This window comes from Erpetoichthys calabaricus, chromosome 5 (assembly GCF_900747795.2).
Source record: "Erpetoichthys calabaricus chromosome 5, fErpCal1.3, whole genome shotgun sequence".
In the NCBI taxonomy this organism is placed as follows: domain Eukaryota; kingdom Metazoa; phylum Chordata; class Cladistia; order Polypteriformes; family Polypteridae; genus Erpetoichthys; species Erpetoichthys calabaricus.
Window position 1 is genome coordinate 12,944,874 of NC_041398.2, and position 72,089 is coordinate 13,016,962.

Sequence of the window (72,089 nt, forward strand, 5' to 3'; positions counted from 1 at the left end):
ATCAGTATTACTTAATGCAAGTGAATAGAAATGAGTCTTTAATCTCGTTTTCAATTGTAGACGACTCCTTAATGTAACGAGGTAAAGAGCTCCACAGATGAGGTGCCACAGCTGTCCCCCTTCGTTTTACACTTGGTACGAGGGACCACAAGAGACAACTGACCAGAAGATCTAAGAACTCTAGATGGCTGCTGTAAAGCAGACATTTCAGATAAACAGGCAGGAGCAAGTCCATGTAAAGATTTAAAAACTAGCAACAAGATTTTAAAATCAATTCGAAAACTGACAGGCAGCCATTGTAAAGAAGCTAATATTGGAGAAGCAGAGTCAGACTTTCTTGCCCCAACCTGAAAGTGAGCAGCAGTATTTTGGACCAACTGTAACCTGCGTATCAGGGATTTGCTAATCCCAGAATAAAGTGACTCTCAGTAATCGAGGTGGGAGAAGATAAAAGCATGCGTGGCTTTCTCAAGATCCCTAGAAGATAAAAAAGGCTTGATCTTACCTAAAAGACGAAGCTGGAAAAAGCAACTCTTGACTACAGAATGAATCTGTTTCTCAAACGAGAGGTTACTGTCAAAGATAACACCAAGATTGTGGATTTGATGTTTGCAAAAGACAGAGAAAGAGCCGAGAAATCCAAGACCAATTTGGGCTTTAGCTGATGGACCCACTATAAGCAACTCCATTTTATTTTGATTCAGATCAAGAAAATTATTAGCCATCCGCAGGACCTTAGTTCAAAAAGACAGTTGTGCAGTTGATTCATTGCTGAGTTGCAGAAGGGAATATAAACCTGAGTGTCATCAGCATAGCAGTGAAAAGAAATGTTACATTTCCTAAAGATATTTCCAATAGGGTGAAGGTATATGGAGAATAAAATAGGACCCAAAATGAATTCCTGAGGAACACCACTTTTAAGAGGAGCAGTAGATGAAAAAGAGGAATTTAAAGTCACTGAAAGGTGTTTACCAGTTAGATATGACCAGAACTAGTTAAGAGCAGCCCCTTTAATCCCAACAAGATGTTCAAGACGCATCAGCAATATCTCATGGTCAATGGTGTCAAAGGCAGCGGACACGTCAAGGGGGACAAGGACTGCAGCGACACCTGAGTCAGTAATAAGAGAGATGTCATTGAATACTTTAAGGAGAGCTGTCTCAATACCATGATAACACCTAAAGCCAGTTTGGTAGATCTCAAATAAATTATTGGAGTTAAGGTGATTGTCCAATTGATTATAAATAATTCTTTCTAATATTTTAGTCAGAAATGGCAATTAGGAAATAGGGCGAAAATTGGCTAAAACTCCACGATCTAATTCTGCCTTTTTTAGATGGGGACGGACCGCAGAATGTTTAAAAAATGAGGACACAACTCCATCACTAATAGAACCATTGATAATGGCGAGTAAAGATGGGCCCAGAACATCAAAGGCTTCCACTAAGAGGTGTGGTGGTACAACATCCAGAGGTCTGGGCGCTGGTTTAAGGGTCTCAATAGTACTTTTTAACTGTGAAAGTGAGATAAGATAGATCAAAAGATTCCAAGACAATGCCATGATTAACAGTAGGACCTTCATAACCAGTTTGAACAACACCACAGTGGATTGTATCAATTTTACTGACAAAGAATGAAAGAAACTGCTCACATGAAAGAATAGCACTATTTAATCCCATCATAGAATGAGGGTGAATGGCCGCATTAATTGAATGAAATAAGACCCTAGGATTCTTAGAATGACGGGATACTAAATCGGCAAAGAAATCATGTTTAGCTTTCTTAACTGCAGCCTGGAAGGTGAATAGAGAAGTCCTAAAAATCTGTTTAGAAACAATCAGACCATCTATTTCCAACGCCGTTCCGCAGTTCGACAGGCGCGGCACAGTGACCGTGTATCATTTAGCCAGGGAGCAGGACTTCTCTTATTACAGCATATCTTGAGAGGGACAAGTAAGTCTAAAACTGTTTTACAAGAAGAATTAAATTCTAAGACAGAATCATCGATACAATCATATTGGACATGCACATCAAGACTAGAGAATATGGTTTTAAAATCAGATATAATACAAGAATTTAAAAAGCGCGAGCAGCGTGGAGCACAGCTAGCAGTAGGGACATCAACAGTAATATTCATATCCATCATTATAGAAAAGTGATCAGTAAAGAAACATCGCATAAATCAATATTATTAACTGAAATATCACGAGTAAGAACAAGATCAAGGGTGTGACCGAGAGAGAGTTGGCGTATTAATATGCTGGATAAAATCAAATGAGTCCAATAGTGATAAAAAGTCATTAACCAAAGGTTTCGATTGACAACAAACGTGAATGTTAAAATCACCAACAATAAATACTTGGTCATGGGAGAGGGTGATATCAGCCAGGAGATCAGAGAATTCAGAAATAAAGATGTCATTAATTACAGGAGGTCTATAAACCACAGCAAACAACAAAGAAGGGGAGCTGAACACTTCGAAAAGTTGCAGTTCAAAGCTGCTAAACGGACCCTTTGTAAGGCTCCGACACGAGAACGTACTTTTAAAAACAGAGGCAATGCCCCCACCACGAGGAGTCAGCCAAAGAGAGTTTAAAACTGAATAACCTGATGGTACCAAGTCAGTAAAACATGAAGAGTCATCATTTACAGTCCAGGGGCATCATGTATAAACGGTGCATACGCACAGAAATGTTCCACGTTCAAATCGCGATGTATAAAACCTAAACTTGGCGTAAAGCCACGCACATTTCCACGGTACCGCATACCCTGTCGTACGCAAGTTCTCCACTCGGTTTTGCAAACTGGCAGCACCCAGCGTCAAGCAGTGCTACTGTTCCTGTGTGGTTACCCTTTCTTTCTTAGACCCACATTCCTGACGCGGCTTTATAAATACACTGAAATTAACCGCATAATGTTTATTAGTTTAATGCATTTGATTGTAATTAACCAGTAACAATATAATGGTCCACAGAATGGTCAAACTATTCCAAATACCATAACTGCTTTAACGTTGTTACTCTCACTGCACCTTGTTCTTCTTTCAGCTGCTCCCGTTAGAGGTTTCCACAGCGGATCATCTTTGTCCATATTACTCTAACTGGACCACTCGGAGCAGCTGATCGGAAAGAGAATTATTGGTATACAGCATCAAGCACACGCTGCCTCAGCCATGCTGTCTTATTGAACTGCTCTCATGTGGCAAACGCTTCAGAGCCTTTCCTGTACGGACCTCGCGGTTCAGAAAGAGTTTCATCTCAAGAGCTCTAAACGCACTCAATCAGTCCATCAAGTGCTCCTTGTAGAACTGTTTGGACTTATAAGTACAATCACCTCACTGGAAACTTGCACTACAGTTATAATATTGCACAACCTAACCTTTATAAAGCGCATATTTACATATGATGATGATATCATTTTTAAGATGAAATAAAGCAAAATATGTTGATTATATTATACAGATAAAACTTTAACTTCATTTAAATAATCTATATTGTTAATAATTAAAGGACACGGTGTCACTACGCTACAAAGGATCTGGCGACCCGCTCACGAATTGTTCCTGCCTCGCACTGTATGCTTCACTGGGACTGGCGTGAAGGATAGAATAATTAAACATGTACTACAAACATATGTCAATGTTCCTTAAAAGTTTTGAAGAATCGACGTTATAAGCTTACAGATGGCTTAACGTCTATTACAGAGCTGATTATGTGGCGATCGGTTACTTGGAGAAAGAAAAGGAAGGACAGGAATTGGAGGTTAGTACGTTTGAAAGAGACAGAACTGCAGGGGCGGCCTTAGGCCTTTGTGCAAACTGTGCACCTGCACCGGGCCGCCAAGCCAAAATATACTGAATATTAAACAGAAAGAGAAAATAATGACACAGCTAAAATCACAAAGTTAAACGCTTGTGTCATGAGCACGAGACGGCTATGCAGTGACCGCAACAAATATGGTCATTGCCGTGCATAAGATACCATATTGACATTGGCGGGCGAAGGGGCCACTGATTCTTTCTCTGCCCATGGCTGCCATGAGCCTAGAGCTGCCCCCGAGTACTGCTGCAATAAATTATTTCATCGATGGTCCAGCACAATCACTGCGCCACCTTGAAACCCATGTTTAATAACGTGTTTCAACTCCTATCATCATGAAAATGATATCACGTATACATCTCAGTATTTTAATTATTCAGAGAGCTGTAATATCACAAATGTCATGGATTCTGTGTCCTGTCGGAGGAAGAGAGCCGGTTTAAGAAGCACGTAGTGATTCACACACAGAGCACATAGAAGATCAAATACAAAACAAAGCATTTAAAGGCTACTTTACTTACAATGTCATTTGAGAAACTAGTTCATTAAACGATTTTAAGATGAAGTTTATGATGTTCTACTTTGATGGAAAATAAATTACGTGATTAAAGTGGAAATTTCGAGATTGAAGTTGACATTTCGTGCTTTTTTCCCACTGTGTGTCTATTTTTTTTCTCTGTACCCTAATAAGCTTTCATATGACACTCAGACGGTGGGCTATGACTCGCCTTTTCACGGCGACTTTGATATGTGATTTCTTTTTTATTTCGGGCACTGTGCAACTTTGTGAACTTGAGCTTTCAAGTTTCTCCAACACGCTATGTCAGTCGATCAACTTCCTTTTGTTGTTTACACCACTGTTTACACTAACAAATAGTACGTTTTTCTTTGCCTCCAATTGGTATTCGCTGAAATTCTTCCATTTTCTCGCTTGCTTTTCCCATTGTCTTTTCACAGAACACTGCGCTTAAGGGCTATGTATATTGATTTGCATATTCAAAGAGGTGTAATTCTGGGAGGAGTTGGGGCGGGGCAGCAGGCGCGTGCACGAGCGTTACTTTTCACGCTGACCGGAATTTATGTAGTGGAAGAACGCGAAAGTTGGCGAACGCACAGATTTATGCATTTGGATTTTTCTGTGCGTACGCATATTTCGGCTTTTGTGCTTACATCATGTTATAGTGTGAGCTCCACACATGGCGTTATGCATGAGGCCCCAGGTCTCAGTGATGAAAACGAAATCCAGACTATTTGAGGTAATAAAGTCTTGCAGAAAGTTTTATTAGACACTGATCTCACGTTCAAGAGAGCAGCATTGATAGAAGTAGAAGAGCACGCTGCGGGATGAGCACGGGTGAGAGTGTGAAGATTAGCAGCATTTACTCCTCGAGAGTACACCGAGGAAGAGTGATGCCGCCTTGAGATGGAGAAATTTAATCCGGTATCCAGCTCCCATGGACCAGGGATGGAGTCCTGTGCAGGAGAAGATGGGTCATAGACGACTCGCAGGCATCGGGAAACAAAGCTCTGGGACTTGATTTGGCGTTGTTTAACAGCAATACCGGCTCTTCTTCCACGGCGAGTGTGTTTGCGTCTCCGAGAGGCATTCAGCTCACTGATACAGGCGAACACCGGCGTCCAGGTGAAGAAGTCAGGGGATGAATAAAACAAAGGTGGAGGTTCACATAATATCCCAACAGGAGATGAAAATTGGGAGGAAAGCAAGCAAGAAAATATGTTAAGTAAAGAATCACGATCGTACGACAGTGGCTGCTGAGATAAACTAATACAAAAAAAACAAAGTTAAAACAAAGATTAGCGAGACGATCAGACGGCCAGCCACACCAGTTGGCGCCATCTTCCAAGAAGATATTAGTGAAAAGTAGACGTAATAATGAGGTAGCAAGTCATATAATTATGAGATGATAAGTCATAATAATATAACTAGCAAAATACCCGCGCTTCGCAGCGGCGAAGTACTGCTTTAAAATTTTAAATAATAAAGTGAGGGAAAATGTACCAATAATTATTTGTTAAGGATCTCTTTGTATACCACGTTGTCAGTTCACCCCTCCGGTTGTAATATGACCAAGCTGTGCTCTGAGCTTACTCTTGAGCATGCAACGTATAGATGGCTATGTGAAAAGCAATCTTGCCTCAAATCAATGCCAACCTTTTGTAGGGTCTGTCCCTGAGACTTATTAATTGTCATTGTGAAGCAGAGCCTTACTGGAAATTGGAGGTGTTTGAAATGAAATGGGAGATCAGAGGGTATAACGGGGATGCGAGGAATAAAAACTCTCTCCCCTGAGCCACCGCCAGTAAAAGTAGTTGCCTCAATTAGTTTCTTTTGCAGGCATGTGACCTGAAGTCTCGTGCCATTACAAAGTTTCGGTGGCTGTAAGTTTCTCAGTAACATTATTGGAGCCCCAACCTTCAAAATTAGATTATGCTCAGGAGTGCTTGGAGGATTCAGAGTGTGGACCGAGCTGCAGGCTATGGACGTATATATGTACGTAAGTAGGATTCAGTTAGCGTTGGGAACCCGCGTACCAAATTTCAAGAAGATGGGGCCATAAATATGAAAGTTTAACATGACGGACTTTGTCGACCGTTATGACCGTTACGTGTAGAATTTCGAAATGATACCTGCATAACTTTTGTAAGTAAGCTGTAAGGAATGAGCCTCCCAAATTTCAGCCTTCTACTAAGGAATGAGCCTGCCAAATTCCAGCCTTCTACCTACATGGGAAGTTGAAGAGTTAGTGATGAGTGAGTCAGTGAGGGCTTTGCCTCTTTGTTTATAGATGTATATGTGTAAGTATGTGTGTATATATATATATGTGTGTGTGTATATATATATATATATATATATGTGTGTGTGTATATATACAGTAGTGTGAAAAACTATTTGCCCCCTTCCTGATTTCTTATTCTTTTGCATGTTTGTCACACAAAATGTTTCTGATCATCAAATACATTTAACCATTAGTCAAATATAACACAAGTAAACACAAAATGCAGTTTTTAAATGATGGTTTTTATTATTTAGGGAGAAAAAAAATCCAAACCTACATGGCCCTGTGTGAAAAAGTAATTGCCCCCTTGTTAAAAAATAACCTAACTGTGGTGTATCACACCTGAGTTCAATTTCCGTAGCCACCCCCAGGCCTGATTACTGCCACACCTGTTTCAATCAAGAAATCACTTAAATAGGAGCTGCCTGACACAGAGAAGTAGACCAAAAGCACCTCAAAAGCTAGACATCATGCCAAGATCCAAAGAAATTCAGGAACAAATGAGAACAGAAGTAATTGAGATCTATCAGTCTGGTAAAGGTTATAAAGCCATTTCTAAAGCTTTGGGACTCCAGCGAACCACAGTGAGAGCCATTATCCACAAATGGCAAAAACATGGAACAGTGGTGAACCTTCCCAGGAGTGGCCGGCCGACCAAAATTACCCCAAGAGCGCAGAGACGACTCATCCGAGAGGTCACAAAAGACCCCAGGACAACGTCTAAAGAAGTGCAGGCCTCACTTGCCTCAATTAAGGTCAGTGTTCACGACTCCACCATAAGAAAGAGATTGGGCAAAAACGGCCTGCATGGCAGATTTCCAAGACGCAAACCACTGTTAAGCAAAAAGAACATTAGGGCTCGTCTCAATTTTGCTAAGAAACATCTCAATGATTGCCAAGACTTTTGGGAAAATACCTTGTGGACTGATGAGTCAAAAGTTGAACTTTTTGGAAGGCAAATGTCCCATTACATCTGGCGTAAAAGGAACACAGCATTTCAGAAAAAGAACATCATACCAACAGTAAAATATGGTGGTGGTAGTGGGATGGTCTGGGGTTGTTTTGCTGCTTCAGGACCTGGAAGGCTTGCTGTGATAGATGGAACCATGAATTCTACTGTCTACCAAAAAATCCTGAAGGAGAATGTCCGGCCATCTGTTCGTCAACTCAAGCTGAAGCGATCTTGGGTGCTGCAACAGGACAATGACCCAAAACACACCAGCAAATCCACCTCTGAATGGCTGAAGAAAAACAAAATGAAGACTTTGGAGTGGCCTAGTCAAAGTCCTGACCTGAATCCAATTGAGATGCTATGGCATGACCTTAAAAAGGCAGTCCATGCTAGAAAACCCTCAAATAAAGCTGAATTACAACAATTTTGCAAAGATGAGTGGGCCAAAATTCCTCCAGAGCGCTGTAAAAGACTCATTGCAAGTTATCGCAAATGCTTGATTGCAGTTATTGCTGCTAAGGGTGGCCCAACCAGTTATTAGGTTCAGGGGGCAATTACTTTTTCACACAGGGCCATGTAGGTTTGGATTTTTTTTTCTCCCTAAATAATAAAAACCACCATTTACAAACTGCATTTTGTGTTTACTTGTGTTATATTTGACTAATGGTTAAATGTGTTTGATGATCAGAAACATTTTGTGTGACAAACATGCAAAAGAATAAGAAATCAGGAAGGGGGCAAATAGTTTTTCACACCACTGTATATGTGTATATATATATATGGTTGAAATAGTTTACTGTCGAATAAATGCAAAGAGTACACGACACGTGTTTTGCCCTCATTCTGGGCTTATCAAGTGTACACACTCCACTGCACTCCCTCTCGGGAATCGAACCTCAGACGTCAGCATCAGAGGCGATGCCCCTAACATTGCGCCATGGCGTGTGGTTCGTTTATTTGACAGCATGTAGATCGGGGTAATTACATTCACGGCATTCGAAGTCTGTGTCACAATCTTGTACACCTGATGAGCCCAGAATGAGGGCGAAACACGTGTCGTGTACTCTTTGCATTTATTTGACATTAAACTATTTCAACCATTCTATGATCTGCTCCTCACAAACTGAGGGCACCGTGGCGGATGTTAGCAGATTGCTGGCCAACCACAAGCGTTACCTGGTAGGTAACCACCCATACAATCAGATTGTGACACAGACTACGAATGCCGTGAATATATATATATGTGTGTGTGTGTATGTGTTGTGGCTATGGACTCCGGTCATCACCCCCAGGCCGCTAGGAGTAGCCCTCCGGACAGCATATTTGTGCCCCGAGTTCCAGCAGGGCCTCATGGACTTTGTAGTGTTTTGACACAGCCCTGCTGGATACCTTGGGGGCCGCTAGGAGTCGCTGTAGGGGTCTAGTGGGCTCTGGCATGCCCTATAACCCGGGAGTGCATCCCAGTCACGTGACTGGAAGAAGCGATGTGCTCCCGGGATGAAGAAAAGGACTTTGCCCTGACCCGGAAGGAAAACGGACTTGTGGGTTTGGCTTGGAGCCACTTCCGGGTCAGGGGCTATAAAAGGACTCTGGGTAAGCCCAGACATTGAGCTGAGCTGGGAGGTAGGGTGGCGACGTGTCTGGGCGAGGAGGAGAGTTATTGAGAATAGTGTATAGTGTTAATGAGTGTGTGGAGGAGAGTGCTTGGTGCACTACAGTATAATTATAAAATAAATATAATTTATACTTTCACCTGGTCATCCGAGTGGTACCTGAGGGTTCGGGAGGTGGACACGAGCATCAACTGCTACAGTGTATATATAGTGTATATTATATATATATATATATATATATATATATATATATATATATATATATATATATATATATAGCTGTACCCGGCCACGCGTTGCTGTGGCTCAGTCTGGTTAAATGGTAAAGAAAGAAAAGAGAAAGCGCACGTTTCTAATATGTTTAATTTCACAATGCTTGTGGGTATACACTATTTTTTGTTGTTCCATTGTCTGTGCAGAAAATTTGACTGAATAATATTGTTAAGTTCGTAGACGTCTTTATTTTTGGCCGCAAGAATAGCTCGTTCACTCAGCCAATCGTGATTCTTATATTGGTTTGAATATTAGGAAATACTTTTTTCAACCAATTCTTCTTTTGACGTCACTAAATTGCAGAAGTTATGAGGCAATGAAATTCGTCCTGAGGTCAGATCAACCGGCACCTTTCCGTTCCCAGTTTCCAGATTTCTCCAACCCCGTTATTGACAGTTTGCATTATTTGATCGTAAATGCCTTTTTGCTGAAGCGTTAGCTTAGGAATATTTGATTGCACATACAACAAAAGATCACCCGTGTTGTAATTTTGTTCACGATGCAATTCTACATCGAACGAAGCAGCAGCAGATCGATTCGGTGATGGCATCCCCAATTGATTGAGAACTTTGTTTGCGATTTCTAAGCACAAATCTTCAATCATTATCAACGCTTAGTTGTAGATGTCTGCTGTGACATCCATGTTCATTTTTGAATTTTAATTGCGTATTCGACGGAAAATATCTTCAGCCATGTGCGATTTATATTTCTCCCATAATTGTGTTGGAGATGAAGGAGAGCAGGCGGTCAATATGATTGCAAACAATGCACGAATTTGATTTGGATGTAACGTGTTGCACGCGTCATTAATGTATACATCCCAGTGTCGGTCGTTCTCAAATAAATTCAGAACATGACATGTACTTCGGAAAGTGGCATGTGTAACACCATTGACAATTCTCAATTGCTGGAAAGACGTTGGACCGGCATATTTACTAACAGCATGTGAACAAAGAAGCATTCATCTTGATTGGGATGCACGGTGTACAGTCTGCCTATCGTAGTTTCTTTGAATATGCCAGGCTGTCCGTTGACTCGCTCTCCTCGTTTGCGTTGTTCAAATGATTTTCTACTTGCATTCCATGTGTAATACGTAGGCACTTCCGAATACAGCAGTGTTTTCATAAACGCGTCATTTTGACATAACGTAAAGAAAGCAGTTAACGTTGTAGCCGGTGGATTCAGGGCTATTTGGTGCACATTTGCAGCTGTGAAATAAACGCGTTGTCCATTTTCTAGATACACTGCTAAGTGAACAACATCTGGACTTTGTTCATGTATGGGAAATGAAAGCATAACCCCAGAGTCCAGTTTCGTTTCTCATCTCCCATTTTTCTTGTGTGTTTTTCTCTCACACTCCACACAATAGTCCTGATGTCGACTGTGTTTCACAGACGATAGTGAGATTCACTTCTTGATTTACATTCCACACATAGTGGTTGCTAAATAATTCAGGTTGTCTCTTTTGTATGGTTGATGATGTTGATGAAGACACAAAAGCTCCCAGGATTTCCTCACAAGTCACACTTCTGAGATGCAGACCTTAAATTGTATAATCAATTTAAAGAGCTTTCTCCTTACGGGTGTTAGTCTTTACATTTAATTTAAATAAGTTTGTCTCAGAACCATACAAAGTCCAACGTCTTGTTTTGTGTGCCAAGTCAATTCTGGACTCATCAGCCCCCTCATTCCCTTTATCTTGACTGTCCGCTCATGGAGTCCTGTGTGAAAAGCTCATTGATAGTTAAGGTTGATAATCTCTGATGCTCCACTACACTCCACCAAATATTCTATCATAAATAACCAACAAGTCACTGACAGGCGTTCTCACAATCTAAACTGACGCTGACTGCCCACCTCACTGATCCTTAATTCAGAAGAGCCCCCTCTTATCAGCATTACTTACTTTTTAATGTCTCCTTTCTGAAATCTCGTCCCCTCTTCTCTCCTGATGCAGACTTTCTCATCTTGCTGTGTCCTTCCTGCTGATGGAGACTCGCTGAGCTTCACTGTCACTGCTGATTTCTCATCTGAGGACCTGAGAAAGGAGCTGTCAGGTCTGACAAAGAGTCTGGAGAAGATCAGCCAGGGGGTCATCATGTTAAGGACTCCATCAGGTACAGCGTCTGGTGACATTGTGTTTGTTATTGAGGAGGACCATAGTGACAATAAGAGGACACTGAAGAAGGCCTGCTCTTTAACATTTATCTGCCATCCTTTGCTGTTTATTATTTTTTTACTATATAGTGCCTTTCACTGTCATTAGCTGAGTGATAACAAACTCTCTAAATAATCAGCTGTTCTTAATCAGATGTTTTGGAATTTTAACTTGAAATGTTATACTCCTTATACTTATTCCACGTGTTCTCTTAAAATGTCCTTTTTTCACTTAACTTTGAGATTCTTTTTATTTCCTTTGCTTTGCTCACCTTAACATTAATGAACAGAAATGTGTTTTAAATGACTAAGCCGGCTCAGAGCACAAATTAATTGTTTATTTGAGGACAGAGAAGACGTTAATGGAATCAAATTGAGCTCAGCGTCAGTGCTTTATAATATCTGAACATCTCAATCTGCTCCTGCTGTCTTCGCTGTCCATTACATTCTGCTGGATGGAGTCCACGTTAAAAGTTCACGTTCATCCATTTTCAGCTGTGCTCCCCCTGAGCTCTCGTGTTTTATATGCCTGCTGTTGTTTCCTCAGAAGTCGTGTCTCCTACTGACATTTAAAAGGATTTTACACACCAAAAGCATTTTATTTGATTTATTTTGGAGGTGAAGATAAGCAAATTGGAGGACTGCGTCAGAACTCTGACTACTTGAGGACCACCTGAACATTTCAGTGAGTGCAGCCTCAGAGTAAAACACACTTTATAAATTATAAATTAGGTACGTTTACACATAAAGACAGTGATTTGTTTAAACACAAACTAAGGTCAAGTAGCCAAGGGCACAGGGTCCATCCCGGCCATCCACCACATTAGACATATACTGTATGTGTGTATTGTGAAAATAAGCAGAGAGAGCGGGCACAAAGCGTTGGGGTACCACCCTGAAATACCCCGTTTAATGATGAAGATGAAATTAAAAGCACAAAGACGGAGTTCAATGATGACATCTGCTGCAATCAAAGGCAGTCAAGTTAAAGTCACTTGTGAGTCGGAGCTCCGTCTTCCTCAGTCACAGATCTGTAATGAACACCCATTTCTGGTGACATTTTATAGTGGTGTCACAGAAGAGGCGGAGCTTAATTACTGGGCTGTGGAAGTGACGTCACTCGTCTTGTGGCCTGTGAACTCACTGAAGTGATGACATTAGCAGGAGCAGCACCCTCTCGACTCAGGGTGGGATTTCTTAACTAGATGGAGATCTGAAGATGTCCACAACTGTACCTGCTTGTCAATATTTATAAAATACAGTATTTTTATGACATTGTATGTCAGGGGAAACACCAAGACATGGACATCAAGGACCCTCTGTAGACGTCTGTGAACAAATAGTCGTGAGGCAAATATCAGCAAAGATTTAAAGCCATTTGTAAAGTTTTGAGTGTTCCCAGGACCACAGCTGCCTCAAGAATTGGGAAACGGAAGAAGTTTGGAGCCACCAGGACACTTTCTAGAAAATGCCAGTCTGAGTAACTGGGAAGGAAGGGCCTAGGCCAGGGAGGTGACCAAAAACCTAACGGACACCACAACAGAACTTTAGATGTCCTCTGCTGAGATGAGAGAAACTGTAGGAGGGACGGCCATCTCAGCAGTGCTCCACAAATTAAGCGTTTATGGTGGAGTGGCCAGGCAGAAGATACTCTCGAGTAAAAGACAAATGACAGACTGAGAGCATCAAGGGAAAGATTCAATGATCTGATGAGACAAACATTGAACTCTTTAGATAGAAGACCAAGCAGGATGTCTGGAGAGGACCAGGCACTGCTCACCACCTGCCTAATGCCATCTCTACAGTGAAGATGGTGGTGACAGCATCAGGCTATGGGGACAGAGTGACAGGTCAGAACTGAGGGGAGGAGAAGTGCAGTGAAATACAGAGAGGACCTTAAAGAAAACCTGTGACCTCAGACTGGGCTATGGATCAACAACCTGAAGACTACAGCCAAGACAACACTGGAGTGGCTTTGTGACAAATCTTAGTGTCCTTGAGTGATTAGACTGAGACCCCACAGAACAGGAGAGACCTGAAGATGGCAGTTCAGAGACGCTTACCTTGAAATCTAATGGAGTTTGAGAGGATCTGCCTGGAAAAATGGGATTAACTGGCGAAATACAGGAGTACAAAACTTGAAGTGACATTTAGTCATGAAGACCACCAAAGGGGCTTCCACAAAGACCTGAATGAAGTGTCTGAATACTTCTAGGAAGGAGACGTTTCAGTTTTGATTTGTAATAAATGTGCAGACCTTTCTGAAGACCTGCGCTCACTTTGTCATTATGGTTACTGAGTGTAGACTGATGAGCACAAAGGCACATTAATCCATTTAAAATTAAATCAACAACACGGTAAAGTGTGCAGAAAGTGAGGGGGTCTCAATACTCTCTGACTCCCTGTATATTTATTATTAATATCAATATTGAAATCGACATTTGGCCTAATCTGCCAGCCCTTGTATATTTTATAAATGTTTTATTTGAACTCCTCTGTATTTGTAATACGTGTTTAAGAACTAAACTAAGATCCCACAATGCCATCTTCACAGTTTCCATTCTTCTTCTCTTTTCTTTTTTATTTTCAGCTCATGAAGCTCCAGTTTTCACCCCACAGCCTCCTGAACCTCAGAGCAGAGACGACTTTTTAAAATGTGAGTTTGTGCTTTGACTGAATGGATCATCACAATAAAAATCATTGAAGTTTTAATAGAGCAGGACAGGCTTAGGATATGAAAGTCTGAGTGTTGTGTGACTGAGGGGCTGAGAGTGATGGGGGTCCTGTGACTGGTGCATTATGGGATAGAGAGACTCAGGCAGTGAATCACCAAAGCCGTCTGTTGAACCCGAGTCTTGATGTGTCCAGAAATGTTTAAAAAGGAAAAGAAAAAAATAAAATTCATGTCATGGGGTGCACTTACTTTATCACATGACTGTATATTCAGACACAGTATTAGTTTAAAAATGAAGGGCAATTGTATGTGAAATAAGTTAAAGCTGACAAAAGTCCTCGTCATCCTCCATTCTTTACTCCACAGAGCAGACACTTTGCTTTGAGTTCTCGACTTCACAAATTTTAAACATTAAAACAAATGAAATGGCAGAGAAAAATATTGGGGGTCCTTAGAAGTTCAAAGACCTCACTGGACTGTCGTGACATCTCAAGCTGACTGATTCCTCTAATGAGTGTCACCGGGGTCTTCAGTCACTTAGTCAAGTCCTCACTCTGCTGTGTTGTGTCCTTGTGTGCCTCACACTGAACGAGGACAAGAGAAGAGGAGGAGATGAAGAAGGTCATAGCCAAGGGTGGTCAAGGTGAAGACTACAAGACCACCTCCACAGAGCTTTACGTTCCATTGAGCACAGCTACTAATAATCTCAAGATGTTTTGGGGTCCATAGAACTGTAGCCCACCTCCCTGATGAGACCACCAGAGTAAAGCTGACCTCTGACTGAACAGAAGGAGAGTTTAAATGGAGGAGAAAATGCAGTGTGGTGTGGTGGTGAAGACTTTGGAGTTCAAACTCTGAGGTTGTGGGTTCAAATCCCACTACTGACACCAATGTGTGACCTCAGCAAGTCACTTCACCTGCCTGGGCTCTGATTGGACAAAGAAAAGAAAAGGAAACAATGGAATCTGAGATGATGGGAGTCACCTTGGATAAGAATGACAGTGAAAAAATAAAAAGAGATGACAGGAAACACACGAAAGAAAGAAAGAGAGAGACAATGACAGATGAGAAAGGCACTATATAATAGATAGATAGATAGATAGATAGATAGATAGATAGATAGATAGATAGATAGATAGATAGATAGATAGATAGATAGATAGATAGATAGATAGATCGATAGATAGATAGATATTAATTTTAGTATAGTCGACAGGATCACAAAATTACTTGCATGCATACTGCAGATATATATATAGATAGACATGAAAGGCACTATATAATAGATCAATATGTGAAAGGCTTTAAGTCTCAAAGCCAGCATTTCTTAAACTACATGTTTGTAATGTTTTGCACCACGGATGTGTGGTAAAATTGAATATATTGTTGTGAGTGATACAGCATTCTCTATTCACTCCCCTTTTACTGACAGCCCATAGTGTGCTGCTTGATGGCGCCAGTGCTGTACGAAGGGTTAACAGCTGCAGGTGGTTCAACAGCCATCTCTGTTGTTAAGAATTAGTTTAGCTAAAAGTATAAGATTGGTTGAAATCTAAATAATCAACTTAGACCCCAGTGTTAACATTTGCAGTGCACCATCTACATATTTTGTATTTTGCATTGCATTTGTCAATCCAACAGATGGCTCATCACAAATATTTGTGGTAATAAAATGGATTGCCTTTCTCATTCTAACATGTGGCGGATTATAGACATCTTTGTTATTAAAATGCATTGCCTTTGTCATTTTAACAGATGGCACATCACAAACATTAGTGGTAAGAAATTTCATTGCATTTGTCATTCCATCATATAGTACATTAAAAGCATTTGTAGTCCTAAAATACATTGCATTTGACATTTCAAGAGATGGTGCATTAAAAAAATTATTACAGTGGGTATAGAAAAGAACCCCCCCCCCCCCCCCCCTTTGAAATATTCCCATTTATTTGCTTTACAGCCTTAAACAAGAACTGAACAGAACAGCAATACAACTTCACCAGCCTGCCGTTTAGGGTCGCTAGGCACACCTATAAAACAACAAAATGTCACTATGTGTTTTGTCTTTACCCGTTTATCATTCACTGTTGACTCTTTAGACTTTCTTTCTCTCTCCTTATCCATACTCACATATCCCACACCCCTTCCTTCCTGCCTCCTCCCTTCCCCTGGGTACGCACTTTCTGTCTTTCTATGTCGTTGTAAAAATGCAGAGATTGCTCTAAAGAGAGTAAACAGAAAACATTAATTACAGTACGTCACAATAGCTTCTTCTTCGAGTTCCATTTTTTCTTCGCGACCGCCTTGTAGATATCTCGCGCCCCACAGGTTGAGCCAAACTGCTGTAAGGCTAAAATAAATGGCAACTGTGCCAGTAAGCGGCAGCGCGCAGCTTCACTGATGAGGGCCAAACTGCGGACAGCCTCGACACGGAGCTTCATGCTTGAAAGAAGGAAAAAAGACAAGCCTTTAACAACTGATTAAATAAGCTAACTAAAATGTTCTACTGTAACTTTATTTATTATCGTTAGGACATACACAGAAGCACTGGCATATAAACCTAAATGCTAATTTAACATATATCTGTGTGCTCATATAAAAGCCTGCAAACGCACACAGCGCTGCTGTTCATTCTTGGCGCTCAGCTGCTCACTCGTCTGTCAGGGCTAAGCTGCTGCTAACTTCACGGACATCGATGTGCAGTGAAAGGTCCGTAGCCTTCAATACTCAGCTCTTAACCCCTATATACAGTAGCTCAGACTAGGTAGATATCAGAATGCGTTTTATTTTAACGTTAATGCCCAGAGTATTACTGAGCCCTAATAAATGTAAATTCCATTAAGTTCTTATATGTTTGATGTGCCAGCCTGAGAGCCTGCCCAGTACTCACACAGCCAAAGGCCCTGCCTGCAGTTTGTTTGTCTCCTGTCAGTGAGCGGCTCAGCACCGGCGTTCACAAAACAAGATCTGCCTGTGAAAAGGCTGGCAGCCCAGGGCCCTTCTGCTGAAATAAATGGTGTCCTTTTAAAGTTACCTCAGGCCTACACTTTTCATAGCTAATAGCACTAAAACTAATAATAAAGCATATTGATCCCTAATCAAAATTCTCAACATTATCCACCTTAATAAAAGGAAAAGTTTCTCTGTGTCTGTGTATCTGCGTGTCAATTCGGTTCGTATGTCTCTCTCATTCCAACAGATGGCACAACACAAACATTTGTAACAATAAAATTAATGGCATTTGTCACTCCAGCAAATGGTACATCACAAATATTAACACTGCTTTTATGAATCCAACACCAAATGGTGTGTAACAGAGACATCATGTTAAATTTGTCATTCCAACATATGCCACATCTTAAACATTAACATGGCTTTTACAAATCCCATACTAAATTATATATAACAGAAACATACACATTTATTTGTCATTCCAACATTCTATACATTAGATTACTACAAATGTTTGTAATGTGCCAACTGTTGGAATGGTAAATATATTGCATTTTATGAATACATGACTTACATTCCAATAGGTGGTGCTCTGCATATGATAACACTGAGGTCCACGCTGATCTCTTATATTTGAACCCAGATTATTAAATGCCACATTCCTTTGACATTTCTATACTTTGTCTTTATTTCTTGAGTGACTGAAATAAATATTAGGGCGACAGAAGCTGGAAATGACAGCTTTCTTGCCGAGGGTGTTATCAACGCTGAGAGTTTGCACTTAAATAATAATAATAATAATTCTTTATATTTTATTGTGCTTGTCTCACAACTCAGAGCTCTTCTACACAGTGAATGGGGAGCCACTTCAACCAGAACTAATGTGCAGCATCCACCTGATGATGTGACGGCAGACATTTTAGTGCCAGTATACTCACCACACATGAGCTATTAGAAGGTGAAGTGGTGAGAGAAACAGTTAGCTAATGAGAGACAGGGGACGATTAGGGGGGCACAATGACAAGGCCTTGGAGGGCAATTTAGTCAAAACATCTTTATGGAGGACACACAGGGATCTTTAATAACCACAGAGAGTCAGGACTTCAATTTTACATCTCATCTGAAGGACAACACCATTTATACAACAGAGTGTCCTCGTCACTGCACTGGGGCATTGGGATCCACATTCAGACCACCGGTTAAGCCCCCTATTGGCCTCACCAACACCTCATCCAGCAGACACCTAAGCTTTTCCTAGATGGTCCCCAGTCCAAGTACTGGCCAGGCCTGAATATGCTTAGGCTGAGGTAGATGAACTGATCTGAAGTGCATGTGGTGTGTCTGCTGGCTACAGAAGAGCAATGGCGGCAGAAGAAAGACCACCTTGGTTGGTAACTGGCATGAAACCAAATGTTATACGAGCCTTCATGTGTCTCAGAGACATCTGTACATTTGTTAGTGCTGGTGACAGTGAGTCCCAGTGTGGGGCACTGAGAAGTGACAGGCTGGAGGGGTCACTCTTATGTACTTAAGTGGAATGAGTCTGAGGTGGGCTATTACAGAGGGACTGGCATCAGGGCATCACTTATACCCAATTGTGTGACTCGGATCTGTGTGTGTTAATCGTAGGGTGCAGGAGTAGACGAGCCTGTTCAACAGACCTGATTAAGTCTCACAAATCCTGAGATAAAACGACTTGAATAACCAAGAAAATCTAAAAAACTGTGAAGGAGCCGAGAGCGGCGAGCACCTGCTGTGTGTGTGTGTGTGTGTGTGTGCGTGTGTGTGTGTGTCTGTGTGTGTGTGTGTGTGTCTGTCTGTCTGTCTGACTGTCTGTTTTCAGTTTTTAAGATGTTTTCATATTTCTACTCTCCTTGTGTTTATTAATGTATCATATTATTCTGTTTATTAAACTGAGTGGGCTTCAGTTGGGGTCTTTACTGAATAATCTGATAAATTCCTGGCATGGACAAAGAAAAACACAAACATTCATTATTGATATGAAGGAGAAAAGAACTTATTATGGGATGGATAATTTGTTTAATAAAGAGGACTAATGTGGAGTCTGATGTGGACTTCAGTGTGTAATAAATGAATAAGAAATACTGACGTGAAAAACAGTTTAGCAGACCCCTTGTGACAGGTCATCTCTTCTCTCACTTGGTGGTCTTCACTCTCTGAGCTGTTGTCTCACATTAACTGTTCACCCTCAGTGTCTCCTCAGATGTTCTCTCTGTGAGCTCTCAGCTTTCTCTTTCAATATCCTGCTCCTCCTCCTCCTCTTCCTCACTGAGCTCAGACTAACTTTCACTTTGGTTTCTTCACAAGTCACTTCCTTGTTCCTCTGACTGATTCTCTCTGCCTGCCTCTCCTCATACTAACGATGGCTGAAGCCCAGCTGTTTGGATTACAGGACGAGTTCACCTGCTCGTTATGTCTGGACACCCTGACTGACCCCGTCACCATCCTCTGTGGTCACAGTTTCTGTCTGAAGTGCCTCACAGACTGCTGGGATCAGAGCCAAAAGTACAGCTGCCCTCAGTGCAGACACACCTTCACCAAAAGGCCTGAGCTAAACAGAAACACTCTACTGAATGAAGTCATCAAGAAATTAAAGAAGATGACTATCAGTTCTCCTCCTCAGAATTATGCCTGCCATGGAGACGTGGAGTGTGACTTCTGTACTGGTAAGAAGTTCAGAGCGGTGAAGTCCTGTCTCACCTGCATGGCATCCTACTGTCAGACTCACCTGCAGCCTCACTATGAAGGAGACGCCCTGAAGCACCACAAGCTGGTTGATCCTGATAGAAATCTGAAGGAGAAACTCTGTGAGAAACATCTGAAAAGTCTGGAGATATTCTGTAAAACTGATGATTCCTGTATCTGCCTGATGTGTGTGGTGACTGGACATAAAAATCATGAAATGGTCGAGATGGAGACAGAAAGAGAAGAAAAGCAGGTGAGTGATGTTTAGTGTTTAATGGAAACTGTTTGAATAACTTTGAGTTAAGGAATTTGTACATTTAATGTGACAGAGAAATCTCTTCATCTCCAGTAAAACTCGATTATCTGTCACTTGATTAACTGTCAGGACTAAATAACAAAAACCTAACCTTGTGCATACCAGCGTCTCCTGATTACTACTGCGAGTTCTGCACATTGGAACAACAGAAATCCCAGGGTCCGTTACGTTCCTTCAGCTTTAATAACAGTTTGTAGCTTTTCTCTTTTGTTATAATTAAACTAAATGACTATACATTGTTATGGCCTATCAACATATGTGTGTGCTGTTTGAACTTATTAAACGTTTACGAAACAGCAACAGCTCTTCAAGTATTGCTTCAATGACGGAGTAGGAAGGCCAACAGTGAACGATAGAAAGCGGGATGCTGAAATAATTGAAAAATGTGTTGACAATGGAAACCAGTGACGGTAACGTTATTCTGTATTAATGTTAATGATCTTCTGCATTGTCATTTTCTTTATATATTCTGTTATTTCAGGTTGTGTTAATATATTGTGGTGTGCAGGCAGCTTGTGATGCTCTTTATGGGGGCAGAAAGGGCGGAAAGCTGTAAGTGATGGGACTGGCTGAGGGGCTTCTGTTCTGTGAGGGGCGGACAGGAGAAGTGAGGAGAGAAGTGAAGGTGTGGAGCAGGGAGTCAGGAGACAATAAGCAGGAGTGTTTGTGTATCAAAAAGACACAACGAGAGTGGCAGGAGATCAACTGATCGGTAGGGAAAGCTTTCTGTGATTGTTTAGGAGGTGAGCTCTGTAACCAAATAACGGAGTGTAAGACAGGACACCGCTTGTGAGGGAACGAAGACTCCACGTAAAACATAGAAAACTCCAGGACCTCTGAGTTGTATTTGCGTTTTATGCTGGTCATTACAATATTATATAAATTAATTCATTTTGCTAATATAGTTTTTTACAACTGTTCGCTACACTAATCTACTGTATGTCATTTTTATAGTAGCTGCTCTGTTATCCGTCTTTTCTCTTATCTGTCACAGCCTCGGTCCTGACCCCTGACTGATAATCTAGGTTTAATTGGACCTTATAAACCTGATGTTTCAAGTTCAGAGAATTGGCTGCTGGAGTCCATCCTGGTGAGACTGGTGCAAGTCATGAAACAGCTCAAGATGAGATCCCCAAGATGGCCCACAAACAACTGAGTTCTCTCAAAGCATCACCTCACCTGAGTGACCATAAACCAAGTCAGGAGTTCACCTGCTCGGAGTCTGAGAACTTCTGACTGGGACTCTGTAGTTAAGATAAAGCCAGGGGGTGAATTCTGGGAGGTGACATCACCATAACTGTGTGAAGGAGAAGGCTGTAGCTGTTGTGTGGGTCTCTTCATAAATTGAGTAAGAAAACTAAAGTGGACTTGAATCAGTTCAGAGCAGCGTCTCACACACACAGAGGAGCTGTAAGGGAGTGCAGGCAACCTGAGAGGAAAACCAATCTGTCATCACAGTGCTGACTCTAGAAACTTCATAAGTAACTAAGAACTGAAGCAGAACTGACAGGAGAACATTTTAAAGCTGAATGATGTTTCTTGGAACATTTTTTGGATAAAAATGATCAGAAATAAAATCACAAGTTAAGTGCCTTTCCTATAAGAGCAAGAGAAAGAACCAACTAAAGTAACACAGACTCATGTTTGGTGTTGTCTGTTGATGTCGTCTGTCTGCATACACTTGAATACGTACATCTTCAGTTGTCCTTATATTAGAAATACATTTTATTTTTCGACTGTAACTTGTCCCTGGTGGAGTTTGCATGTTCTCATTGTCTTCATGTGGGTTTCCTCCTACAATCGAAAGACATGCAGTTTAGATGGACTGGGACTTTGGCACATTAGCTCTATTGTGTGTGTATTCAACCTCGACTTTCTTGTTTTTCCTGTGTTCTTAGGGAATCTGGAGTAGGGGACTCTTAAAAACATGGCCTATTAAAGCCCACTGAGACACTCCTTGGGTGATTTGTGGATTTACAAGAAAAGAGAAATTGTGTTCTTTCCAGTGTGAGGTGCACAGAGTGAAGAGTAAAGCAGACAGGCCTGTTCCTTGTGCTGCTCCAGTGTTGCTCACACAGTCCTTGAGTCTGCCTGACAGATATTCCATCATCAGGACACCACAGGCTCACCCGCCTGCAAATCTCTGAGCTGAACCCTTAACAGGGATGGCTGGATGGTCTTGAAGACTCTGGTGAAGCTAAAACACATAAACATAATAAACATCTCTCTATTAAAAGAGACGAGACTTGATCTTCTGTTGCTTTACCATCTGAGGCCACAGGTTCAACACGCCCTCGCCCCTTCTGCAGTTTGCATTTCAGGAGAAGGTGGGAGCGGAGGTTGCCATCATCTACATGCTACACCCATTCCTCTCCCACTTGGACAGAGGAGTGGTGCTGTAAGAATTATGTTTCTAGACTTCTCTAGCGCCTTCAACACCATCCAACCTCTGCTCCTTAGGGAGAAGCTGACAGAGATGGGAGTAGATTCATACCTGATGGCATGGATCGTGGACTATCTTAAAGACAGACCTCAGTATGTCCGTCTTGGGAACGGCACGTCTGACATTGTGGTCAGCAACACAGGAGCGCCACAGGGGACTGAACTTTCTCCGGTCCTGTTCAGCCTTGATACATCGAAATTCCAATACAACTCGGAGTCCTGCCACGTTCAAAAGTTCACTGACGACACTGCTATCATGGGCTGCATCAGGAGTGGGCAGGAGGAGGAGTATAGGGACCTAGTCAAAGACTTTGTTAAATGGTGCGACTCAAACCAACTACACCTGAACACCAGCAAAACCAAGGAGCTGGTGGTGGATTTTAGGAGGCCCAGACACCTCATGGACCCCGTGATCATCAGAGGTGACTGTGTGCAGAGGGTGCAGACCTATAAATACCTGGGAGTGCAGCTGGATGATAAATTAGACTGGACTGCCAATAATGATGCTCTGTGTAAAAAAGGACAGAGCTGGTTATACTTCCTTAGAAGGCTGGCGTCCTTCAACATCTGCAATAAGATGCTGCAGATGTTCTATCAGATGGTTGTGTCGAGTGCCCTCTTATACGTGGTGGTGTGCTGGGCAGGCAGCATTAAGAAGAGGGATGCCTCATGCCTGGACAAACTGGTGAGGAAGGCAGGCTCTATTGTAGGCATGGAGCTGGACAGCTTGACATCTGTGGGACAGCAACGGGCGCTCAGCAGACTCCTGTCAATCATGGAGAATCCACTGCATCCACTGAACAGGATCATCTCCAGACAGAGGAGCAGCTTCAGCGACAGACTGCTGTCACCGTCCTGCTCCACTGACAGACTGAGGAGATCGTTCCTCCATCACACTATGCAACTCTTCAATTCCACCTGGGGGGAGTAAACGTTAACATTATACAAAGTTATTGTCTGTTTTTTTCCTGCATTATTATCAATCTTTAATTTAATATTGTTTATTGTATCAGTACGCTGCTGCTGGAGTATGTGAATTTACCCTTGGGATTAATAAAGTATCTATCTATCTATCTATCTATCTATCTATCTATCTATCTATCTATCTATCTATCTATCTATCTATCTATCTATCTATCTATCTATCTATCTATCTATCTATCTATCTATCTATCTATCTATCTATCTATCTATCTATCTATCTATCTATCTATCTATCTATCTATCTATCTATCTCTATCTATCTATCTATCTATCTATCTATCTTTCTGAAAAGACTTTTTGGAAGTCCAGAGAGTTGGACTCAAAATCTGCAAGATGGAGACTTTGGCCATTTCTAAAGAATGGAAATTATTACTCAGTGAAATAACAAAACAGCAAAAAGAGATTGAATATATTGTTTGGATTGAAACTTGAAGTCAGACTGGTAGATCGTCGAATTCATGTTGCCATCAGGGAAAAGTAGTGTTTCTTCCCAATGAAGAGGCCTCTAAGCGAGAATTAAAAGATTTGTGGTTTGGTGAAAGTGAAATCCACCTACGCGGTCACACTTGGATCACAGAGTGGCACAGATACACAGGAGATTTTAGAGACAAACGTTATTCAGACACTTCAAACAAACATAAGTCTCTTTCAGGAGTGAATCGAGCTCCATGTGTAGTCGGCAGGGACAGTTCCGTTTCCTAATTAGAAGAATAGAATATCTTCCTGTTCATAGGGGCGCTTCGGGAGAGGGACCCCCACAGGAGCAGAGGATGTCTGGGGGAGAAGAGAGACAAGGCAGTGAGAGAAAAGGACAGGTGCTGTACAGGCTTTTAAATGTTTGAAGTGCCACACGAACCAAACCCGCGGGTGGGCGAGCGAAGTGAGCAGGGAACAGAGCTCACTAGTTTTATTAAAAATAATAATCTGTTACCTAAACAAAACACCTGAGGTAAGTAACATATACAAATATAATTTCTGAGATTTAGAATTTCTTTAATTGTCTTCTTCCTGAATTCAACATAATCGTTTGTGTATTTCGGTATCTTACTTGAATCCAGAAAATGACAACAGCAGACAACGTCCTCACATGTCTGACTCAGGATATCAAATGTCCTTGTAGATCCTATAATTACTGACATGACGTGTTTAAGTCCTCCTGGCCTTTCACCAGTTTCTTTACTTTACACTCCAGTTTGTTTTTATTATTTTTGGTGTTGTGTGAACTTCACATTTCCCAGTTTGTCGATGTGATGTCTTCTAAATGGAAAGAACTAACTCACACACCAGTGTGCCTTCAAACTGTCTTCTGGATTTGATGCAGTCTTCAAGCCCAAACTCAATCTTACATCAATTAAATTAAACAGTTCATTTAATCTTTATTATTATTCCTGTCTGTTAAATCAAATCTAAGTTGTGTCATGAAATGTCAAACAAATGTGTTGTGAAAATATCAGGAGTCAGAAAGAGAAGAAGAAATCACAAAGTGAATGTGAATTCTGATCTGACCACGCGTGTCCTCTTGTGTGTCCAAACAGAAACAGCTGGGAGTGACACTGAGTGACATCAAGAGGGGACTTGAGGAGAGAGAGAAGACACTGAAGGAGACGAGGAGGGCGATGGAGGAGATGAAGGTGAGTGGAATAGGAAGACAACACTTCATATCTAAGAGAGGAGAAATAAATGAGAACTTGTAAAGCAGCAGAGCTTGTCTGGTGATGATAAGTAGGGACACGAGAAGGGAGAGTTAGAGAAGACGTTGTGTGGTGTCCTTCATGACCTGTCACTGTTGACAGAATCCCAGGTGTTACTCAGTGGAGACTCAGACAGCATCACCCTAAAGTCCTCTGATATTCCATCAGCTGCTTAAAGAGAACGTAACTCTACTAACAGAAACTCACAATGAAGGTCGACGCTGATGTTCTGAATTAGATCAACGGGCTAAACGTCCATTAATGATCTAAGTTCTTTGTATTTTAAAAATAGCATTGCATACAATCAAGTTCAACTTATACAACAAATGACTTTCAAAGTCAAAATAAAAAATAATAAAAAAGAAACAGAAAGTTAAAACAGAAATCTAATCAAACAAAAAAAAAAATAAGAAACTACCAAACAAGATTCACGCTGCAGCACAGAAAAAGAGAGAATAGCCAAGAGCTGAGCCAAAATTCATAATAATATAGGAAAATAAATACATAAATACATAAATAAATTAATTAATTAATTAGGGGCGGCACGGTGGCGCAGTGGTAGCACTGCTGCCTCGCAGTTAGGAGACCCGGGTTCACTTCCCGGGTCTTCCCTGCGTGGTGTTTGAATGTTCTTCCCGTGTCTGCGTGGGTTTCCTCCGGGCGCTCCGGTTTCCTCCCACCGTCCAAAGACATGCAAGTTAGGTGGACTGGTGACTCTAAATTGGCCCTAGTGTGTGCTTGGTGTGTGGGTGTGTGTGTCCTGTGGTGGGTTGGCACCCTGCCCAGGATTGGTTCCCTGCCTTGTGCCCTGTGTTGGCTGGGATTGGCTCCAGCAGACCCTGTGACCCTGTGTTCGGATTCTGCGGGTTGGAATATGGATGGATGGATTAATTAAAAGGCAGAATTTCCTTTTCCCCTGCTATGAATGCTTATTTTAAAGTTTTATTAATTTGAACTTGCTATATTTTATAAAGGTTTTGAACTGATCTTCTAAGTGAGAATTTGTTTTTTTTAAATGTCAAACATCAGTGACCCAATGACTTATCACAGGTGGGCTGGGGTCTTCAAGTTCAGCAGGACAACTCCACGAGATCACAATGTGGTCAAGGCAGTTACAGTCAATGTGTCCTCCTCCACTTTAGGCCCCTGTGGTAGCCCACCAATCACAGCTGTTAGTGAGTTAGAAGTGATTGTGACCCCACGGCTGTCTGATAAAACATTCAAACATTTTGTCCCTAAATGATGTTACTTTGTGTTTTTCCCAAAACATGTGGCCCAGTGATGCTGGAGCTCGATTGCTGCGCTCGCAGGTTTGATTCTTCCCAATTTTATGAGAGATAAATGTGATCGATGAAAGAGTCGAAGTCAAATAGTTGAATACTTTGCACATATGGAGCTGGAGTGTATTCTATGCATGACTGACTTCCACTCCTTTTCTGAGATTTTCATTAAAAGGTCCTTTTCACACTGTATCCTAGTACCCTTAAAGTGGAGATTCTTTGCAATGTTTTTATATGTTGCTGAGATGCTGTCTGACTCTTCAGGACTGATCAGGATTTCTTCTGGAAAGGAAATGGGTGGGAGGTGTGGAAAATTGGGTAGGTTATTTGGGTAGATTTTTGTTGTCTTTAGCTTCTGTAAACGTTGTTAATAATTGTGGAGATAACTTAGTTGAAAATGTCACTGGTTGCCATCAGGGCCTGTTGTTTTCCCACTTTGGAGTGAGTTTACAACATCCAGTATTTCTGAGAGTATCAGAGGTTTGTCCATATCCTCTTCATTAAGAGTGTCTAGCTGTTGTATTTGCATTACATCAAAGAACTCCTCAGATTGTGTTTCGTCTTCTTTAAACTGAGTAGAATATAAAGACTTATAGTTCTTGTTAAATGTGTGAGTTTTATTTTTAGGCTGCATTACTTTATGTCCAGTTGCACTGGTAATTTCTGTTATTGAATTACAAACTTCCTGCTTGTTGATTACTGAGCTAAGATCTTATTAGCCTTCTCTCCATGTTCACCGTAATGATGTTGTGATTTAAAGATAAGTTGTTCAGGTTCTTTTTTTATCAAGAGGTTACATTCTGATTGTAGAGCCTGTCTTTTTCCTACAAAATACCTCATTTGGAGAGATGGGATAATCTTGATTTATTCTGGAGATCATAATGGTCTTCTCTTGTTAAAACTGAGAATTACCAGAATGATTACACTCCACCACTTAAGGGTATCCACTGTTTGACTGAGTTCAAACTTAACATAACGTACACCTACAATGTTTAACTTAAGATTTAATATTTTATTACAAAGGACCGTAAGGTTGTCCAGTGGTGGCATCTGCTGAATCTTAGATCCACTGTCCTCCATTGCACTTTCCATGTGGAGTTTACCCCTTCTTCCAGTATCTCAGTGGGTATTTTCCAATTATTCCATATCTTCCACCACATCCTCACATTTCAGTTTGGTTAATTTGCAGAAACCCAGATTGGCTTTCAGTGTGATCACTAGTGTAACTCTGACCCTGGAATGAGCTGGCAGACTTTCCAAGGTAGCACACTCTCCGATGCACAGTTCTGCCAGGATTCATTTATGAGAAAGTTCTCATTCAGCAGACACAGAACTCCTCACACACATTTCTGTGCCCAGACACACCAAACTTATCCAACCTAATTTATTTAACTCAGACTCACATTAAACAGACCAACACCATCGAGTGTACTAAAGTACTAAACACAGCCGGTCCAAACCAGTGGGGTGTGTCTTTAGTTCAAAGAAAGAAGGCGGGGCACAATCTGTCACTCAACATTGTGCAGTCCAATCCAGAGAAAGAGGTGACAGCTGAAGAAGTAGAAGAGAAGGAGAGCCAACCTCACAGACCGACCTTCACTTCGGTTTATGTTTCTACACTCGTCTGCTTTTGTTGTTTCCTCCTAGAATTCCTGCTTATTACTGATGCATGAAATTTCCTCTCTACACCCATGCTGACTGTGACATTTTCAGCCAGGATTCCTTCCACTAGATGTTGTTCAAAGTCCTTTTTCATGTCTTTTTTGTTTATTGATTACTGATAATGTTGATTTGGTTGAGTATGTGCTTAATTCTTTGTATTTAATTTGTTCAATAAGCAGTCTTTGTTATGTTCCATGTGGTTTGTGTGTGGCTCACCAAGAGGTGGACCATCTGCCACTCACCACCAGGAGCTTCCCTTAATCCCTATAAACCTCGAGGGTCTCCCACAGTTTCATTGTGAATGTGCTCAGTGAGTTTGTCAAGTTCTTGTGTTCTTTTACCTGTGTCTTATGCTTTTGTGATTTTCTGGATTTTTCACCCCATGCTTTGTTTTTCAACAAGTGTCTTTGGATTCTGTTTGTAAACTTTGTTTGTTTTGGATTGGCTTGTTTGGCTCAAAAGAGTGTCTGTGTATTTGGAATACAACTTTATGAAGAATAAATCTTTAATTATATTAAGATTCTATGAGGACCATTTTCTATCTATCTATCTATCTATCTATCTATCTATCTATCTATCTATCTATCTATCTATCTATCTATCTATCTATCTATCTATCTATCTATCTATCTATCTATCTATCTATCTATCTATCTATCTATCTATCTATCTATCTATCTATCTATCTATCTATCTATCTATCTATCTATCTATCTATCTATCTATCTAATTTCCTCTGTCTTATGTGTGGCATAGGCTGAACTTCTGATCACTTTGTCATTTCTGCTCCTCAGCTTTTTACCGAAGTCTTTAAATTGTCCTGCTGAACTGGTGGTCTGATTCAAACTCTTAGAATTGTTCATTTACAAGTGGACACATGTGATAATGACAACTGGATCCTCCCTTCCCTACTCCAGCCAGGATCCAATCTACCCAACCAGGGAGGTTTTCCACATGTGCACCAAAAGCCAAAACACCATATGAGACTCTGTATCTGGAGGAAAGCTTCATCTAAATTCCCTAATCATAAATCACATATTATCATTTCTTCCTCATTCTAGTGGCTGGTTAGGAGGTGATGTTTTAGGTCTTCTCATCCTCACCTTCTATCACTGAGTTATATGAGTCACTGTCCAAATGTGCAAAGTTCTGAAAACAGCAGAACACCTCCAGCTTTGGTGTTGGTGATCCTGGAGAGCAGTCACCTTTTACTTAACATTTACTTCCCACATAGAACACCACACCAGGTGTCATCGTATAAGTATGTGTCATAGTTACAATAGCAAACTCATGAGTAATAATGCAAAGTTAATAAATGAAGTGGAAATACATCAGACGTGGAAATAAAGACACAACTCTGAACTTTACAATGAAAAAGAGCTTGCATGAGGTAAATATGCAAAGAGTTCATGAAATTTAAGGAAATCTGAAGCCCCTTGACCAACACCTAGACCCTCTTGCTTAATATGTCCATCTCACAGGTCTGACATGGTGATGTCTGACACCCCAAATTAGAATACAACTAATATACATAAGTCTCTGGTCCAGAAATACTTTTATTTTAACACAATTACATTCTCACACACAAATTATATTCTCTTTACAAATACTCCTGGTGTGTGTTGTCCACCTGCACTCCTAACCTCCAGCTGAACAGGAGATGCCATTTTTAAAGGCAGACTTTTATACAAACTCGTAGGTCAAATGAAGTCCTCACAAGACAGTAGAGGTGTCCCCAGCAGCTTCTACCAATAGCTCTCAAGATGCTTCACAAGGAAGCCTTTCATAACTGCATATCTCATAAAGTCCTGCAGTTTCCTTAATTGCAGCATTAGCAGAGTGATGATGTTACTCAGCGTAGTGAGGTGAACATATTGTATGGGAGTCAGTCTGCAACTGACCTTCCTTCTCCAAATAAAGAACCACCAGTCACTCCAGCCAATCCAAACTGTCCTTCACAACATCAAAATAGCAACAAATGTGCTCTCATGATTGGTTATTCTTATCAGATGACTCAATTCTAAATCTTTATCCTATTTATTCAGATGTCTGTGGTAAGAGAGGTGGAAGAAAATGAGAAGAGCTTCACTGCTCTGATGCGGTGCATTGAGGAAGCCCACAGGAAACTGACTGAGAGGATCAGAGAACAAGAAAAGAGAGAAATGGAGAAGGCTGAAGAAGTCATGGAGCAACTGGAGAAGGAGATCGAGGAGCTGAAGAGGAAAGAAGCTGAGCTGAAGGAGCTTTCAGAGACCAAGGACCATCTGCACTTCCTGCAAGTGAGAGCGACATTTCACAGGGAGTTTGATCAGACTAGGGTGTGTGGGACCTGATAACATTTAGGGGGAAATTTAAAAGATCGGAGGAGTTTGTACAACATGACAAGAACAGGCCATTCAGCCCAACACAGATCGTCTTTTCATGTTTCATTAACATTTCAAATTTTCTTTTTACAAATATCTCAAAGTTGTTAACATTGTGTACATGACAGACAGATGAATCTACAGCTGTCTGTGTTACAAAGTAAATTTTTTATAAAGTGTAAAAGATGACATCTAATAAAGGATGGTGCCAACTCTTCTGCAAGGATACCTCCTGATGTTTCCATCCTTAAACTGATGAGATTCAAATCCTTCAGCATTTCCTCACAGCTCAGACCCCATAGTCCAGTCTCGTCTCTCACTTCTCATCTTTCTCATGTGCTTTTCTCTCGCACTCCACACAATAGTCCTGATGTCGACTGTGTTTCACAGACGTTAGTGAGATTCTCTTCTTGATTTAAACTCCACAAATGATGGTCGCTAAATAACTCAGCTTGCTCTAGCTTTCTCTCTTTTGTATGGTTGATGATGATGATGATGATGATGATGATGATGATGATGAAGACACAAAGGCTTCCAGGATTTCCTCACAAGTCACACTTCTGAGATGTAGACCTTCAATTCTATAATCATATTAAAGAGCTTTCTCCCTACATGTGTTAGTATTTACATTTAATTTAATTAAGTTTGTCTCAGAACCATCAAAAGCCAAACGCCTTGTTTTGTGTGTAAAGTCAATTCTGGACCCACCTGCCTTCTCGATCCCTTTATCTTGACTCTCCTCTCATGGTGTCCTGTGTGAAAAGCTCATTGATAGTTAAGGCTGATAATCTCTGATGCTCCACTACACTCCACCAAATATTCTCTCATAAATAACCAACAAGTCAATGACAGGCATTCTCATCATCTAAACCCACACTGACTGCCCACCACACTGATCTTTAATTCATAAGAGCCCCCTCTTATCAGCATTACTTACTTTTTAATGTCTACCTTCTGAAATCTCATCCCCTCTTCTCTCCTGATTCAGACTTTCTCCTCTCGCTGTGTCCTTACTGCTGATGGAGACTCGCTGAGCTTCACTGTCACCGCTGATTTCTCATCTGAGGACCTAAGAAAGGAGCTGTCAGGTCTGACAAAGAGTCTGGAGAAGATCAGCCAGTGGGACATCATGACAAGGACTCCACCAGGTACAGCATCTGGTGACATTGTGTTTGTTATTGAAGTCTATTAGGAGGACCAGAGTGACAATAAGAGGACACTGAAGAAGGCCTGCTCTTTAACTCTTTCAGGGCTGATGTTGACTTTTGTCAAAAGGAGGAGTTGACGATGGTAATCAACTGTAAACTGTGACTAAACCAACCGTTACGTTGGACTCTTGCTGCTAGAAGGAAAGTTAGATTTATTGGTTTGACCGAGATTCCCTGCGCTCACGTGAGTAGCAAGGCGCACACAATGGCAAAAATAGCACTGAGATCTGGCAAGAGATCAAAGCGAATGCGAAAAGCAAAATGCTCCATGGATAACGTCTTGCCTATCATTTCTGAACTGGACTATAACTTGTTGCACTCAGATTTTGATACAAGTGATCGAAAATGAATGTTAGGTTCCAGCTTCAGCTGATTGGTTCCCAGCTAGTAGTGTTACTGACAATGTTCACCAGGGAGGACTGCCACTTAAAAATGACAAGAGGTAGAATCCAGATTGTAATGCACTGCGACCGTGCCTACCTCCGTTGCTGTCCCAGCCATGTGAAGACAGCCTGGCAGCAAGCCTGCTGCTCATTCTTGGCAAACTGGCAGCCACAGCATGCAGCAACAGACGTTTTATGTTGATTTCTGTGTGAAAGCATCATTTTTTGGAAAAAATATTCAGCCCTCAAAGAGTTAACATTTATCTGACATCATCTGCTGTTTATTACTTTTACTATATAGTGCCTTTCACAGTCATTAGCTGAGTGATAACAAACTCTCTAAATAATCAGTTGATCTTAATCAGATGTTTTGGAATTTTAACTTGAAATGTTATACTCCTTATACTTATTCCACATACTCTCTTAAAATGTCCTTTTATCACTTAACTTTGAGATTCTTTTTATTTCCTTTGCTTTGCTCACCTTAAGATTAATGAACAGAAATGTGTTTTAAATGGCTAAGCCGGCTCAGAGCACAAATGAATTGTTTATTTGAGAACAGAGAAGACGTTAATGGAATCAAATTGAGCTCAGCGTCAGTGCTTTATAATATCAGAACATCTCAATCTGCTCCTGATGTCTTCAGTGTCCATTACATTCTGCTGGATGGAGTCCACGTTAAAAGTTCACGTTCATCCATTTTCAGCTGTGCTCCCCCTGAGCTCTCGTGTTTTATATTCCTGCTGTTGTTTGTTCAGAAGTCGTGTCTCCCACCGACATTTAAAAGGATTTTACTCACCAAAAGCATTTTATTTGATTTATTTTGGAGGTGAAGATAAGCAAATTGGAGGACTGCGTCAGAACTCTGACTACTTGAGGACAACCTGAACATTTCAGTGAGTGCAGCCTCAGATTAAAATACACTTTATAAATTTTGAATTACGTACGTTTACACATAAAGACAGCGATTTGTTTAAACACAAGCTAAGGTCAAGCAGCCAAGAGCACAGGGTCCATCTCGGCCGTCCACCACATTAGACATATACTGTATGTGTGTATTGTGAAAATAAGCAGAGAGAGTGGGCACAAAGAGTTGGGGTACCACCCTGAAATACCCCGTTTAATGATGAAGATGAAATAAAAAGCACAAAGACGGAGCACAATGATGACGTCTGCTGCAATCAAAGGCTGTCAAGTTAAAGTCACTTGTGAGTCGGAGCTCCGTCTTCCTCAGTCACAGATCTGTAATGAACACCCACTTCTGGTGACATTTTATAGTGGTGTCACATAAGAGGTAGAGCTTAATTAGCGGGCTGTGGAAGTGACGTTAGTCATCTTTTGGCCTGTGAACTCATTGAAGTGATGACATTAGCAGGAGGAGCACCCTCTCGACTCAGGATGGGATTTCTTAACTAGATGGAGCTCTGAAGATGTCCACAACTGTACCTGCTTGGCAAAATTTACAAAATACAGTATATTTATGACATTGTATGTCAGCTTTGTAAAGCTCTGAGTGGTCCCAGGAGCACAGAGGCCTCAGGAATTGTGAAGTTGGAGAAGTTTTGAGCCACCAGGACACTTTCTAGAGATGGCCAGTCTGAGTAATTGGGAAGGAAGGGCCCTGGCCAGGGAGGTGAACAAAAACCTAATGGTCACTACAACAGAACTTCAGTAGTTCTCTGCTGACATGAGAGAAACTGTAGGAAGGACAGCCATCTCAGCAGTGCTCCACAAATCAAGCGTTTATGGTAGAGTGGCCAGGCAGAAGATAATCTTGAGTAAAAGACAAATGACAGCCTGAGAGCATCAAGGGAAAGATTCAACGATCTGATGAGACAAACATTGAACTCTTTAGACAGAAGAACTAGCAGGATGTCTGGAGAGGACCAGGCACTGCTCACCACCTGCCTAATGCCATCTCTACACATGGTGGTGAAAGCATCAGGCTATGGGGACAGAATGACAGTTCAGAACTGAGAGGAGGAGACTGCAGTCAAATACTGAGAGGACCTTAAAGAAAACCTGTGACCTCAGACTGGGTGATGGATCAACGACCTGAAGACTACAGCCAAGACAACTATGGAGTGGCTTTGTGACAAGTCTGAGTGTCCTTGAGTGACCAGACTGAGACCCGACAGAACAGGAGAGACCTGAAGATGGCAGTTCACAGACGCTTACCTTGAAATCTAACAGAGTTTGAGAGGATCTGCCAGGAAGAATGGAATCAACTGGCCAAATACAGGAGTACGAAACTTGAAAAGACAATTAAGTCTATTATTTTTTTATTATTAATATCAATATTCAAATCGACATTTGGCCTAATTTCCCAGCCCTTGTATATTTTATAAATGTTTTATTTAAACTCCTCTGCATTTGTAATACGTGTTTATGAACTAAACTAAGATCCCCCAATGCCATCTTCACAGTTTCCATTCTTCTTCTCTTCTCTTTTTATTTTCAGCTCATGAAGCTCCAGTTTTCACCCTCCAGCTTCCTGAACCTCAGAGCAGAGACGACTTTTTAAAATGTGAGTTTGTGCTTTGACTGAATGGATCATCACAATAAAAATCATTGAAGTTTTAATAGAGCAGGACAGGCTTAGTATATGAAAGTCTGAGTGTTGTGTGACTGAGGGGCTGAGAGTGATGGGGGTCCTGTAACTGGTGCATTATGGGATAGAGAGACTCAGGCAGTGAATCACCAAAGCCATCTGTTAAACCCGAGTATTAATGTGTCCAAAAATATTTAAAAAGGGAAAAGTAAAATCCACGTCATGGGGTGCACTTACTTTTTCACATGACTGTATATTCAGACACAGTATTAGTTTAAAAATGAAGGGCAATTGTATGTGAAATAAGTTAAAGCTGACAAAAGTCCTCGTCATCCTCCATTCTTTACTCCAAAGAGCAGACACTTTGCTTTGAGTTCTCGACTTCACAAATTTTAAACATTAAAACAAATGAAATGGCAGAGACAACTATTGGGGGTCCTTAGAAGTTCAAAGACCTTAATGTACTGTTGTGACATCTCAAGCTGATTGATTCCTTTAATGAGTGTCACCGGAGTCTTCAGTCACTCAGTCAAGTCCTCACTCTGCTGTGTTGTGTCCTTGTGTGCCTCACACTGAACGATGAAAAAGAGACGAGGAGGAGATGAAGAAGGTCACAGCCAAGGGTGGTAAAGGTGAAGACTACAAGACCACCTCCACAGAGCTTCATATTCCAGTGAGCACAGCTGATAATATTCTCAAGATGTTTGAGGGTCTGCAGGGGCCTCATGTATAACGCAGTGCGTAGAACTCACACTATAATATAATAATAATTTAATTCATTACATTTATACATAACATGGCGTAAGCACAAAACCGGGAATGTGCGTACGCACAGAAAATTTCAGATGCAGAAATCTGTACGTACGCAAACTTCCACGTTCTTCCGCTACATAAATCCTGATCAGCGTGAAAAGTAACGCACGTGCACGCGCCTTCTGTCCCGCCCCAACTCCTCCCAGAATTTCGCCTCTTTGAATATGCAAATCAATATAAATAGCCTTCTGTGAAAAGACAATGGGAAAAGCACAGGGGAAAATATAAGAATTTCAGCGAATACCAAGTGGAGGCAAATGAAAAAACGTACTATTTGTTGGTTTAAACAGTGGTATAATCAACAAAATGAAGTTGATCGAGTGACAGAGTGTCGGAGAAACTCGAAAGCTCAAGTTCACAAAGTCACACAGTGCCCGAAATAAAAAAGAAATCACATATCAAATTCGCCGTGAAAAGGCGAGTCGTAGCCCACCATCTGAGTGTCATATGAAAGCTTTTTAGGGTACAGACAAAAAAAATAGGCACACATTGAGAATAAAGCTTGAAATGTCAACTTCAAACTCGAAAATTTCCACTTTAATCACGTAGTTTATTTTGTCATTAAAGTAGAACATTCATAAACTTTATCTTAAAATCGTTTAACTATTTTCTCAAATCACATTGTAAGTAAAGTAGCACTTTAAATGCTTTGTTCTGTTTTTGATCTTCTATGTGCTCTGTGTGTGAATCACTACCTGCTTCTTAAACCGGCTTTCTCTTTCTCTGACAGGACACAGAATCCATTACATTTGTGATATTACAGCTCTCTGAATAATTAAAATACTGAGATGTATACGTGATTTCTTTTTCATGATGATAGGAGTTAAAGCATGTTATTAAACATGGGAACACGGTGGTGCAGTGCTTGTTCATGTCTCACGCAAGAGGCTTGCTGCGCCATGTGCGACCTTCGATGAAATAATTTATTACAGCAGTACTGTCTTTCAAACGTACTAACCTCCAATTGCTGTCCTTACTTTTCTTTCAACAAATACCCAATCACCACACAATCAGCTCTGTAATAGACGTGAAGCCATCTATAAGCTTAGAACGCTGATTCTTCAAAACTTTTAAGGAGCATTGAAATATCTTTGTAGTACGTGTTTAATTATTCTATCCGTCTGTCCTTCCAGTGTCACGTCAGCACCAGCAAGAATAGATAGATAGATAGATAGATAGATAGATAGATAGATAGATAGATAGATAGATAGATAGATAGATAGATAGATAGATAGATAGATAGATAGATAGATAGATAGATAGATAGATAGATAGATAGATAGATAGATAGATAGATAGATAGATAGATAGATAGATAGATAGATAGATAGATAGATAGATAGATAGATAGATAGAGGGTAGATAATCTGTCAGTGGAGCAGGACAGTGACAGCAGTCTGTCGTTGAAGCTTCTCCTCTGTCTTGAGATGATACTATTTAGTGGATGCAGTGGATTCTCCATAATTGATAGGAGCCTGCTGAGCGCCCATCGCTCTGCCACAGATGTTAAACTGTCCAGCTCCATGCCTACAATAGAGCCTGCCTTCCTCACCAGTTTGTCCAGGTTTGAGGCGTCTTTCTTCTTAATGCTGCCTCCCCAGCACACCACCACGTAGAAGAGGGCGCTCGCCACAACTGTCTGATAGAACATCTGCAGCATCTTATTGCAGATGTTGAAGGACGCCAGCCTTCTAAGGAAGTATAGTCGGCTCTGTCCTTTCTTGCACGAGCATCAGTATTGGCCATCCAGTCTAATTTATCATCCAGCTGCACTCCCAGATATTTATATGTCTGCACAATCTGCACACAGTGACCTTTGATGATCATGGGGTCTATGAGGGGTCTGGGCCTCCTAAAATCCACCACCAGCTCTTTGTTTTTGCTGGTGTTCAGTTGTAGGTGGTTTGAGTCGCACCATTTAACAAAGTCATTGATTAGGTTCCTATACTCCTCCTCCAGCCCATTCCTGATACAGCCCACGATAGCAGTGTCATCGGCGAACTTTTGCACATGGCAGGACTCCGAGTTGTATTGGAAGTCTGATGTATATAGGCTGAACAGGACCGGAGAAAGTACAGTCCCCTGTGGCGCTCCTGTGCTGCTGACCACAATGTCAGACGTGCAGTTCCGAAGACGCACATACTGAGGTCTGTCTTTAAGATAGTCCACGATCCATGGCACTAGGTATGAATCTACTCCCATCTCTGTCAGCTTGTCCCTAAGGAGCAGAGGTTGAATTGTGTTGAAGGCGCTAGAGAAGTCTAGAAACATAATTCTTACAGCACCACTGCCTCTGTCCAAGTGGGAGAGGGATCGATGTATACAACGCAATGCAGGAACAATCCCTGAAATAGCTAGCGCTGCAGCACCGTGTCCTCACATGTTTAATTAAAAACAATACAGATTATTTAAATGAAGTTAAAGTTTTATCTGTATAATATAATCAAAATATTTTGCTGCATTTCATTTTAAAAATGATACCGTCATCATATGTAAATACGCGCTTTATAAAGTGTCGCAGGTTGTGCAATATTATAACTGTAGTGCAAGTTTACAGTGAGGTGATTGAACTTATAAGTACAAACAGTTCTACAAGGAGCACTTGATGGACTGATTTAGTGCGTTTAGAGTTCTTGGGATGAAATGTTTTCTAAACCGCGAAGTCCGTACAGGAATGTCTCTGAAACGTTTTGCCGTGGCTGAGGCAGCATCTGCTTCATGCTGTGTACCGATAATTCTCTTTCCAATCAGCTACTGCTGTGATTCCCCACTCAGATGCAGTGATTTAAATACTCCGAGTGGTGCAGTGAGAGTAATATGGAAAAAGATGATCTGCTGTGGCAACCCTTAACGGGAGCAGCTGAAAGAAGAAGAAGAAGATGAAGTGAGAGAAACAACGCTAAAGCAGTTATGGTATTTGGAATACTATGGCTATTCCCTGGACCATTATATTGCTGCAGGTTAATTACAATCAGATGCATTACACTAATAAACAATATGCAGTTAGTTTCAGTGTATTTATAAAGCCGCGTCAGGAATGTGGAACTAAGAAAGAAAGGGTAACCACACAGGAACAGTAGCACTGCTTTGATGCTGGGTGCCGCCAGTCTGCAAAACCGAGTGGAGAAATTGCGTATGCCAAGGTATGAGATACCGTGGGAATGTGCGTGGCTTTACACCAAGTTTAGGTTTTATACATCGCGATTTGAACGTGCAAACGTGTGTACGCAACATTTCTGTGCGTACACACCGTTTATACATGAGGCCCCAGGACTGTAGCCCACCTCCCTGATGAGACCACCAGAGTAAAGCTGACCTCCGATTGAACAGAAGGAGAGTTTAAATGGAGGAGAAAATGTAGTGTGGTCTGGTGGTGAAGACTTTGGAGTTCAAACCCTGAGGTTGTGGGTTCAAATCCCACTACTGACACCACTGTGTGACCTCAGCAAGTCACTTCACCTGCCTGGGCTCTGATTGGACAACTAAAAGAAAAGAAAACAATGGAATCTGAGATGATGGGAGTCACCTTGGATAAGAATGACAGTCAAATAATAAAAAGAGATGACAGGAAACACACGAAAGAAAGAGAGAGACAATGACAGATGGGAAAGGCACTATATAATAGATAGATAGATAGATAGATAGATAGATAGATAGATAGATAGATAGATAGATAGATAGATAGATAGATAGATAGATAGATAGATAGATAGATAGATAGATAGATAGATAGATAGATAGATAGATAGATAGATAGATAGTAAAAACAGATTGCAGCTTTTATTCAAATAATTTTAGTGGTTGTGAAGTGTGACAGTGGATTGATTTTAAATTTAAGAGGTGGACTGTGACAATAAAACATGTCATTTAATAAAACCAGCGATCAGTGTGGACAGTCCATTAGAACTTTGACCTCAATGGTGACCTTATGTTGTTTATCATAATTTCTGACGACTCAGACGACTTTCAAATGACTGACTTCCCTGCCTTTCACTTTGTTGCCTGTTGACATCTTTTCATGATTTAATTTTTAATCCCCACAGATTCTGTCCAATCAAATGAGCTCTTTACTATTAGTGTCTAGTCAGCACAGCTCCTGATTGGCTCTTGTAAATTGTCTGTGCTGTGCTCCGCCCCCAGTCCCGTTACACACTCCCAGATTTTCTCACTCATTTTCTTTTCTCTCCTTTCAGACTTCTGTCCCCTCACACTGGACATCAACACGGCACACAGATGGCTCCGTCTGTCTGAAAGGAACCAGAAGGTGACACGTGAGAGGACAGAAGCCAAATATCCTGCTCATCCTGACAGATTTGACTGCTATGCCCAAGTTCTGTGCAGAGAGGCTCAGACTGGGACTCGCTGTTACTGGGAGATGGAGTGCAGTGGACACTTCATGACGATTGGAGTCGCATGTAAAGGACTGAGAAGGAAAGGAGGGAGCGTGGAGTGCATCCTTGGAAACAACGACAAGTCCTGGTGTTTGCTGTGGTCTCATTCCAAGTACTCTGTGTGTCACAATAACCAGGAGACTGAAATCAGCGCCCCCTACAGCCCCAGAATAGGTGTGTATCTGGACTGGCCTGCTGGCTCTCTGTCATTTTATAGCGTCTCAAACACAATGACCCTCCTGCACAGGTTCAACACCTCCTTCACTGATCCCCTCTATCCAGGGTTTTGTCTTTATTTAAAATCCAGTGTAACAATCTGCCATCTGACAGCATGTGACCACTGACCAGTACCCTCCACTGGTCACTTGATGTCCCCAAAAGCTCAGTTGTCTTTGTGTTTGTAGTTTGGGGTTGCCTCGAAACCTTGCATATTGTAATCATTTTAGTTAGCCAATAAAAGGTGTCATTTTGCTTGGCTTTTCCCTAGTTTGGGCTCAAAATATAATTTACATTATAGGTGTGTGTTGGGGGAGGGGGTGGGTTTTGGTGGGGGCAGCACCTCTGTGAGTGAATTTGTGGATGAGAATGAGGGGCGAGTGCGGCTGTCAGGGTCTCCATTATTACTGGGTCTGAGTAGCCAATCAGGTGTGTGTGTCATAATGAGGGGCGGTGACACCTCAGACCTACAAATACCAGTCTGACCAGCAGGGGTCACTGTTGATTCACAGCCACATGTCCTTCAGGCTGACACCCCAACTGCTGTATCCTCTGATTGTCACTGAATGTCACCTGTTAAGTCAGTCTATATAGTGCCTTTCATTAGTGCTCAGTATCCAGAGCCTCATTCCAGTGACTACTTAGGAGCACAGAGTGACAGAAGTGACAGGAGTGCTGGCCTCTGAACAGACATCGTCTGCCCCTCTATTAATTACTCTGGTGGTCTGTCACCTCTGAATGAATTCACTGTGAATGTCTAAAGACGAGGACTCACCGCTCAATCACATGTCGGCCATACTGATGGAGTTTGTTGTTTTACTGAGTCACTTGGTGTCACGTTAGACATTAGACTTCACCTCCTCCTTGTTGTTCCCACTGTCACCCAACCTCAAGGAGATGAGTCAGCTGACTGACTACTCCATCACTATCGCTGTTCAATGTGACAATCAGATGTGACACTTGGGGACACTTTTATCTTTCCACTGACAAACACATTCCCAGAATTAATTTACAATTCTCTTAGGACCCCTCAAGGACCAGCGTTTCACCTGACATCAGTGTGTGTGAAGAAGCCAATTAAGGTCCAGGCTGACAGCCCCCCCCACTGTGTATTACAGGCCTCACCAGCAGATGGCGACTATGACTTCTAAATCTGTCATCTTCATGGAGCCTGAGGGGTTAAAAGGAAGAGGAGAAGGTGAATAAAGAGTGAGGGGTGAGGATGATAGAGAAGAGCGTCAGGGTGATAAAGGGTGAGATGAGTGACCTGAGACAGAGTGAGTCAGACGAGTGTGTCACTTGTGTGTTTGTGAGTTTTGTTCCTCCCTCCTGATTTTCTCCTCTTTGACTCGTCACACACTGATGGCCGTCCTGTGATCACAGATTGTATTCCTCGTTGATCAAATCCGTATCTCGATGTGTGACTGACGTCTGATTCTTTAAGCACTCGCTCATCAGACAGGTTGTCACCCGATGAGCTCTTCAATGCTGACCTAAGCCCTGCTGCCCTCTTCTCTCTCCTGTCACCTCAGCCATTGCTTCAGTCCCCGCTGTGTGACCTCAATAATCCACTGGTCTGTCTGGTCACTCAGGTCCTCCTCACAGCTGCACACTGGCAGTCCTTCAAACTCTACAGGCTGACAGCCATGTTGTCCTATCGTCTGATGTTTGTGTTGGTTGAGGTCATCTCCTGCTGACCTTGGGGGCTTTTAGAGCTCAGGATTAATGAAATGGAAATGTCAGTCAGCAGGTGGGCAGGTGGGCACATTCAGGGCAAAATGTCACTTAAAAGTCGATGAGCACACTGGACACATCGCCAGTCACTGATAATCGACTCCACGTCAGCTCCTGTGGCCCTCATCATGTGCTGTCAACTCAGACGCTGGTCATGTGACTTGCACCTTAGTGACATTCCTGTGACTTTCAGGGCTGTGACATGAGCTGATTCTTCTGGAGCCAAACTGCTCCCTCTTGTGGCCTCTCTGCATATTAAACACATGAGAAGTTAGGATGTGAAGTGTTTGGTGAGATCTAAAAAATATTCAGAATATTGACATCACCTTGAAGGACAGTTTGATTTAATAATAATTAATGTGTAAAAGAACACTTATTTTAGATTAATCTTTAATTAATTATGATTAGGTGTTACATTCAGAGAGATAAATGGGCTGTTAATGCTTCACAGTTTGTAAAATTTGAATTGGTTATTAATCTAAAAAGATCAAAACACACAAAAAAATAAAATATGGACGACTGTTATTTGTCAAATCTTTTAATTTGGTCATTTTTGATTTGTAAATTCCACTGATCAAATCTCATATTTTGAATGTTCTGATGATATTAGGACTTCTTGTTTATGATTAATCCTCTATAATAAAAAGACAAGCGTCAGTGTGTCTGTCTGTGTATCTGTCCAGTCACTTTGTCTGTGTCTTTCCAACAGATGGCACCTCACAAACATTAGCTCTGCTTTTATGACTCCCATGCTAATCAATATCATCCGGTTACAGAGCCGCAGCCCCAGACGTCACCACTGATATCGGCCAGCAGTTTAATGACAGAATGTGTGTTAGTGTGAGTGTGATTAGTGGGCACCATACCAGCCTGTAAACCTCCCTACAGGTACACATCTGCTGGTCCAGACCTGCGACAGTTTGTTGTGCTTCAGTTCTGCAAACAGAATGGCATATAACAGAGACAAAAGCATTGGATTTGTCATTCCAACAGATGGCACATCACAAACATTTGTATTAATGTACTGTACTACTACAAACATTTGTGATACACCATCTGTTGGAATGATAATTGCAATTCATTTTATTACTACATGCATTTCAAAATACATTCCCACAGATAGTGCACTGCAAATATTAACACTGAGATCTACGTTGATTACTTAGCATTCAACCCATCTAGACATGTAGAACAGCTAGTATTTTAATAAAGAACAAAAAGTTATAAAAAAATATATACAGTATATATTTTTTTTTTTTTGCAACGTGAGACTCGCAGTCAGATTAACTGGATTCAATTAACAAATTTTGGGGTTTGTGTTAAGTAGTGAGAAGTCAAGTAAAATTAACCCATTATTAGGTAACTAAAAATATTACAATATGCAAGCTTTTGAGTCAACTCTGGACCCTTCTTCAGGCGAGATGTAATCAAAAAAAAAAAATTCGATCGCAGATATTTTAACGCGTTATCTGCGATTATTCAGCAGTTTAAGTTCTTACAGATTTGCGCCACTTGTCCAGCTCAAGTTCTTCTTCTTGCTCAGTCGACTTCCAGTGCCATCCCATAATAGTCACAGACACTCCCTCTGTAGATGTCGCTCTCTCCTTGGTGTCTTCATCACTGATGTTCTCCTTGATCGTTTCCTGGCGCTCCTTAAATCTCCCGAGTGTGCGCACATAACCGTGGACTGTCTCAGCCCGTCTTGTGTTAATGGCGGACACTTTGAGATTGCAGCACCGACTGAGCCTCGACTGTAAGCAGACGGCTATTCCCGTGAGGCTCACTCCGTTAAGTCTCAGTGTGACACGCGCGCTTCACTGAATGCCCGACTGGTTTAGTCCGGTGCTGCGCTTTGAAATCAGCGGGAGCGCGCAATGAGGGGAGGTGGGGGGGGTGAATGCGGAGCGCAAGTTTGGTCCGCACGTTGAACGGCACCTTCAGGTTATTACAATTTACCGGGCAGGTTATGAGATCGCAGGTGACTTTGACTGCAGTTTGAAAGACACAAATACAAACACGCGTTAAAAACAGTGTGACTGCGCCGCCACCATTCATATGATTCCATTTGATTATTTATTTTCTATTTTATTTATTTATTTTTGCGCACTGCACTTCTGGGGGGTGTTTTCCGTACGCCGCTTAAATCATCCTAGACCAGGTGCCTCATCTTGGATAAGTTAATTCCGGTGAAACTCATCCAGATAAGTCGGTTTTTCAAACACAGCTGTGTATTAGTTTAGTGTAGCTGGATCTAATCATCCGAGATGAATGCGCGCGCCCGCGCTGATTGAAAAGCCCATATATATTGAGTCTAGAAAACATGATCAGCAAGTCTTTGACAGGCTGTAACAAAATGATGTAAAAACGGGCGCATTTTTTTTCCTCACACAAGACCTTTTATTCGAAGGACATGAAGAATTTCAAGATTTTATATGCACAAGGGGTAACAATGCAAAAACAGCCCAAACCAGAAAAGACGGCTGGCAAAAAGTGGGCGACAAATTAAACGCGTGTGCATTGTACTTACTGAATGCAGCGTTTCATAAGTGTCAGATTAATTATTATTTAATATGTCATAATTCCAGATCAAACGTGAGTACAAGGAGAACATGGGAACAGGTTAAAGTGAAGTACAAGAATATACTTCAAACTGGTAAATATTGGTATATAACTATTTCAAGAATTGTTGACATAAAGAATCATATATAATATAAAAAAATGTTAATTCTAAAGCTAATAAGAAGGCAAACAAGCAAAAAAACAGGTGGAGGTCCACGCAGTCCAGACCTAACCCCTGCAGAAGAGTTGGCTCTCCACTGAAATGCCCATCGCCCTGTTTCTGAGGGCATCAGGGGGAAGCTCCTCCTCAGAACCAGTGGCAGGATGCAGTGGTCACTTCATTTTAGATAAAGGATGGTCATTGCATATATTTGTCCTCAATGTGTGCCATAGTTATATTCCATATAGCCCTCTTTTTTTGGGGTATAAAAAAGTGCCGCTTGCAAAAACCTCAAAGCAATGCCTACTGTCTGTGTGGTTGTGAGAGCCCAAATTCGCCAGGTTTGACTTCGAATATAAGGTGCTAATAAATCTTTCAGGTACAATATTCCCCCTCGGCTAAAGCGGAATCTTTCGTACAGAATTTCCTCCGGGAGCAATAAAGTATCTTGCCGATCGTGCAAAACTCTCTCCAAATGAAATTCTCATTGTATAATTTGCGCATCAAAATCAATTGGGGGTGGCACGGTGGTGCAGTGGGTAGAGCTGCTGCCTCGCAGTTGGGAGACCTGGGGACCTGGGTTCGCTTCCTGGGTCCTCCCTGCGTGGAGTTTGCATGTTCTCCGCGTGTCTGCGTGGGTTTCCTCCGGGCGCTCCGGTTTTCCTCCCACAGTCCAAAGGACATGCTGGTTAGGTGGATTGGCGATTCTAAATTGGCCCTAGTGTGTGCTTGGTGTGTGGGTGTGTTTGTGTGTGTCCTACAGTGGGTTGGCACCCTGCCCGGGATTGGTTCCTGCCTTGTGCCCTGTGTTGGCTGGGATTGGCTCCAGCAGACCCCCATTCAGATTCAGTGGGTTGGAAAATGGATGGATAATTCTAGGAATGTGTTTGATTTTATTTAATAAATGTTCAAACCTTTCTGAGGACACGTTTCCACTTTGACATTATGGGTTGTTGAGTGTTAATTGAAATGAAACAAATGAAATCTCCAACTCAATAAAATGAAGGGGTCTCAATGCCTTCTAAATCCACCAGTCCTCAGTCAGGCCAGGCCAGGACTGCACCACACCATCCAACAGCACCAATGCCGACAGCCCCCTCATCAACAGACCCCCACAAGATCCCTGAAGTTGACACCTTCACCTCCATCACCTGCTTTACCCTCCTCACAGCAGTCGGCCATTATGGCCTCCTTCCTGGTTATGCACACTTCAACCTCCGTCACCAGCCAGACGTGCATTCTCTCGTTCATCGACATAAACAACCTTCCATCAGTAGATGGTTCATCATCACCTACTTCACAGATATTTGGGCCCCTTCCATCATCATCATCATCATCAGCTGGCTCTTTTCTACTCCTGCACTCCTCACCCACAGCCTTAATTCCAATCATAGCTAAAGGACGATGTCAGAAATGTAAAGTGGGTATGACTTGGAGTGGAAATAAAAACGCTCAAGACATTGAGCTCATTCGGTTGGCTACATGTCACACTACATGACTTTTCAGCCATCGCCTTCATTTACAAATCGTGGAGACTTGAGGCAGACACACTGATGACTTCCAGCCTATGTAGTGTGACATCCACATGAGACTCACCAGGACATACATTTATAGGTGTGGTCTTCTCTGTGAGAACTGAAATGGAACAAATTGTATCACAAATTAGGACAAAGAAATCAGCCCAAAAAATAAATGTAAATTTAGAAATAACTCGGAGCAGAGACAGGCAGGTGTACCACCGAGACGCGTACACATTAGTCAGGAAAGGCTGGCAAAACCAACAGGGAGGAGGAGTCGCCACTGATGTCAAAGAGAAGTTCAACTCCCAGTGTAATTTTTAGTTGTCCGCATCAGGCATTGGGGTCTTATAAGGTTAAAGATACGATGTTGACCTGGATTTGGGGCCAGCCCAAGGTTAATCTTCTACCAAGGAAAGAAGAATTTAGTGAAGTGATGCAACCGACAGGAAGACCACATGGAAAAGTTATAGGACTGCTCATGGATACCGATTTTAAAGGGGAAAATGACTTTACTATTCACTAGTCTCATAGTGTGACACTGGCTTACGGCAGCATTTGAAGTGGCTGTCAAAATGCAGAAAGCTCACAATATGTTGGAAATTAGAAGGTGTGCAGAAAAGTCACAAGACAGATGTGTAATCTGAGATCTTCAAGGCAACGAGATCCACCAACCGTGGTTGTTAAGTGTGACATGCCGTCCAACTCAAAGTCATATAGTGTAACGCTGGCCTAATGGTCACTTATGGTGACTCCTAGTTGCCTTTAAGGAAATGAGACCCAGTAGGTGTAGTTGTTAAGTGTGACATGCTCTTTGACTTGACGTTGGCAGTGTAATGACAGAATCAGACAGCATAGTAATTGGTGTCAAAATACAATGAGTCTCAAATGCTTAGAAAATTAGAAACTGGGCAGAAAAGTCACGAGGGAGTCATAGAATTCATTAGTCGTTAGACGCCCACCAATTGAAGTCATTAACATCGGGTAGAATGACATTAAAATTAACACAGGACATTAAGTAGATGTCAAAATACAGTGAACTTGTGATAATTCAGAAATTTAAAGCTGCTGAGAATTTGCGATGGAATCGTGGAAACCGTAATCCTCCTATGTGAATCCTAGTCGTGCAATCCGACCTCCTCACTGAGACCAAATACAGCAAGTCCAGTTTTCGTCAGACATGTTCCCCAACTTGAAGTCTTGTAGCATGATGTTGGCCAAAGGCAGCACATTAATTGATCTGTCAACATGCCGTAAGCTGGCAATCCTTAGATAAATGTTGTGAAGGAGTCATGTCATCCATTATACCGCAGCATTCCTATTCATGTAATGGAGGATTAAGCCCGGCAACTAAAGGTTTTAAAATTTGAAATGCACTCCAACTTGAAGTTGTGTAGTGTGACGCCAGCCTAACGGTCATTCCCTGTGATTACAAGTCCTTTAATTCAAAGCAATGAGGTCCTGTAAATCCAGTTGTGTAGTGTGACTTGTTCTACGACTCTGACGTGTGTAGTGTGATGCCAGTCTAATGGTTATCGTGTGTAATTTCAAGTCATAAAACTCAACATCATCAGATCCAGCAAGTCCAGTTGTTAAGTGTGACGTTCTCTCCGACTTGAAGTTGTATAGTGTGACGCTATCTAATATCTTCTCCAGAAGCCATTTTAAAAGTTCTCAAGGTTTCCACTTGAACTCCATGACTCTTTATTTTGTTCTACGGTTGTTTGTTATGAGCCATTTTGTCTCTGCCTTTCCAAAAACAATAATGGACACCGCCACCATTGTTTAGATTCTTCACATTTCTGAAACAGCACACTTACGATGACACAGAACACTCATGTTAACAGTTCAAAACCTCCATCCCTGTACCCTCCTTGAAGCCACAGTTTTGATTTTTCATGCACAGAAAATGGTGAAGCACAGAATTAAGACAAGCAGGATGGTTAAAGCAGGAAGTTAGCTCCAAATATATTACAAACTTCCTCTTCATTTTTGCAGCCGGAGTGTTCACAGGGCTCAACCATAAACTTGAAGTGATCTGTGACAGCTCTGTAGTCACAAATGTCCTGGCCTTTAGGGATTACCGAGGGAGGTCTCCACCCAAGAAATCTCTTTAAACGAAAACAGAGAAGATGCCTCGGTTCATGTGGGTGGGCACTTGTACAGCTTGCAGATATGTCCGTTTAACCCCCAAAGAGTCACGTCAATAACACAAACCGAGCGGTCACTCTCCTGCAAGCTGTTCAAGCTTCTCTACCTCGTTTGAGGCCATGTTCTTGGCATGGATTCTCCTGTGCTTCAGCAGAGTGTTTGATTCGCGGAATCTCTTCCCACATTCAGGACAAGAGTAGGACTTCTCACCAGTGTGGATCCTCTGGTGGTCTTGCAGGGTACTTTTATATGTGAATCCTTGCCCACAGTCCATGCAGAAATCACTTCTCTCCCGTGTGGATGACCTGATGTCGCCAAAGATTACACTTGTGTGTAAATTTCTTCCTGCAGTGAACGCAGGAGTATGGCTTCTCCCCGGTGTGAAATTTCATGTGGTGTTGAAAGTACCGGCTGTAGATTAAGATCTTCCAGCAATATTGGCAACAAAATGGCCACTGCCCAATGTGAATCCTCTGATGCTGCTGAAGTTTCCCCTTTAGTCTGAACCTTTTCCCACACTGGTTACAGAAATATGGATACTACCCGGTGTGAATCACCAAATGCTCTTGCAGTCCGCCGACCACTTGGAAGCATTTCCCATACACGGGGTAACTGTGTGGCTTCTATCCGGTGTGGATTCTCTGATGCTGCAGGAAGTGGTTTTTACGTATGAACCTCTTTCCACAATTGCTACAAGAATGGGGTTTGTCGCCGTTGTGAATCTGCTGGTGGCCCTTCAGCCTGTACTTGTAGGCCAAGGTCTTCCCGCACACCTTGCAGCTGAATATCTGGTCTCCGCTATGAAGCCGCTGATGGTGCTGAAGGGTTCTTTTCTTGGTGAACCTCTTCTTGGGTCTCTCGCCGGTGTGCGACAGATGATGTCGCTGAGGTCGGTTTTACGAATGAAGCTCTTCCCACACTCCGTATGGCAGTGCAGCCGCTCCCCGATGTGAATTCGCTTGTGGAATTTCAGGCTGTTCTTGCAGGCAATCATTTTTCCACACTCCTTGAAGAAGAAGGCCTTTTCTAAGCTGTGACACCTCTTTTGGTGCTGAAGGGCTCTTTTTTCTGTGAAACTCTTCCCACACTCACTGCAGCTAAATGGCTCGTCTTCTCTGTGTGTCTTCAGGTGCTCCAGGAAGTGGCGCTTGTGAATAAAACGCTTCCCGCATTCTGTGCAGCAGTGCGGCTTCTCTCTGGAATGAGTCTTCTGGTGAGTCTGGAGGTACGCCTTACACACAAACGCTTTTCCACAATCGGTGCAGCAGTGCGGCTTCTCGCCGGTGTGAATGCGCTGATGCTGATGAACGTAAATCTTGTGTGTGAATGTTTTGCCGCACTCACTACAGCAGTACAGCTTTACTCCGGCATGAATCTTCTGGTGTGTCTGGAGATACGCTTTACACGCAAATGACTTTCCACAATCATTGCAGTGGTATGGCTTCTCCACGGTGTGACTTCTCTCGTGTATGCTGAGGTAACGCTTTTGCAAGAACTTCTTCCTGCAGTCCGCACACTCATACAAATTCTTGGTGTTATTGTTAAACTCGTTATCGGCTGTGGTGTCTTCGATTCCTGCTATTTTGGAAGTTGTCATGCTGGTAAGGAGTCTCCGGTCCAGAATCAAAATAGGCGTCCTCACTTTCTGGAAATTCAGTGGGAATCACCATGACGATGAGGTCATCTGGATTTTCAGAAACTTCTCCTCTCTTTCACCTCACTATGAAAAAAAAATAAAAAATGAGCACATATAAAACTCTGGAATGTGACCCTCTACAAACACAGCCTCCCGGCATTAAAAAAAAATTAAAATAACAAAAGCTGGAACTCTAAGTAGGCCAATAAATACAGCTAAACTAATGGGGGTCTGGCATCGGGGACAACGCAGAAGTTCTGATTAGTACGACATTCTTATAACATGCACCTAGCCTTTTTTTATCTCATCTTATTAAGGATTTTTTTTCTTCTTTTCCACTTTTCCCCAACCCCCCAAAAGGAGATTGCGAGTTAATGTAAGTTCGAGTTGGGGATCTCGGTTTCAAGTCCCGGACAATAAGCTAACAATATGAAGAGATCTGCACAATTCATGAAGGAGATTCATAAATCGGAAAAAGTCAACATTAATACTTTTACCTTCTCTGTTGTGATCCGAATTTGGAGATGGACTTACTGTCATAAATAACTTGCAACAAAAAAAAATAAAATAATAAGTAATACAATTTATTAGTAACGTAACAATAATAGATAGATAGATAGATAGATAGATAGATAGATAGATAGATAGATAGATAGATAGATAGATAGATAGATAGATAGATAGATAGATAGATAGATAGACAAAACAAAATGATGATAAATTAGATGAACTTTTTCTCTAATATAAAAAGGCACATTGCTTATGAATTTTGATCTTTCAATTCATGTGGTTAATATGGAGAAGTTCTTTAGCCAGTTACTAAGATTCTACAGCCTGCTTGTTGGAGGTGTCCTGAGAATTTATACAGTTTTAAAATTTGCATCACCTGGTCTTTCCTTTGTTTAATGCATAAACAAGGTGTACACACAAGAATATTGCATATGCCTGTCTGTTTCCACAATCACTTTGAGATGTATTCAAATCGAAACATTTTCACAGCAGCCTCACACCGTGCACACGCATGTTTCTGATCGGTTTTCCAAATGTCAAAGAGGTGCTACTGTTTCTGTGTCTTTCACCTTTCTTTTTCGTATGTGCATCCCTGATGTGGTCTTTAATCACATACACCAAAATTAATTGCACATCGTTGTACAAACTTAATTCACTTGATTGTAATCATTCTGTAACAATACAATGGCTCACGGAATGGCCAAACTATTCCAACTCTCATGGCTGTTTTAGCATTGTTAGAAGACATTGCAAATAGAAGAGTTAGAAGAGAGTGTGTATTTATAGATGATGTTGATGACTGGCTTCTAAGTCGATTTCGATATTCCAGATCTCTCCTCTTGGCGCTGTGTGCTGATCTGGTGCCAGCTTTACAAAGGCAGACTTTGAGGACTTGTGCTCTATCTGCTCCTTTGCAAGTTCTGTCCACTCTCAGGTTTTTAGCCAAAGGAGCTTTTCAATGTGAACCTGCTGACTCATCGGGTATTTCACAAACATCATCAACTCACTCCATGCCAGCTGTATTGGGTGGCATTATCTGCTTGTCTTCCAGATAGGTAAACTTTCTTTACACTGTGGTTGAACTGGCAAACATCAAAATGCAATTTGCAGCAACATCCGCTTTTCCAAATATAATTGGAGAGGTCGCCAGACAAGTTACATCAGCCAAGGATGAATCACCAAAGAATGAGCTGACATTACATCATCTATAGCTGAAGAGCCTATAAAAACCGTAACTCCACACAGTCGCAGGTGCTTTTTATAACTAGTGTGGTAAAAGGCAAGCAGTCCTTTAAAGGATAGCGAGTCACCTCAAAGGGCCATGTAAAGAGTAAAGAATCGATCCATTGTGGCACTAGGCATTGATGCTACAATATAAAGGCACCTTCAGAGAATGAATTTACTTACAGTCATATGAAAAAGTTTGGGAACCCCTCTCAGCCTGCATAATAATTTACTTTCAATATAAAAGATAACAGTGGTATGTCTTTCATTTCCATGCCTGGAACATCTGAGTACTGGGGTGTTTTCCGAACAAAGATTTTCAATGAAGCAGTATTTAGTTGTATGAAATTAAATCAAACTAGCCAACCTGTGATCCGGCTGCTTTTTTAATGATTTTTAAGCACAGGGAAAAAAAATAACATTTGAAAAATCCGTAATTTAATAAACCACCAAAAAAACGGGAGGAGAGGGGAAGGACTCCCAATTTGCTAGTCTGCTGATTTCTCATTCAGTAAGCACTGCCTGCTCATGTGCCCACCCCAACTCGTCACCTGAGTCGTTTTCGTCTTTGCACAATCGACATGCACCTGTGAGTCACGTAGACTTTTCATTGTTGTTTGCGGTTCTGGCCGCTTTTCGCGTACTGAGTTGTTCCGGAGTCCCAGTTAAGAAACACTTTTTTAATGTCTTTTAAGCACAGGGGAAAAAATGAACATGTGGCCTGGTGCATTTTTTAACTGCCTTGTGGCGCTGTAGTAGTGCTGCTGCTTTGCAGTAAGGAGTGGAAGATTGTGGGTTCACTTCCCGGTTCCTCCCTGTGTGGATAGCAAATTATCCGCAAGAAACTGTTTTACACGCTGCATACCAACCCGCGGCATAGTATATGCTGCATAATCACACCGCTTTTTAAATGTTTTTTAAGCAGAGGGAAAAAAATTAACATTTGCAAAATCCGTAACGCTGCTTCAGTAAGTACAATGCACAGGCATTTAATTTTGTCGGCCACTTTTTGCCAGCCGTCTTTTCTGGTTTGGGCTGTTTTTGCAGTGTTACTGCTTGTGCATATTTAATCTTGAAATCCTTCGAGTAACTAATTAACTAACTAACACCCACCCACACAGCTTGCGTGAAAAAAATGCGCCCGTTCTTTCATCCTTTTGTTGCAGCCTATCAAAGACTTGCTGATCATGTTTTTCTAGACTATATAATATAGCATATAGAATATACATTGGCTTTTCACTCAGTGCGGGGGCGTGCATTCATCTCGGATTATTACATTCAGCTAATATGCTACATGGCTGCATTTGAAAAACCGACTTATCCCTGATGAGTTTCACCGGCATTAATGATTAGGAATCTGGTTGGAACAAAACCCTGCAGCCACAGGGGTTCCCCAGGACCGAGTTTGGGAAACACTGCTGAACAGAGACGAAACCGACTCAGGTGAGGAGTTGGGGCGGGCAAAGTAGTTGCAGCTATTGATTATTCAGTGTTGTTTGCCTGGGTGTGTGATCTGCATTGACTGACATGGCTATTTTCTGCGTATCCCATGGTTGTCTTCCGGCAGTGTGAATGCCTCGAGACACAGGGCGTCCTTGTGTGGTGAGTTGTTGCAGTTTGTGACCATGTCGCCAAAGTTATCCCAATGTTGGCAAACAAAGCCAACAGCCATGTTGCGAAGTTTGAGAAGAACAGTCTCGTCAATGACATTTTTCCAAAAAATGATAGGCAGATTTTTGATGGGTGATGCGGTCGGGTGTCGTAACCAAAACGAATAATGAAAAGTCAACATGGCTCAGAGGTGCATGTGGACTCCTAGCACAGACGAAAGGGACTAACTGGGTGGTTGGTGAGTTTTTGCGTCCAGGCACATGAGCAGGCAGTGTGAATGCCTAGAGAGCGAGGGTAGAGCGGGACGGGGAAAAAGGAGTGTTGGTGGGTGGGGAAACGTGTTCCGTGTTCCTGCAGGACCATCTAAGAAGACGCATGTTTGTTGCGGAAGTGAATTGCTGTATGTAGCGTGTAAATCAGTTTGCTATGGTGCACGCTGTTGTGCGTCGTAAGCGAAAAGTCAACGTAGCTCAGAGGTGCATGTGTACTGTATCCCAGACGAACATAAATGACGGCGTTTTTTCCCAGTCGTCGCGTCCGAGTTGGTGGGCGTGGCTCTGCGAGTTGTCGTCGTATCCAATGGTCTAAGAGTTGGTGGGGGTGGCTCCTTCCTGCGTGCGCCATGGGAGGCTTACTTGTCGGCGGCTTAGTGAATCCACGCCCCTTCCGGCGTGTTTTCCATGGGTTGCTGCTTGTCAGTGGATTAGTGAATTATATATATAGATGTGAAAAACTGGCTGTGCACAAATGTGGGTCCCCTTGTTTGCTCCTTTGCTGATTTTAATGCCTGTCACTACTCAATGCTGATTACTTACAACACCAAATTGGTTGGGTTAGCTCGTTAACCCTTCAACTTCATAGACAGGTGTGTCCCATCATGAGATATAAAGGTATTTAAGGTGGTCAATTACAAGTTGTGCTTCCTTCCCTTTGACTCTCCTCTGAAGACTGACAGACAGCATGGGATCCTCAAAGCAAAGATCCTCCAAAGATCTGAAAACAAAGATTGTTCAGTCTCCTGGTTTAGGGGAAAGTCACAAAAAGCTATCTCAGAGGTTTAAACTGTCAGTTTCAACTGTAAGGAATGGAATCAGGAAATGGAAGGCCACAGGCACAGTTGCTGTTAAATCCAGCAGGTCTGGCAGGCCAAGAAAAATACAGGAGAGGCATATGCGCAGGATTGTGAGAATGGTTACAGACAACCCACAGATCACCTCCAAAGACCTGCAAGGACATCTTGCTGCAGATGGTGTATCTGTACATCGTTCTACAATTCAGTGCAATTTGCACCAAGAACATCTGTATGGCAGGGTGATGAGAAAGAAGCCCTTTCTGCACTTGCACCACAAACAGAGTCGCTTGTTGTATGCCAATGCTCGTTTAGACAAGCCAGATTCATTTTGGAACAAAGTGCTTTGGACCAATGAGACAAAAATTGAGTTATTTGGTCACAACCAAAAGCGCTTTGCATGGCAGAAGAAGAACACCGCATTCCAAGAAAAACACCTGCTACCTCCTATCAAATTTGGTGGAGGTTCCATCATGCTGTGGGGCTGTGTGGCTAGTTCAGGGACTGGAGCCCTTGTTAAAGTTGAGGGTCGCATGAATTCAACCCAATATCAACAAATTCTTCAGGAAAATGTTCAAGCATCAGTCACAAAGATGAAGTTAGTCAGGGGTTGATAATTCCAACAAGACAATGACCCAAACCACAGTTGGAAAACTACGAAAGTATTCATCCAGAGGGAAAAGTACAATGTTTAGGAATGGCTATCACAATCCCCTGAATTGAAGAACATAGAAAATCTATGGGATGATTTGAAGCAAGCTGTCCATGCTCGGCAGCCATCAATTTGAACTGAACTGGAGAGATTTTGTATAAAGAATGGTCAGAAATACCTCCATCCAGAATCCAGACACTCATCACAGGCTATAGGAGGACAGCGTCTAGAGGCTGTTAGATTTATAAAAGGAGGCTCAACTAAGTATTGATGTCATATCTCTGTTGGGGTGCCCACATTTATGCACCTTTCTAATTTTGTTACAATGCATATTGAATATTTTCTGCTAATCCAATAAGCTTTATGTCACTGCTGAAATACTACTGTTTCCATAAGGCATGTCATATTAAAAGGAAGTTGCTACTTTGAAAGCTCAGCCAATGAGAAACAAAAATCCAAAGAATTAAGAGGGGGTCCCAAACTTTTTCATATGACTGTATGTAAATAGAAAGCATTTCCACTCTATCCTGAAAGTGTGTTGCATTGTTCAAGCATGTAGAGTACTGCATAATGTGGCACAATTCTGGCTTGCCTCTACCTAAAGAGATGCAGTATGATGACCCTGACCCACCTAATAATCAGTGAAATCGGACAGCATTACAACTTCATTTGAATGTAATTATCAGAATGTAAAAACAGGCAATCAGATCCATTTTTTAGCTGATTAATTTAATTTGTGGTCAATATCACACAGTACAGCCCTTAGTTCATTGGCCAAACTGCGACTGTCAGCACACAGCCAGATGGTTGCCCAGCGGTGTCAGAGGTGGCGATATGTGCATAGCCAATATCTGAAGATATCCTGGACACAGCAGCACCATCACCACCTGGGGTCACGTCCTCGGCACGGTGGTCACCCTTAGTAATATTGTCTGAAACAGAATAAACAGATGGTGGATTCTGACTCACCTTTTCACAGAGAATTTGCTGTCTGACCATCTCGTTTCTATTTCTGGCACAGTGTGGTGACTTTCTGAACTTGAACTTTCAAGTGTCTCCACCACACTGTATCCCTCCAGAACTTCCTTTTGTTGCTTATACCACTGCTTAAGCCAATAGATATTATTTTTTCCTAGCTTCCACTTCACATTCGCTGAAATTCTTTTTTCCACGGGCTTTTGCCATTGTCTTTTAACAAAGCACTGAATGGAAGGGGGCTATTTGAATTGATTTGCATATTCAAAACCATTACGGACACTAAGGAGGGAGATAAAGATCTATACAAATTGGCTAGACAGAGGGAGCGAGCTGGGAAAGATGTGCAGCAGGTTAGGGTGATAAAGATGGAAACAAGCCAGGAGAGTGTGGTGAGAAGATGGAAAGAGGGCTTTGAGAGGCTGATGAATTAAGAGAACGAGAGAAAGAAGAGGTGGATGATGTGGAGATTGTGAATCAGGAAGTGCTACGGATTAGCAAGAAAGAAGTAAGGACAGCGGCTTCACAGCAGAAACAAGATATTCTTCTACTTTGAACAATGTTATTATTATTACAGCTTAAGTATCAGAAAACTACAAAACGTCTTAATGAGTGGCAGTTTATGGCAGGGGGTGGCCTAAAATCGTGACGTTGCTCGTTGTCGGATGTGGCCCCCTACACCTCGCCGGGACTGGCCGTTTGTAAAGTCCTCTCTGTGGTAAGACCAGTTGGTATCCTGGTCAGACTTTCAGCATGATTCCTACCTTGATGAGCCCTGACCCTTGAACTCCCTAACACACCCCAAAATGCTACAGCCATTATGTTTGGAAGCCATGGAAGAGGTCATAAAAAAATAAAGTTGTTGAAATACAAAATACAAAGTGCAGACCAGGATGATAACATCTCCCCACTTACATGCAGAAGATGAAGGTTGCTCCTCATCTCCTCAGAGGGTCATTTGAGCCTCCCGTCCCCACCGCACAGGGAGAAGCGTTTGCGTGGATAGACTTGGACTTGAAATCCTCTTCCTTCACCATCAGCGGGCCTTCCTCTTTCGCGACAGGCCTCTCACAATCTTCTTCTTTGACGCGGACCACCCACACGTTACAGGCCTCCTCTTTCATTTGCTCAGTCTACTCCCCCAGCTCACCGTCGTCATCCTCCTCTTCCTTGTCGTCATCGAGGTACGGTGACATCTTGTCAATGGGCTCCTCTTTCACTTTGACGATCACTTGTTCATACTCCTCTTCTTCTTCTTCCTCCTCTTCCTCTTCAAGCTCCTCCTCTGATCTGATGGTCTTCGATTCTGTTATGGCGCCAGTTCTGATGAGCCGTTTGAGTATCGAATGTGTAGCATTGGGCCTTTGATCGTCAACTTTGGTGTCCAAGGCAGGAAATGCAGATGCTGAAAGAAAAAAGAATTCAGTAAGGACCACGGAATGGAAAATGACATAAAAACGATAAAAAATGGAAATAAACGAGGTCTGCAACATCCAGAGAGAGAAACCACTGGAGCACTGAGTGGTGCCTGGTGGGCTGATGTGTGGTTTCCTTTTCTTTTTTTTTAACTCTCTGTGATTTATTTTGGGGTCAGTTATTGTTTTCATTTCTTTGTGAAAAAGTAAGTGCACCCCATGACAAGCTTTCCCTTGATTCAATTTTCACTTATACAGCATCTATAGATAAAGGTGAATGAATATAACAAACATCAGGCCACATTTACACGTTCAGGCCGTTGTTTCATTGAAATTAAACAGAAAAGCAAGAACTGTGTGTGTGTGGGTGTGTGTGTGTATGTTATCACCATGTCAAGACCCAAAAGAGCTCTCTGAGGCCTTAACAAAAAAATTGCTAGAGGCCGAGGAGTCTGAGAGAATGGACAAACTGGAAATCAACCATCCCACCGTCGAGAGATCAAAGTGCCAGTAGGAAGTTTCATCACCGGTGAGGAATCACAAATCAGAAACCACTCAGAGTTGAATAAGTAACTCCAAAAGGCACTATATAAAGTCAGGAGGTGGCTCAATCCCACCACCCTATCTCCGCAAGACATCTCCCCACCTGGGAGTGTTCACATTATTTAAAAAAAATAAAAATAAAATCACCAAATATCCCTACTGTAACTAGCCTATAATAGTGTGACTAATAAAAAGGCACTATAAAAAGTCACAGGGTGACAGGCTCAGTCCCACCACCTTCCCCTGAATGAAGTCTCATCACCTGTGAGGACTCATTTTGCAAAATAAATAAATAAATAGAATAAAATCACCAAATATCCCTATCCATATTACTAACCAAGAATGTTAAACCGGATGGACGCAGGGACATCCGGCCATGGGCCGTGGACGCAAAAGACGTACTGCGCAGGCGCCCCAAGAAATGAAGCGCCGCGACCACAGAAAAAAGGAGTCAGCACAGAAAAACGGAGTCAAACGCCGGCGACGCACACAGCGCCGCACGAAATCCATTGCACACGAAACTAGCACACAAAAAAAAGAAGCCGCTCGCGCCCCACAAATCCCACACCCACCTCCAAGCACCCTCCCCCCCCTACAAGCAACGGACGGGACACACACAAAGAGGAGGATTCAACAAGTCCTTGGCACACAAAAAAAAAAGAAGCCGCTCGCACCCCACCAATCCCACCACCCCCTCCAAGCAACATCCCCCCCCCCCTCCTCAGACGCCGGAAAAGCACACAGCGCCGCACGAATCCCATTGCACACAAAACGGGATGCACACAAAGAGGAGGATTCAACAAGCTCCTAGCACACCAAAAAAAAGAAGCCGTAACCGCCACACAAAGCCCATTAGACATGAAACGGGACAGACTACGGACATGGCACACGAAACGTTCACAAAGACGACGATTCAGACCCACAAACACACTAACATCAATAAGAAGTGACACCCAAAGCCCCATTTCTGAAGGAACCGTCCGTATTAAACATACGTCATCTCAACACCTTCACACTATGCATCATAGGTGGATCTCCTTACACTGAAGCACTATTAACCGTTCAACTGCAGAAAAGTCTCCATATTAACAGTGAGTGTGATCCTCCTTATTACTTATCCATATTTCGCACGCTGAAGAACAAACAAGTCATGAATACACGATCACAGGTACAAAACGATACGGCTCGGATAACGGGACCAAACACACGAACCCGCATGAAAAAACAAAATACACGGCAGTGCATACAACGCACTTCTGAACCTCCGGAAGAAAAAATGTCTCGGCTCCAAAAACGCAAAGCTCAACTACCACATTAACAGAAACCAGCGCATATGGACAGACACAATGAACGTACACGCATACAGCACACGTCTCAAAGTGCTGCATCGAAACAGGCACGGATTTAAAACGAAACACCTCCCGTCTCAGACATACGTAAACGGCAGCGAAGGGACAAAATAAATAAACGCAGACGTCTACACCGCGCATCTGGAATGCCGAAAAACAAGCAGGCAAGGCTCCAAAAAGAGAAAGCTCAACTGACCGACATACAAAAACGAGCAACACTCAATACAAACAATGCACGCAGTAGACTACAGCGGGCTTCTCACACAGCACAGGCAAATCGATTACAGCTCCAAAACAACACGTCCCAAATACTACACATACAACAACGCGCCTCTCAAACGGCACAAGCAAAAGATACACGTCACGGACATCAATGACAGACACCTGCTAAACACTTGCGCCAGTTAGCTGACAACGCGTTCAATAATGAGTCCACTATTCAGGAAAATTCATTGAGATTAATGAATGTCATTTGCAATCACTGTCATTCACTTAACTTCCCTGAAGAAACAACTGACAATACAAGTAATGAATTTACACGTTGTTGTCAAAAGGGTCAGATTAGACTGCCTCCTTTACATTCATATCCTGAATATCTACAGAAGCTTCTAACTAACGATGTACCTGAAAGTGAAAACTTTATCAACTGCATTAGTTCCTGCAAATCGGTATCCACTATGAACATTAACGGTGGCACTGCACATGACATCCGTCTTGCAAAACTGTTAATTATTGATGAATGTACAATGGCATCCAGTCACTTACTCAACACCATTCATAAACTTCTACAAACGTTGATGAATAATAATATTCCCTTTGGAGGAAAGGTACTTTTATTAGGAGGAGATTTTAGACAGTGCTTAGCTATTCTTACACATGCCATGCGCTCAGCTATTGTTCAGTGCACCTTAAAATACGCAGACAATTGGCATTGCTTTCAAAAGATACAGTTAGTACAAAACATGCGATGTCCAGATCCAGATCATAACAATTGGTTATTACATCTGGGAGATGGTACACTCACCAATACAGATAGACTTCTCCCAGATATTATTACAATTCCTCAAGCCTTTATCTGCGACGACTTAATTACAGAGATATTTGGAACAGCAATCTCATTAGACCAAATGCCCCTTTTAACACAACGCACTATATTATGTCCAAACAATATTAATGTAGAAAACATAAATACCCAAGTCATTGCATTACTTCCTGGAGAGACACAACTCTTTCTAAGCTCTGACAAACTTGACTCTGATCACGACGATGACCATCTTCATTGACCTTACAAGTTCTGACCTGAAATTACCTTTTACACTTAAAAGGCGTGTACAAACAAATTTTCCAATAACCCTTTACACTGTGCCACACACTTTATTGTTTGCTTTCTATTTGCATCATCTACACCTTCACACTATTCTATATCTCATTCATACATCACGCTCTTTGTCATTCCCAACACCAGGGGTTGGCGAGCGAAGCGAGCAGGGGGCGGAGCCCCCTAGTTGTAAGTATAACTAGCCTATAATGGTGTTACATTAATCCCCCGCACTATTGCGGTTCAGCTATCGCGCCCCCACTATATTGTGGAAAAATTCAATAAGTCCATCCTACCTGTAGTGTACTTTGTAGCCAATTCATAACAAAGTTCGGTTTTCAGCAGACAAAGAGTTTTGTGTTACAGCACACAGATGATTTTTTACAAAGCCCTTTATTGGCTGAAAGAGGATACTCAACCAATCAGAGTGGATTTTATTCTCTTGGACTCTGATTAGCTGCTGCTAACGTGATGTAATCTTGTAAGAACAGCGAGTGCGGGTCCCGACGAATCGCGTATTGCGTACCTTGTTTGTGGTCCGACTTTTGTGAGCAAACTTTTGTGAGCTTTTCATTTGTTTTAAGCCCTACGATGGATGCCAAGTATCCTGAATCTTGTAAGCCTTCTGGTAGCAGTGAGCCTAAGCACCAGAGGAAGACCTTGACCATACAGGAGAAGGTCAAACTCCTGGATATGCGTCAGGAAGGAAGGCGATACGCAGATGTTGCTCGTCATTACGGCTTCAATGAATTGACGATACGCTACATCAAGAAGGATGATGTGAATATAAGAGCCAGCACATCACTTTCCTTTAGTCAAACAGCAAAAATGGTGGCAACTCCTCAGTATAAAGCCATCGTTAAAATGGCATCTTCATTGGCTCTTTGGATCAATAACTGCAGAAAATTCATTTGGACACAAACATCATTAGAGAGAAAGCCAGACAGCTCTATGCTATGTTTGCTAAAGGAGGTTACGACCATGCTGATGACCCCGATGCTTCCAAAGATCCTCATGAAGGACCATCGACAATGAAATCTGCAGCCAAACCTACTGAAATTAATGCCAGCAAGGGGTGGTTCAACAGATTCCAGAAACACTTTAATCTGAAGAACGTTTCCCTGTATGGTGAGGCTGCATCAGCAGATAAAGCAGCCGCCGAGGAATACACGAGGGTGACATTCAAGGTAATCATCAAGGAGGGAGGTTACAAGACAGAACAAGTGTTTAACATGGATGAAACTGGCTTGTTTTGGAAGAGGATGCCTTCTCGTACCTTCATCATGTATGACGAAGACTGAGCCCCTAGAATCAAAGCACACAAAGACAGATTGACTGTGAAAATGCGTGACAATGCTGCTGGCCACATGATAAAGCCAGAGGTAATTTATAAGGCCCTGAAGAACAAGAACAAGCACCTGCTGACAGTTTATTGGATGAACTAGCAAATACCCGCGCTTCGCAGCGGAGAAGTAGTGTGTTAAAGAGGTTATGAAAAAGTAAAGGAAGCATTTTAAAAATAACGTAACATGATTGTCAATGTAATTGTGTTGTCATTGTTATGAGTGTTGCTGTCATATATATATACATATACACATATACACAGACATATACACACATATACAGATATTATATATACATATACACATATATTTTTTATATATAGATTTTTTATATATATATATATATATATATATATATATATATAATATATATATAATATATATATATATATATACATATATACACATATATTTTTTATATATAGATTTTTAATATATATATATATATATATATATATACACATATATATATACATACATACATACATACATACATACATACATACATATACACACATAGATGCACTTACAATAACATAGAAATCAATATAAACAACATTAACATCATTATCATATGAGAATATGAAGTAATATATAAGAAGCACATTTCATATAAATATAAATTATTAAACAGTAAAATCTTCTTCTAATTTGCTACCGTGGCTTTTCGTTGGTCTGTCCAGGATTTTAAATCAGCTGTAGCTTGCAAACCGTTTCACCTATTGACTTGAAATCTGGTACACATATAATACGTCACGTCTGCTATCCGCTTTATGGGTGATGATTGTATTACTCTTTTTATGTTTATTTTATTTTAGAATCAACTCCTATCTGGGCACACCAGGGCGGCCGGGGCAGATGCGTATGGTGTATTCACTCCATGTTATCGTGCATTGCGCTGTCAGTGGTATTTTGATAAAAGAATTAGAACAATATATAAGAAGCGTATAAATTATTAAACAGTAAAACATTAACATTTAAGAAGTAAAGTTACATTAAGTACTACTGCAGTGCCTTCGGTATACCTCATTTTTGTTGCCCATTACATGCTTAAATGTATACATTTTTTGGTGTACCTACCCGAGAACACGCGACATATAACCGATCGTGGGAGAAGCATGGATTTTAAACACGCGTTGAGTTCATCTGCTGGTCTCCCTCGTGGAATAACTGGTAATGTTTGAGTAAAATACAGCGAGTAAAACGACATTACCTCCTTTTTTTTTTTTTACGATCTCTGAGATCTTGCTTTTTTCGGTTCAAGGCTTCATAAGCTCTTTTATGTGCCATGGTGTACTTAATAAGTACTCATCTTTGAATGTTGCAAGACTTTCGCCTTTTATGTAGATCGGGGAAATTACATTAATTGCATTCCTAGTCTGAATCACAATCTGATTGTATGGGTGCTTACCTGGCACTGTAGGGTTGCCACCCGTCCTTTAAAATACGAATCGTGCCGCGTTTGAGAATGAAATTGCGAGTCCCGTTTTGAATCAATACTGGACGGGATTTATCCCGTATTTTTTTTATCATTTTTTTTTTAAAGCAGCGTGTCATGCAAATCATCCCACACGCATTTTATGAAGATACCTCCTTTCGTACTTTTGATTGGGTAATACTTGATGTCATCGTTAGTTTGATTGGTCTTTTTAACTGTCCAGTGAGGAGGGCGTGTCTTTTAAGTAGAGTCTGGAAAGTGTTGGCACTGAGATGTGGCGTGAGCGCCATAGTTGAAGCCCCTAACGTTGCGGTCAGCAAGTCGGCTAACATCCGCCATGTGCCGTCTTTCAGTTGCGAGAAGCAGATCATAGAATGGTTGAAACTGTTGCCCCTAACGTTGCGCCACGGCGTGTGGTTCGTTTATACCTCGTGTCTTCTCATTAAACTTTTATCTCGCGAATATGTTATTGCAATCCGCAGCGGGAGCGTTTCTATAAACTTAATTTAAACTTACGTTTTACACCGTGCTTTGTTTCCCTAATGAACATGCTTGTATGCTTCACTCGCTCTGTTCTCAATTGTTTAATTAATTTTTTGCTCTTTGCTGTTTCCGGCTCTCCTCCATTTCCCCCTACTTCGTTCTTTTATCTCGCGAATATGTTATTGCAATCCTTAATGGGAGCGTTTCAATAAACTGATTGAAAATAGTTTTGCATTTACCTTTTTAGTAAAAGGCGAGCTTTTAAGCCTGAGAAATCACCCCGTAAATGCACACGTTTAATTGCACATGTGTTAATATGTATGGTTACACAGTATTAAAAGACAGTGAACAACGTCAGTTACCTTAGTTCCCGCGTTTGATAAAAGGTGAGCTTTTAAGCCTGACAAATCACCCCGTAAATGCACACGTTTAATTGCACATGTGTTAATATGTATGCTTACACAGTATTAAAAGACAGTCAAAAATTAACGTCATTTACCTTCGTTCCCGCGTGTGTCTCGTGCTGTAAATCTCTTCCTTGTTTTTAGTTCACGTGATTACGTAGGAGGCGTGATGACGCGATACGTGACTCCGCCTCCTCCATTACAGTGTATGGACAAAAAATATGTTCCAGTTATGACCATTACGCTTTGAATTTCGAAATGAAACCTGCCTAACTTTTGTAAGTAAGCTGTAAGGAATGGGCCTGCCAAATTTCAGCCTTCCACCTACACGGGAAGTTGGAGAATTAGTGATGAGTCAGTCAGTCAGTGAGTGAGTGAGTCAGTCAGTCAGTCAGTGAGGACTTTGCCTTTTATTATTATAGATAACTCGAAGGCTTGGATTACAAAATCCCTCGATAGATAGATAGATAGATAGATAGATAGATAGATAGATAGATAGATAGATAGATAGATAGATAGATAGATAGATAGATAGATAGATAGATAGATAGATAGATAGATATAGATAGATAGATAGATAGATAGATAGATAGATAGATAGATAGATAGATAGATAGATAGATAGATAGATAGATTCATTCCAGCAGTGAAAGTGTACCTCACTGATCTTGGCCTCGACTTCAAGGTGCTGTTGCTGATGGACAACGCAGGAGGCCACACATTGGATTTATTTTATGAAGGCGTGCAGGTAGAATTCCTCCCGTCAAACACAACATTGCTGATTCAGCTTATGGATCAAAGCATCATACGTGTATTCAAGGCTCTGCACACGTGCAACACCCTACGCCACCTCGTTGAGGCAATGGATTCTGATGAAAACTTCACACTGAAGGCATACTGGCATCAGTATACGATTGCAACGTGTCTCCAAAATTTCCAAATTGCGCTGAGAAATCTGAAGAAGGAAACTTTAAATGACTGTTGGAAAAATGTGTGGCCAGAATGTGTCCACGACTACAAAGGTTTCTCTCCTGACGAAATTCATGATTCAGCAGTGGACAAGGAAGTCAAGCTGGCTAAGTTGCTAGGAGGAGAAGACTTCAATGACATGACGCACGATGACGTTAATGACCTCATCGATAAACACTGAGATCCTCTAACAGATGAGGATGTGTGAGGAGTGAGGAAGAAGTGGGTCCAGGGAAAGGAAGAAGACGAAGAGGCCTATCACTTGAACGGCTGGCAGTTAGTTGTTAGAACAGCCAAACAACTGCAGGCAATGATAGACAATTGGGGATCCACAATGCTTCGAGCGTTGCAGTTTCACAACGCAATTGATTCAGCCATTGAAGTCTATAAAATACTCCCTCGCCCAGAAGAACCAACACCAGCAACTGCCTATAACGAAGTTCCTTACCCCAAGAAACAAGAAGACATGCCTACGCCTTCAGGCAGAAGTTGCCATCCAGCAGCAGAGGGATACCCTCCTAAACCACCTGAAGGTGAGCCTTCAGAAGAGCTGTACATTGCTGTAGATAATCATTTTATCATTCAGTTTATGGAGTGTATAGTCACTGGTGAGGGACCCATACTGAACTTAAAATGTTTTTAATTTTTACATATTCCATTACGTATTGTCACAAACTCAACACAGAGTCATAGAAAGGTTTGGGGGGGGCAGCCACCCGTGTAATTGATTTCCTTAGCTGCAAAATAAGTCGTTTTTTAAATGAATACTGCACTGATGTGCACACAACGAGTCCAACACAGAACTGAGGAAATAGGGAAAAGGTGCAGGTTATTAAAGGGAAAGACAGGAAGTGAGATCATAGGGATCGGGCTCATGGTCTTCAGCCATTGGTTCAATCCCGGATGTGACATCACAGGGGCCTGAGCCGACAAGGTCTTCTTCCATCGGCTCGGTCCCGGAAGTGACGTCTAGAGAGCCAGGTGGAATCTCTCGTGAATGGTCTACAGGAAAGGGAGAAAAAGAGTCAGTGCAACTCTGCCACATCCCCGGCATGCCTGGAACTGCCCTGACTCAAGCCCTTTAGCTGCCTCCCATGAGCACGTGTGTGACAGTATACAAAGAGAGAGAGAGATGTGTATAAAGTATATACATTACTTATTATTATAATGATGAATGATGATGATTATGTTACTCATATCATTAGCCGTGGTCTTTCTATATTTTCACCTATCACGGGTGGGGTCTGGAACGTAACTTCCATGATAGGCAGAGGGAGCACTGTACCATTAAAAAGGCACTATACAAAGTCACAGGGTGGACAGGCTCAGTCCCACCATGCACCTGTGAGGACTCAAATAAATAAATAAATAAATAAATAAAATAAAATCAACAAATGTGCAGTATTGTAAGTATAACTAGGCCTAGTAATGGGGTTCACAATGAAAGGCACTATATAAAGGTCAAAGGCCTATAGGCTCAACCCCACACACCTGCCCCCTGAATGAATCCTCATCACCTGTGAGCGCTCACTTTATAGAAATCAGGAAATATCTGTATTGAAAGAATTTAATGAGCCCTGCATTACATTGCTGATGAAAGGGCGCTATATATAAAATCACAGAGTGACAAGCTCAATCCACCACTGTCTGTTTCAATGAAGAGTCATCATCTGTGAATGCTCACGATCTTGAAACGGTCCTTATTGTAAAACTAACACCACCCTGAATTGTGTGCACGATGAAAAGGCGCTATATGAAAAGGTCACCAGGTGACAGTGTTCATATTCTCCAACTGTCTGCTTCTATGAACTCTCATCGAACACCTCACAATCTGGAAACAGACTGTAGATAAAACACGTTCTGAAATGTCCGCAAGGCTCTTTGGCTGAAAGTGGAGTGAATTGAAGGTGCAGGGGGGATCCACAATTCCAAGAGCTCTCCAATAAAACAGACCTCTTTGGGGAGGGGGGGGTGAGAAGGTCCACATATAAAGCACATATGGTGTTTTTACTAACCACCTGAGATGTGGGAGAAACTCTGATGGTCAGATGAGACCAAAGTAGAAATTTCTGGCCAGACTTTAAAGAGGAATGAATGTGTGGCACCACCAACTACACACTCATTCTGGCCGTGGCCTCAAGAAACACCAGAGCTACAGATAAATACGTGGGAGACAAATAGATAGATAGATAGTAGATGTTAGATAGATAGATAGATAGATAGATAGATAGATCGTTAGATAGATAGATGATAGATAGATAGAAGATAGATAGATAGATAGATAGATAGATATAGATAGATTATGAGTAGATAGATAGAGTAAGATAGATAGATGATTTGTCATACCAGTGGATTTGGCTTTCCTCGGATCATCACTTGACCATCCTTGTCACGGTGGTCAACCTTAGTAATATGTCTGTAAACAGAATAAACAGATGGTGGACTCTGACTCGCCTTTTCACAGCGAATTTGATGTCTGACCATCTCGTTTTTATTTCAGGCACAGTGTGGTGACTTTCTGAACTTGACGTTTCGAGTGTCTCCACCACACTGTATCCCTCCAGAACTTCTTTTGGTTGCTTATACCACTACTTAAGCCAATAGATATTATGTTTTTTCCTTGCTTCCACTTCGCATTCGCTGAAATTCTTTTTCTACGGCGTTTTGCCATTGTCTTTTAACAAAGAACTGAATGGAATGGGGGCTATTTGAATTGATTTGCATATTCAAAACCATTACGGACACTATGGAGGGAGATAAAGATCTATACAAATTGGGCTAGACAGAGGGAGCAAGCTGGGAAAGATGTGCAGCAGGTTAGGCTGATAAAGATGGAAACAAGCCAGGAGAGTGTGGTGAGAAGATGGAAAGAGGACTTTGAGAGGCTGATGAATGAAGAGAACGAGAGAAAGAAGAGGTTGGATGATGTGGAGATTGTGAATCAGGAAGTGCAACGGATTAGCAAGGAAGAAGTAAGGACAGCGGCTTCACAGCAGAGACAAAATATTCTACTTTGAACAATGTTATTATTATTACAGCTTAAGTATCAGAAAACTACAAAATGTCTTATTGAGTGGCAGTTTAAGACAGGGGGTGGCGTAAAATCATGACATTGCTCATTGTCAGACGTGGCCCCCTACACCTGGTGGGGACTGGCTGTTTGTAAATACTTCTCTGTGGTAAGACCAGTTGGTATCCTGGTCAGACTTTCAGCATGATTCCTACCTTAATGAGACCTGACACATGAACTCCCTAACACACCCCAAAATGCTACCGCCATTATGTTTGGAAGTCATGGAGGAGGTCATAAAAAAATAAGTCGTTGAAAAGTACAAAATACAAAGTGCAGACCAGGGGGTATTTTCCGTACGTCGCTTAAATCATCCGAGATCGATGCCTCATCTTGGATGAGTTAATGCCGTTTTTCAAACATACAGCCATGTAGTAGATTAGTGTAGCTGGATCTAATCGTCCAAGATGAATGCATGTGCCCACGCTGATTGCTAAGCCCATATATATCGAGTCTAGAAAACATGATCAGCAAGTCTTTGATAGGCTGTAACAAAATGACAAAAGAACGGGCGCAATTTTTTTTTTCAACACAAGCGGAGCAAGACCTTTCATGAAGAATTTCAAGATTTGATTTGCACAAGGGGTAACACTGCAAAAGCAGCCCAAACCAGAAAAGACGGCTGGCAAAAGAGTGGCCGACAAATGAAATGCGTGTGCATTGTACTTACTGAATGCAGCGTTTCATTTCCTTATGTGTCAGATTAATTATTATTTAATATGTCGTAATTCCAGATCAAACGTGAGCACAAGGAGAACAGTGAACATGTTAAAGTGAAGTACAAGAATATACTTCAAACTGGTAAATATTGGTATACAGTAATCCCTCGCTACTTCGCCGGTTCACTTTTCGCGAATTCACGACTTCGCGGATTTTATATATAAGCATATCTTAAATATAGAAAGCGGATTTTTCGCTGCTTCGCTGGGTTTCTGCAGACAATGGGCCTTTTTACTTCTGGTATTTGCTTCCTCAGTTGGTTTTGCCAAGTTGATTTCATACAAGAGATGCTATTGGCGGATGGCTGAGAAGCTACCCAATCAGAGCACGCAGTTAAGTTCCTGTGTGCTGCTGATTGGTCTCAGCGATGGAGTGCTCGCATTAACCAGGAAGTCTCATCTCACTTATTCAGCATTAACTTGCTCTTGCTACTGCATTCATGGGGATCATCACCTTCATCAACATCATTTTTACTGCACAGCATATTCATCACCATCATCACGTCATATATAGCTACGTGTACTTCGCTATACAGTAAGTGTAAACTTTTCTACCGATTTCATATAGCTTAGCAGTTGTCCCTGTTTATTAATAGGAGTAAAGGGCGGGTTGTAAATATACAGGAGGGTTTAAAAATGTCCAAATACACGTTAAATAATAAAATAAATATGGTGTCCCTACTTCGCGGAAATTCATTTATCAGCGGTCGGCCTTGGAACCTATCTCCCGCAATAAGTGAGGGATTACTGTATAACTATTTGAAGAATTGATGACATAAATAATCATATATAATGTAAAGAACATTAATTTTAAAGCTAATAAGAAGGCAGACAAGCAAAAAACAGGTGGAGGACCACGAGGTCCAGACCTAACCCCTGCAGAAGAGTTGGCTCTCCAGCAAAATGCCCATCGCCCTGTTTCTGAGGGCATTCCAGGGGGAAGCTCCTCCTCAGAACCAGTGGGCAGATGCAGTGGTCACTTCATTTCAGGTAAAGATGGTCATTGCATATATTTGTCAATGTGTGCCACAGGTATGTTCCATATAGCCCTCTTTTTTGTTCGGCTCAGTTGCAGGGAATGTCATATCCCTAGAATCTGTGTCTGGACAAACGAGATATTGACAAAGGCAAATAATTTGATGAAGACACTGTGTCTGATTATTCACAGGAGGAGAGGTACATTTTCCAAATAATGTTTGATCAAACTCCACTCTGATCAGTCCCATGTGCCCCAATCACATTTGGAAACCCTGGGTAATGAGAATGTTAGGCTGATTGTGAGATTTTTTATGTAATACTTGGCAATGGCATGAAACACCTATTTTATTGTCTGCACACGCAGGTGTCCAGGAAACACATGAAAACCTGAAGGAAATGTTTCAGAGCCAAACAGACTTTACAAATTGCCTGGCAAACTGCACTTTTGATAGATGTTACGCATCTCTACAGAATATAAAAAAAGTGCCGCTTGCAAGAAACCTCAAAGCAATGCATACTGTCTGGTGTGGGTGAGAGCCCGACTTCGCCGAGTTTGACTTTGAATATACGGAGCTAATAAATCTTAGACGTTACAATATTCCTCCTCGGCTAAAGCGGTATCTTTCGTACAGAAGTTCCTCCAGGGAGCAATAAAGGATCTTGCCGATCGCGGCAAAACTCTCTTTATATGAAATTCTCTTCGTATAATTTGCGCTACCTATATCAATTGGTCACTCATTCATGAACGGCGAAGCCATGACTGGATGACTTCCAGGCCATCACTGATCACGTGTGTAATCTAATCCTTGTTTACGCAGAACTAACCTGCTCCGAGTAGGTTTGAGGATTTGGATGTGTTGCTATGACAACACTTCCAGCAAGAGTTTCGAAAAACCGACAGATCCAGGATCAGGCCAAATCATCAACAATACATCCGGCTAAGCGAGTAATCCACATACGAAAAATACCCCCAGGACAATAATATCTCCCGACATATACATGCAGAAGATGAAGATTGCTCCTCCCGTCTCCTCAGAGGGTCATTTGAGCCACCATCCCCACCACACCGGAAGAAGCGTTTTCATGGCTAGAACTTGGACTTGAAATCCTCTTCCTTCACCATCAGCGGGCGCTTCCTCTTTCGCGACAGGCCTCTCACAATCTTCTTCTTTGACGCGGACCACCCACACGTTACAGGCATCCTCTTTCATTTGCTCAGGCTCCTCCCCCAGCTCACCGACATCATCCTCCTCTTCCTTGTCATCATCGAGGTACAGTGACATTTTGTCAATGGGATCCTCTTTCACTTTGACGATCAGTTGTTCATACTCCTCTTCCTTCTTCCTCCTCCTGTTCCTCTTCAAGCTCTTCCTCTTTCGACGATCAGTGAAATCTGATCCATGGTGTTCGATTCTGTATGGTGGCACTTCTGATGAGCCGTTTGAGTATCGAAGTGTGTAGCGTTGAGCCCGTTGATTGGCAACTTTGGTGTCCAAGGCAGGAAATGCGGATGCTGAAAGAAAAGAAGAATTAAGTAAGGACCACGGCACAGAAAACGACAAAAAAAAAAAAAGGAATAAAAATGGAAATAAACGAGGTCTGCAACATCCAGAGAGGAGAAATCACTGGAGCACTTAGTGGTGCTTGGTGAGCTGATGTGTGGTTAATTTTTCATTTTTTTTAACTATGTGATTTATTTTGGGGTTGGTTATTTTTTCATTTCTTTGTGAAAAAGTTAGTGCACCCCATGTTTAAACCTAAGTGGACACGTGAAGATTCAATCTTCACTTATACAGCATCTATAGATAAAGATGAACGAATGTAACAAACATCAGGCCACATTTACACATTCAGGCCATTGTATCATTGAAATTAAACAGAAAAGCAAGATTCACGCGTGGGTCAGGTGAACAGCAAGACCTCAAATCTGAATCAGCTACAGAACATCACTAGAGGGGATCTCGCCTGACCCTGTCCTGATATTTAAACTAACACAGGCCTTAAGTTTGGACTGAAGTG

The 72,089-nt window shown here is 41.8% G+C and overlaps 2 protein-coding genes across 2 annotated transcripts; one reads left to right on the top strand and one right to left on the bottom strand.

The window, feature by feature from the left end:
* The first annotated feature begins 19,592 nt into the window (after positions 1-19,592).
* Positions 19,593-40,433, top strand: LOC114641727 (tripartite motif-containing protein 16-like). Its single transcript, XM_051928009.1, has 6 exons — positions 19,593-20,196; positions 25,221-25,316; positions 30,364-30,597; positions 31,670-31,829; positions 34,734-34,799; positions 39,830-40,433. The coding sequence occupies exons 1-6, from the start codon at positions 19,621-19,623 to the stop codon at positions 40,369-40,371; spliced, it is 1,674 nt and encodes a 557-aa protein (XP_051783969.1). The 5' UTR covers positions 19,593-19,620; the 3' UTR covers positions 40,372-40,433.
* An 8,004-nt stretch (positions 40,434-48,437) lies between these two features.
* LOC127527817 (gastrula zinc finger protein XlCGF17.1-like) lies at positions 48,438-49,961 on the bottom strand. The gene is made up of 2 exons (XM_051927705.1): positions 49,138-49,961; positions 48,438-48,669 (listed from the first exon to the last, which is right to left on the bottom strand). The coding sequence occupies exons 1-2, from the start codon at positions 49,959-49,961 to the stop codon at positions 48,438-48,440; spliced, it is 1,056 nt and encodes a 351-aa protein (XP_051783665.1).
* Between the last annotated feature and the right edge of the window lie 22,128 nt (positions 49,962-72,089).

What these genes read in the sequence shown, in the direction of transcription:
- LOC114641727 (XM_051928009.1), top strand. Translation starts at nt 19,621, where the DNA reads ATGGCTGAAGCCCAGCTGTTTGGATTACAGGACGAGTTCACCTGCTCG. An exon ending in GGGCGATGGAGGAGATGAAG is followed by an intron (nt 25,317 to 30,363) that starts GTGAGTGGAATA and finishes CTATTTATTCAG; the next exon opens with ATGTCTGTGGTAAGAGAGGT. An exon ending in CATGACAAGGACTCCACCAG is followed by an intron (nt 31,830 to 34,733) that starts GTACAGCATCTG and finishes TTTTATTTTCAG; the next exon opens with CTCATGAAGCTCCAGTTTTC.
- LOC127527817 (XM_051927705.1), bottom strand. Translation starts at nt 49,961, where the DNA reads ATGACAACTTCCAAAATAGCAGGAATCGAAGACACCACAGCCGATAAC. An exon ending in ACCAGATATTCAGCTGCAAG is followed by an intron (nt 48,670 to 49,137) that starts GTGTGCGGGAAG and finishes TGGCGACATCAG; the next exon opens with GTCATCCACACGGGAGAGAA.